Below are 72,089 nucleotides of genomic sequence, written 5' to 3'. Positions count from 1 at the left end.
CACAGACTAAGAGAATATTTACAAATCATTTATCTGAGTCTTGCATCTAGTCTGTGCAAATAGCTCATACTCAATAATATGAAGATAAACTACATAATTTAAAAATGGGTAAAATATTGGAATATTTTGTCAAGATATACGCATTACTGATTATCACATGAAAAAATTATCAACATCATACTATCTTAGGGAAATAAAAAAGTAAAACCAAAATGATATAGCTCTTCATACCTCCTAGAATGACTATAATCAAAAAGACTGAATGAAAGACATTGGAAATAAACTGGAGTCAAAGATGGATAACTTACAGGAAACACTGAGCAAAGAGATACAAGATATAAAACTTAAGAAGAGATGCAAAATACAATAACTGAAATAAAAAATCCACTAGAAGCAGCTAACAGCAGAATACAGGAGGCAGAAGAACAAATAAGCAAGGTGGAGGACAGATTAGTGGATATCATGGATGTGGAACAGAAAAGAGAAAAAATATTGAAAACAAATGAAGAGAGTCTCAGAGAACTCTGGGACAATGTTAAATGCACCAACATCCATATTATAGGGGTGCCAGAAGGAGAAGAGAGATAGAAAGGGACAGAAAAAAATATTCCAAGAGGTAATAGCCTAAAACTTCCCTAACATGGGAAAGGAACCACTTGCTTAATTCCAGGAAGCACAATGAGTACCATAAAAAATAAACCCAATTAGGAACACCCCAAGACACATTAATCAAACCAAAATTAAAGACAAAGAGAAAATCTTGAAAGCAGCTGAGGAAAAGAAACAAATAAGGGAGTTCCCGTCGTGGCGCAGTGGTTAACGAATCCGACTAGGAACCATGAGGTTGAGGGTTCGGTCCCTGCCCTTGCTCAGTGGGTTAATGATCCGACGTTGCCGTGAGCTGTGGTGTAGGTTGCAGACGCGGCTGGATCCTGCGTTGCTGTGGCTCTGGCGTAGGCCGGTGGCTACAGCTCCGATTCAACCCCTAGCCTGGGAACCTCCATATGCCGTGGGAGCAGCCCAAGAAATAGCAACAACAACAACAACAACAACAACAACAACAAAAAGACAAAAAAAAAGAAACAAATAACATAAAAGGGAACCCCAATAAGGTTATTGGCAGATTTTTCAGCAGAAACTCTGCAGCCCAGAAGGGAATGGCATGATATGCTTAATGTGATGAAAGGAAAGAAACTCCAACCAAGATTACTCTACCCAGCAAGGCTCTCATTCAGATTTGAAGGAGAAATCAAAAGCATCACAGATAAGCAAAAGCTGAGAGAATTCAGCAACACTAAACCAGCCTTACAACAAATACTAAAGGAACTTCTCTAGGCAGAAAAAAAAAGCAACAGGAAACAAAAATTCCACAAATGACAAGGCTCACTAGTAAAGGTATATCTACAGTAAAGATGCAAAATCACCCATGCACAATTATACCACCAAAATCAGGAATCATGAGAAGAGGTGGGGACAAATACAGGACACTGGAGACACAGTTGCAATTAAGAGACCAACAACTTAAAATGATCTCATATATATAAATATATATATTTATAGACTCATATCAAAACTTCAGAATAACTGCAAACCAAAAATCTATAATTGATACATAAACAAATAAGAAAAATCAACTCAAATACAACACTAAAGATAGTCATCAAACCACAAGGGGAGAGAACAAGAGAAAACGGAAAGAAAAAAAGAGCAACAAAAACAAATCCAAAGCAATGAATAAAATGGCAATAAGAACGTACATTCCAATAATTACCTTAAATGTTAATGGACTAAACGCCCCAACCAAAAGACATAGACTGGCTGAAAGGATACAAAAACACGATCCATATATATGCTGTCTTCAGGAGACCCACTTCACTTCCAGGGACACATACAAATTGAAAGTGAGAGGATGGAAGAAAATATTCCATGCAAGTGGGAATCAAAAGAAAGCTGGAATAGCAATACTCATATCAGAAAAAAACAGACTTTAAAATGAAGAATATTTTAAGGGACAAGGAAGGACATTACATAATGATCAAAGGATCAATCCAAGAAGAAGATGTAACAATTTTTAAATATCTATGCACCCAACATAGGTCCACCCCAATATGCAAGGCAACTGCTGACAACCTTAAAAGGACAAATCAACAATAACACAATCACAGTGGAGGACTTTAACACCCCACTTACAGCAATGGACACATCAGCAAGACAGGAAATCAAAAAAGAAACACAGGCCCTGAAGGAAGCATTAGACCAGATGGACTTAATAGATATTTATAGGACATTCCATCCAAAAGCAACAGAATACACATTCTTCTCATGTGCACATGGAATATTCTCTAAGATTGATCACATCCTGGGATACAAATCCAAACTCAGTCACTTTAAGAAAATTGAAATCATATCAAGCATCTTTTCCGACCACAATGCTATACAACTAGAAATCAACGAGAAGAAAAAAAAAATGCAAAAAACGCAAACACGTGGAGACTAAACAACATGCTACTAAACAACCAGTGGATCACTGAAGAAATCAAAGAGGAAATTTAAAAATACCTAGAAGCAAAGGACAACAAAGATATGACACTCTAAAACCTATGGGATGCAGCATTCTAAGAGGAAAGTTTATAACAATACACCCCACCTCAGGAAACAAGAAAAAGCTCAAATAAACAAGCTAACTTTACAACTAAAGCAGCTCGAGAGAGAACAGACAAGACCTAAAGTTAGCAGAAGGGAAGAAATCATAAAAATAAGAGCAGAAATCAATGAAATAGAAACGAAGAAAACCACAGAAAAGACAAGTGAAACAAAAAGCTGGTTCTTTGAAAAGATCAACAAAATTGATAAACCTTTAACCAGACTTATCAAGAAAAAAAGAGAGAGGACTCAAATCAATAAAATGAGAAATGAAAAAGGAGACGTAACAACAGACATTGCAGAAATACAAAGGGTCATAATAAACTGCTATATACAACTATCCGCCAATAAAATGGAAAACCTAGAAGAAATGGACAAGTTCTTAGAAAGGTACAATCTTCCAAAACTAAACCAAGATGAAATAGAAAAGATGAAAAGACCAATCCCAAGAACTGAAATTTAAACTGTGATTAAAAAACTCCCAACAAACAAAAGTCCAGGACCAGATGGCTTCACAGCCATAGTCTATCAAACATTTAGAGAAGAGTTAACACCTCTCCTTCTGAAACTATTCCAAAAAATTGCAGAGGATGGGATACTCCCAAACTCATTCTAATGCGCCACCATCACCCTGATGCCAAAACCAGACAAAGATACCACAAAAAAAGAAAATTACAGGCCAATTTCACTGATGAACATAGATGCAAAGATCCTCAACAAAATACTAGCAAATATATTAATCTTTGCATCCAACAATACATTAAAAAGATTGTACATCATGATCAAGTGGGACTGATCCCAGGGTTCTTCAATATCCACAAGGGTTCTTCAACATCCACAAATCCATCAGTGTGATACACCACATTAACAAACCAAAGAATAAAAACCATATGATCCTCTCAATAGACATGGAAAAAGCCTTTGACAAAATCTAACACCCATTTCTGATAAAAACCCTTCAGAAAGTGGGCATAGTGGGAATCTACCTCAACATAATAAAGGCCACATATGACAAACACCATTCTCAATGGTGAAAAGCTGAAAGAATTCCTGCTGAGATCAAGAACAAGACAAGGATGTCTCCTCTCTCCACCACTCTTCAACATAGTTTTGGAAGTCCTAGCCATGGCAATCAGAGAAGTAAAAAAGATAACAGGAATCTAAACTGGAAAGGAAGAAATAAAACTATCACTATTTGCAGATGACATGGTACTACACCTAGAGAATCCTAAAGACTCTACCAGAAAACTGTTAGAGCTCATCCATGAGTTTGGCAAAGTCGCAGGATATAAAATTCATACACAGAAATCGATGGCATTTCTATATACTAACAATGAAAGATCATAAAGAGAAATTAGGGAAGCAATCTGACTTACCATCACATCCAAAAGAATAAAATACCTAGAAATAAACCTACCTAAAGAGACAAAAGACCTGTACTCTGAAAACTATAAGCCACTGATGAAAGAAATCAAAGATGATACAAACAGATGGAAAGACATACCATGTTCTTGGGTTGGAAGAGTTAATATTATTAAAATGACTATACTACCCAAGGCAATCTACAGATTCCATGCAATCCCTGTCAAATTACCAAGGACATTTTTCACAGAACTCGAACAAAATATTTTAAAGTTTGTTTGGAAGCACAAAAGACCCAGAATAGCCAAAGACATCCTGAAAAAGAAAAATGGAGCTGGAGGCATTAGGCTCTTGGATTTCAGACTATATTGCAAAGCAACAATCATAAAAACCATATGCTACTGGCACAAAGACAGAAATATACATCAGTGGAACAGGATAGAAAGCCCAGAATTAAACCCATGCACCTACATACAGCCAACTCATCTATGACAAAGGAGGCAAGAATATACAATGGAGAAAGGACAGCTTGTTCAATAAGTGGTGCTGGGAAAACTGGACAGCCACATGGAAAAGAATGAAATGAGAACACTCCCTAACACCATACACAAAAATAAACTCCAAATGGATTAAAGACCTAGACATAAGACCAGACACTATCAAACTCCTAGAGGAAAACATAGGCTAAACTCTCTCTGACATAAATGACAGCAACATCTTCTCAGATCCACTTCTTAGAGTATTGACAATAAAAACAAAAATAAACAAATGGACCTAATTAAACTTAAAAGTTTCTGCACAGCAAAGGAAACCCTAAGCAAAACGAAAAGACAACCCACAGAATGGGAAAAAAATCTTTGCAAGTGAATCCACTGACAAGGGATTCATCTCCAAAATTTATAAACATCTCCTACTGCTCAATACCAAAAAACAAACAACCCCATCAAAAAAACAACCAACCCCATCAAAAAATGGGCAGAAGATCTAAACAGACAGTTCTCCAAAGAAGACATACAGATAGCCAAAAACACATGAAAAGATATTCAACATCACTCCTCATTAGAGAAATGCACATCAAAACCACAATGAGGTACCACCTTACACCAGCCAGAATGGCCATCATCAAGATGTCTATAAACAATAAGTGCTAGAGAGGGTGTGGAGAAAAAGGAACCCTATTACACTGTGGGTAGGACTGTAAATTGGTGCAACCACTGTGAAAAACAGTATGGAGTTGCCTCAGAAAACTAGGAACTACCATTTGATCTAGCAATCCCACTCCTGGGTATCTATCCAGAGAAAACCATGACTCACAAAGACACATGTACTCCGATGTTCATTGAAGCACTATTTGCAAGAGCCAAGACATGGAAGCAAGCTAAATGTCCATCAACAGAGGAGTGGATCAAGAATATGTGGTACATATACACAATGGAATGTTACTCAGCCATTAAAATGAAGTGAAGTCAGCCATACAATGAGACACCAACATCAAATTCTTTCACTGACATGTGGAATATGAAAAAAGGACATACTGAATTTCTTTGCAGAACAGATGCTGACTCACAGACTTTGAAAAACTTATTCAAGTGAATCCACTGACAAGGGATTAATCTCCAAAATTTACAAACACCTTCTGCAGCTCCATACCAAAAAAACAAAGGAGACAGTTTGGGGGGCAGATTGTAGGATGGAAATCCTATAAAATTGGGTTGCAATGATCATTGTACAACTATAAATGTAATAAATTCATTGAGTAATTAAAAAAATTCATCACCAGAAACTGTCCCTGCTAGATCTTGATCTGGGACTGCCAGCCTTAGAACAGTGAGAAAATAAATTTCTGGTTTTTTGTTTTGTTTTGTTTTTTTAAAGACTGACAAAATAGGCATTAGCAAAGATGTGCAAAAATGGGAATACTCATCTGGGTGGAAAAATAAGTGATACATTCTCTTTGGAATACAGTTTGGCATTTCCACTTGCAGATATCTTCCTGCCCCCCCACACCAATGAAAACATGTATCCTCTCAAAGACTTGCACATGAATGTTCATAGCAGCGTGATTTACCTAGCCCAATGTGGAAACAATTCCAAAGTCTATCAACTGGGAAACAGATAAAATGTAGTATGTGTGTCCATAAAATGGCACACTATTCAGGGGGGAAAAAGGAACAAAATATTCATAAGTGCTACAACATGAATGAATTGCAATGTCCAAAAAACAAATGAATGGAAGCGGTTAGGCAGATTTTCACTTTCAGCCACCTCTCCTGGAGCCTCCACCAGGTGCCTCGGCTGCCAATGTTACTACTGTGACTACCTTGGCTCTCGTTGACAACTCCAAGGTCCCATAGACACATTTGTTTGCACTGATGGATGGCTCTCTCAGGTGACCTAGTTGTGCTGTTCCTTTGGTTATGGATATTAGGCTAGTCATAAACCATTGGGAAAGGCAAAAGAAATGACACACACCACCAAGATGCTGCTGTCACTCTTGTTTCCTCTCATTTCAATGTTGTGGTTGAGAAACTGAAAAGAAGAAATCTCTTCTCTGTGGAATTTTGTGTAATTGGGACTGTGTTAAGGTTTAAATGCAGTACAGTTGTTACCTGGAAAAAGCAAGGATGCAGGAAAATTTAAACTGGGAATTTACGATGGGCCAAGGGACAACTATAGGTACTTATTTTTCTGGACAATAATATTACTCATGCTGGAAGAGAGAGAAAATCCTACCTGGAGTCAGGATACTGTCTAGAGGAGCTAAAAGCCTATTACTATGGTCCAAGCTCCATTAAGTCCTAGAATCCAAACCTTTCATTCAAGTTCTGGTTCCAGGATGGTGGCATAATCCCCTTCGGCACATGTTTCAAATGTCTACACTTTTCTCAAGGAAAAAAACAAAAACAAAAAAACCTAGCTGAGAATGCCAAAGAGTAAACAAAGGCATTTTGTGGAGGGGAGATGAAACTTGAAGAAGTGTTCAAAATAGGTCATAGATTTTTCTGGCTTTTTTTTTTTGATTTTGATTTTTGCCCCCTTTGTCCTTGGAGCCATCTCAGTTGCACAACAGTGCTGGCAGCTAAAAACACAGTAGATTCTTTAAACAATGAATGATGCTCGTGAACCCAGCACCTTCCAGATGATTTAACTCACTTTAGTTGTTAGATGACAATGATGACCTTTTCAAGATCAAAAGAGGTATTTAAATTTAACATCATTGACATATTCACTAAAACAGTCTCAGGAACACACCCTGCATTTAGTAAAAGGGACTCTATTATGAACAAAATGTTTCTTATGAAATGGTAATAATTCAAATTACCATGTGTCCCATGGTAATTTCTAATGAAATTCACATAAATGTCATTTCTTTCATTCACAACCAGGTCAGATAAGCTTGAGCATGTGCTCACTTTGGATCATTTTTTCAGCATAAAGGTTATGAGCAATGAAAAGAAACTCATCTCATTTGTTCCAACACAAACTCTGCTGCCTTTTGATAGTACTAGCCATGAGTATTCTTGAAGTAGAACTGTAGGACCTATATCTTTTCCCTATTCACAGGAAACTTTGATAAATACTGTAGGCTTATTCATTAGCAAAGGGACTTGTTCCCTCATAGCTACCTCCTAGGATTTGTTCAAATTCAAGACAAGGCTTTAAATCTAGGATCTCATTTAATTCTGATACAATTAAGTAAATGGATTACACTCCATGATCCAGCACTGTGTGAGAAAAACAAAAATTTTTTCTTCTGTTTCCAATTCACCTTATCCTCAAATCCTCCTTCCACTGTCAAAAAAAGAAAGAAAGAAGCCTATAGAATAAAGGTCATATATGTTTTACTTCAGGTCCATTGACCTGAAGGAAATTTACTTTAGATAATTTAAAACCCCATCAGGACTGTGTCGCCTCCTCACAGATCTTCCCTCCTATTTCTCCTTCCCCAAAGGGCATAGGAAACAGAAGAAGCTTAGTGTCTGCAAATTGGTGGAGGTCGGCTCTGCTAGTCTGGTCTATGTTCTGTCTTCTGGAGCTTTGCAGACTCCATGGAGACATCTCTCCTTCCCCCCCCACCTCGGCCTCCAGGACAGGTATCTATTGCATGAAACTGGCAACTGCTGCTGGGGACCATGGTCCTTGCCTTGTGTCAGGTGTCAAGTTCCTCCTACTCAGGAGAATCTTATCTCCCTGCTCTGGGTCTCCTCTTGTTAGTAGATTCTGTTGTCACTCTTCATCCTTTATTGGAGATTGCTGAAAATTTTTATGTCCTAGAAAAACAGTACTGGACAATATCATACCCAACCACCCCCCCCCGTTTTTCCCCATTATACTCTATTTAAACTGAAGTGTAATTTATATCCTCTAAAATTCGTGAATGTTAAATGTATAGTTGGTGAATTTTGTAAATTTTATACATTTCCCTCTCCCCAAAATGTTCCCATATGATCTTTTCCAATAAATCTTCAGACATAAACATAGATTCCATTTTCTAAATCAACATAGGTTAGATTTCCCTGTTTTAAAATTTCATATAAATGGCATCAGTTACCTTTTGCTAAACATCATATTGTTAACATCCATTTCTATTGAAATGTCTATCAGTAGTTTACTCTTTTCTATTGCTGAGTACCACTGTATTGTATAGAGATAAGACAGTTTGTTCATTTACCTGTTGTTGACAATTTAGATTGTTTCCAGTTTAGGAAAATTATGAATAAACTTGCAATGAAAAGTCTTGTACAGGATGTATTTGAACATACATTTTTATCTCTTGCTTAAATATCTGGGAATGAAATTACTGGATCATAGAGTGGATGTATTATTTACTCTGTAAGAAATGTCTGGTTTCCAAAGTTTAGTATCATATTACACTCCCAACATCGGTGTGAGAAAATTCCAGTTGCTCCATATCCTCATCATTTTTGGGATTGGTAGTCTTTCAGTTTTAAACATGGTAGTGAGTGTAAAGTATTTTATTGTGATTTCTTTATCTCTTTATCTTTAACACTCTAACTAGGTTTTGATGGATCCAGTTAATGGGGGCTGTTAGAAGGTTTAATTTAGGGATGGGTTGTTTCTATAGCCTATGTGTTTTTTATATGAATAGTAATTTCCAGAATGAAACAAATTCTAGACAAAAAAAAATATTTGTACTTGAAAATTATTATAAATGTGTATGTTAGTATCTAAACAGTACCTGAATGTGTGTAGATTTAAAACATAAATTGAAATGTCTGTTTAGATGCAACAAACCAACACTGAAGAACTTGAATGTCATTTTTTTTTCACTTGAATGATGGTTGCATCAATGTTAGCTTTATAGAGGAATTATAATTATATACATATATAGCTCATGAACTTTGAGAATTTATTTTACTTGATAATTTAAACCAAATTTTTTAAAAGAGATAGACTTGGAGAACAGACTTGTGGTTGCAATGGAGAGGGGGAGGGAGTGGGATGGACTGGGAATTTAGAGTTAATAGATGCAAACTATTGTCTTTGGAATGGATAAACAATGAGATCCTGCTGTATAGCACCAGGAACTATAACTAGTAACTTATGATGGAGCATGATAATGTGAGAAAAAAGAATGTGTATATGTATGTGTGACTGAGTCATCTTGCTGTACTGTAGAAAATTGACAGAACACAGTAAACCAGCTATGATGGAAAAAATCAAATCATTTAAAAAAGCAAATACAATGAAAACATAAAAAGAAATAAAATGCATTACAAAAAAAAAAGAGAGATAGACTATGAGACAACAGAAAGACTTGTGTGTTTACAAATACAAGGTTCAGCAGTAAAATCTTGGGGATTCATCTGGAATCTGTGTGGCCAGGGTTCTCTGACTTACATCTGCCAGGGCTTCCTGCCTGCCTTTCAGGAAAAAGAGCAAGTCCTTGCCACTGTCCCCTGCACTGAGTTTCTCAGAGGGACAAGCATTACAGGGATCCTGGAGAGAATTTGATGGATAATTATGTTTAAATAAGGATCCAGATAATTTGATAGTGGTCAGAATAATACATACAAGTTAGTAATTTTAATAAAAAATCAATTTTCAACTCATTCAAGATCAGATCCTCTGAGGATACATTGATAACTGGCTAATAGCTGTCACATTTATGTTCCTCATGATTTTTCCTCAACTTTTGCCAAAAGTTAATAAATGACACTCTCATTGGTTATTTTTAGCAGTGCTATATCCTCTCTCTCAACACTTTCTTTCATATTAATAAAAAAAAATGATGCTGGTTCACTTTAAGATTTACTTCTTTAAATAAATTAATCATTTGAGAGCCCTTTCCAGTACATAGTCGATATTTGCTGTCCCCAAGCACTACTTCTTCCCATTTGTGGTCTGTCCTATATGTATACAAATCCATATAACTTTTCCTGTGATATGATCAATGGTGTTTCTCCTTTTTGAAATTAAGCTTTCTGATGAATTGTAAAGGCCAAAATTCCTGTAATGACTTTTATTCAGTAGATTATCATCCATGTAATGCTTCGATGATTTAAATAATAACAGGTCTATTCATAAAAATTTTCCCAATTAAATGTAAAATCTTGCTATCAATTTAATAAATAAGACCACTCTAATTATACTTCTCTGTGTGTTTTAATAAATAAAATTTCTTATCTTTCTGTTGACATTTTGTGAACAGTTCAAGATAGAATATAGCTAAATGAAGTGTATTTTTTGGTGAGAGTATTTTTTGGTGAGAATGTCATTATTCTCTGTCATGGTGTCCAATTATTGCTTTTCCCTCCATTGGTAGCATGTGAGTGGGAAGATGTAATAAAACGAGTGTCTATTAAGAAAACAAAATATTTGTGACAGAGCTGAAGGCTTATGTTAACTTTCAGAGTTGCTGAGAATCCTGATCCACAAAATTCTTTTCCATCATGACATGATGAGCATGAAAAACTCATTCAACTCAAAGAAAAGAAACACGAATTTAAAAAATGCATAGGGCCTGAATAAGCATTTTTCAAAAGAAGACATGCAGATGGTCAACAGGCACATGAGAAGATGTTCAACAAAATTAATTATTAGTGAATTGCAAATTAAAACCACAGTGAGATACCAACTCATGTCTGTTAGAATGACTATTACCAAAAAAGGCAAGAAATAACAAATATTGTCAAGGAAGTGGAGAAAAGGGAACCCTCACACACTGCTGAGGGGAAAGTGAATTAGTGCAGCCACTATGGCAAACAGTAGGCAAGTACTTCAATAAATTAAGAATAGAATTGTCATATGATCTTATTTCTGAGTATTTATCCAAAAAATAAAAAGTAATTCAAAAAGATATAAGCATCTGTATGTTGTTCAGGACATTATTTACAATAGCAAATTTATAGGGACATCATTGTGGTTTGTAGTGGGACAAGCAGCAGTGGAAAGCAAAGAGCTTGCAGAGTGCCAGTATTGTCTCTGCCAGTTACTCAACTGGGGCCATGATAGTACAAAAGCAGCCAGAGGAATGTGGGAGTCAATAAGCATGTGCCAATAAAACTTCATTCTTTATATTGAAATTTGAATTCCATAAAATTTGTTTGTGTCACAAAATATTATTCTTATATTCATTATTTTTCTTTTTTGTTTGTTTTTATTTTTTGTTTTTGTTTTTTAGGGCCCCACATGTGGCATACGGAAGTTCCCAGGCTAGGGGCCAAAACAGAGCTGTAGCTGCCAGCCTATGCCACAGCCACAGCAACGCTGGATCCAAGCTGTGTTTGCGGCTTAACACCACAGTTCACGAAACACTGGATACCTAACCCACTGAACAAGGCCAGGGACCAAACCCAAATCCTCATGGACACTAATAAGGGAGCTGAGCCACAATGGGAACTCCTCATTATTTTTCAATCATTGAAAATTATAAAACCACTCAGCTCAGAGGTCATACAAAAGGGTGACAGGCTAGATTTGGCTCACAGCTATAGCTTGACAACCCCTGATCTTTACTGATAAGAATGATTGAATGAATGAATGAATGAATGAAAAGGAAAATAACTTCTTTGGACTAGAACACCAAGTAATCAGTATAGACGTAAAGACAGGGAGAATCATCTATTTATATTAGAACTACTGAGTAAAATTTGAGTGAGCAAAAGGATATTTATATGTTTTTAAAGTGCACCTCAACAAATTATTTGTTAGTCACAAAAGGCAAAAAATTTAAATTTCTAATGTAAGCCTTAGCAGATAGCACCTTAAGCAAATTATCAAAGGTATCATCACTGGTATTGAGATATAGTGGCTTGATATACCTCCTATTATGATTTGCGAAAACATGTAACTTCAGTATATTCACATCAAAATGCTCAACTTCAATCTATCATAAAGAGAAATCAGATGAATTCAAAATAAACAATATTCTGGCATATATTATTCAGAAATAATAAGATCAAGTAACACCAAAAAAAAGGAAAACTATTCTGGAGTAGAGACGACTGGAAAGTCACAGCAACAGAGTGTAATGCATAGTCTGGATTTGATCATGTCCCAGAAAATAATGTATAATGGGTATTATTCTTACATGTGAAAAATTTGGAATACAATTTTGTGGGTTATGTAATAGTATTGTAGTAATGTTACATTCCATAATATTTTGGTAATTGTACTGTGTTTATGTAGATAAGATCTTATATTTAGGAAATATGCACACAGGTAATTAGTAAAAAGTGCAATGATTCAATAAGTAGTTGAGAGAGAATGCTAAAGCATTTGGAACAAAAATAAACAATTGTTTATTAAGGGTGAAAGGTACAATGCAATTCCTTGTTTAATTTTTGAAACTTTTAAGTTCAAAGTCATATAAAAATTAAAGTTTCACCCTTATCCAATAGAATAGAGGTTATTTGTAATGCATGTATATCTGAAAGAGTATAATTCATTGTGTGTAAAAGTTCCCATGAACTACAAAAAAATACCAGACACAAAATTATGAATAGACAAGCTTATAAACAGAAGCAAAAGAAATCAAACCAAATCTAAATGTTTTGCTATCAGTCATGGAAATGTGACTTTGAACTACTACATACCCCTCGGAATATGCAGAAAGTAAGTGATAAATTCTAACTGTAGGAGCTGATGTGGAGCAATAGAAACTCTGAGGTATTGCCAGTGGAAATAAAATTGAGTACAATCAGCTCAGAGAGTAATTTGACAAGATCTTGTTTAGCTGAATAAACACATATCTATGGACCAATGGCAGTAAAGTACTTGCTTGCTGTCTGTGTGAGGTGGTTGGGGTAATGGGGAAAGGAAAGCACTTAGGGTGACATAATACCATATTTCTAAAGCTGCCTGGCAGTTATATTTTTAATTATAATATTGCCTATTCCCTCTGAGGTTAATAATAAACCAATAAAAGACAATCTTATGTTCCTGGTTACCATTATTATCCCAGCTTGTTCCCGCTTCCCCAGACTCCTGAGTTCTGTCCCATTGCTACCAACTCAGGGTATAGGTGAGAGACTCAGTTTCTCACATGGGAATGTGAAATTTAATATATGTGATGTAATAACTGGTCAGTAGTCCAGATTATTGATGTTGTTACTAGCCATCTGAGCACACAGTTCCACTGCACTAATTGGCCAGACCGCATGTACCTGACTTGATTAATTCTTTTAAGTGCTTATTTTCCGTGTTCTTCATTGAAAAGTTATCCTTTATTAACATTCATCTTTACGAGTTGCTAAGGTCCATCATTAAAGGAGGCCATGAGTTTCTTATTTGTGAAATGTCCATATTTGGGGGGCTTTCCTCTAAATATGGACATTTTAGACTACATTCTGAACCCGTGGTAACCAAAAATCAAAAACCTACCATAGATACACAGAAATTAAGAAGAAAGGAACACAAGCATACTATTAAAGAAAGTTATCAAACCACAAGGGAAAAACAAAAAAGAAATGAAAAGAGAACTACACAAACAACTGGTAAACAAGTAATGCAATGGGAATAAGGGCATAACTATCAGTAATTAAATGTCAGTGGACTAAATGTTCCAATCAAAAGACATAGAATGGCTGATTGTTTTTAAACAAAACAAAACAAAACAAAAAACAACCCTTCTATATGCTGCCTAAAAGATACAAACTTGAGAGCAAAAGACATGCACAAGCTAAAAAGGGATAGAAAAAGGTATTGCATACAAAAGGAAACAAAAAGAAAGTAGAGTTAACAATACTCAGAACAGATTTCAAAATGTAATTGATAACAAAAGACAAAGAATGGTATTATATGATGATAAAGGGATCAATACAAGAAGACGTCATTACACTCATTGACATAGATGCATTCAATACAGAAGCACCTAAAAATATAAAGCAAATAATGCTAACAAACATAAAGGGAGAAATTGGCAATAATACAGTAAGAGTAGAGGATTTTAACACCCTGCTTACATCAAAGGACACATCATCCATACAGAAAACTAACAAGGCAAAAGATGTTCTAGTCAGCACAACAGACCAGTAGGACTTGATAAATATGTATAAGACATCACATCAAAAACAAAACAAAACTATACACATTTTTTTAAAGTGCACATGGAACATTCTACAGAATAAATTACACATTAGGCCACAAAATAGGTCTCAACAAATTTAAAAGAATAAAAATTATGTCAAGTATTTGTGTGAAACACAACAGTATGATATTAGAAATCAACTACAGAACAAAAATGGAAAAAGAAAAAATGGCATAGATGCTAAAAAACAAGATAATTAAAAAAGCAATTGGTGGGAGTTCCCGTCGTGGCACAGTGGTTAACGAATCCGACTAGGAACCATGAGGTTGCGGGTTCGGTCCCTGCCCTTGCTCAGTGGGTTAACGATCTGGCGTTGCCATGAGCTGTGGTGTAGGTTGCAGACGCGGCTCGGATCCCGCGTTGCTGTGGCTCTGGCGTAGGCCAGTGGCTACAGCTCCGATTCGACCCCTAGCCTGGGAACATCCATATGCCGCGGGAGCGGCCCAAGAAATAGCAACAACAACAACAACAACAACAAACAACAAAAAAGACAAAAAGACAAAAAAAAATAAAAAATAAAAAAGCAATTGGTCAATTGGTCAAGAAATAAAACAGTAAGTCAGGAAATACATTTGGACAAATATAAATGGAAACAATACTCAAAGATCTATGAGATGCAGCAAAAGCAGCTCTAAGAAGGAGATGTATAGCAAAACAGGGCTTCCTTAAGAAATAAGAAAAAATCTCAAATAAACACTATGCTTCCATTCCAAATACATACTTCTGCACACCAGAGACAGTGAAGTAGAAAATGATTCTTCATAGTCTTTATGAAAACATTTCCCAAATCTGTGGGAAATGTGCAAAATTTTCTGAGATAAACTAAATAGGCTTTGGGTTTTTTTTTTTTTTTTGGTTTTTTTTTTAATGCAGTTACAAGTTGAAAACCAGGTATAAACAGTATTAGGTAAAGTGACTGAGAAATTTATAAGAGATACTGTAGACAAGTGAAAACCTCAAAATCTTCACCAACATTTATGGATACCTAATTGCTTGAACAAATTGTTAATCTAGAAAAAGACTTAAAGCAGAAAAGCTTGAGTTGAGTAAAGTCTATCTTTCTCAAAAGAGAAAGTTAAAAAGATTCTCTGCTTATTATGTGATTAAGAAAAAATTTTTAAAGCTGAAGAAAACACTAGGTCAAAAATACATTAAAAATGGGCTACTTAGTGAAAGGTAAGAGAAAAGTGATACCTGGTTATGGTATATTAATGTCTGAAAAGAGAAATTGTCAAGATATTTTGCATAGTTAGTTTATTCTGTGATCTCTATGTCTGAATTTTCAGTAAATTATACTGTTTGTGAATACTTTTGCTATGAGCACATTCTTATAGGGGAAGTTCAAAATGGAAAATTAGGAAGGGAATCACATTTGCATTTTGAGATGTTAACTCTGGTTGAGACAGAGAGTAAATGGGGATAGGCTAAGATTTTGCAGGTAGGTGGACCAGTTAGGAAAGTTGCTCTAGAAACTAAGAAAAAGATGATGGTGACCTGAATTAGGGAAGGGGCAATATAGATTGAGATAACCTTGCATCTTCCACAATAGTGTTACAAACAGAATTCACATGACTTGTTAAGTGATGGATGAAATGAAGATGCAAGGCTGAAGAGGTGATATGTATTAAACCAGGTTTCTGATTTAGGTCACTTGAGATAGAGTGCATTTTGTGGGAAAATAAGCAGCTTTTGTTGGGTGGTGATAACTTTTGTTTTGAATATGATTTATCTGAAATTCAAATATTAGATATATAACTAGATATATACAATACAGTTGCAATATATATGTGTCTGGGATGGTGACATATATTTTAGATTCACCAATTTATTCTCTTCCCATTCCAATTTGGTTTTCTGTAGCTTCATACTATACTTTGTGTCCTGAAATTTCATAGCCCTTTTAAACACTCATTTTTACTTGATGCCTCAAGCCTTAAAGAGTAAAATGATCTTAAAGTGCATTTTGACACACCCTCTTGGCTATATCATCACACATGCCTCATTTTCTTTTTAAATCTCTGACTTTCTATCTCATCTCTCTTTCCTTAGTGGGATCATTCCTTTTTATCCAGAGATTCTAGTTCCCCTTTCTTCTCCCTCCTTCCCTTCATCTCCCTCCCTATTTTGCTTCCTCTCCTCTGGCCCCTCCCTTCTTACTCTCAATTTCAGGCATACTAAATGCACTTGTGAACCCAGTATTTTCAAGATAATTTTACTCAATTTGGTTGATAGATGGTAATGATATCCTTTTCAAGATGAAAAGCGGTACTTAAAATTAACATCATTGACATATTATATATATTTAACTATATCCTGAAAAATATACAAAGGAAAGAATACACAATTTTTCTCATGCTTAATAAAAAAGATTTAATTACAGAATAGGAAAAAGTTCAACAGATCATGAAAGGACATGTTATATTCTTCCAATATTTGGAAATCTAGACAAAATGGGGATAATTTACTTTGAACATACTACTATAAAACTAGTTTAGATATGCTGATGTGAAAAATGAAAATGTTACAGCACTAATAAATCTAGCAAGCACAGATATATTTATAATGGACTTGAATCAAATCTTCAAGAAATTCTTTCTATTTACATTTTTAAACTTGATAATTTAGCAAAACTTTTAAAAACTTTGAAAGATATCTTTAAGACTAGAATTACTGATACTAAAATCAAATAGTAATCATTAAAAATAAAGTCTCATTTTTAAATAATTACAAAAATTCCTGAGTGAAAATTAACAAAATTTGTCCAGCCGTATGTTAAACAAACTCTATACTAGAAGCAAGTAGGATTTATTCCACAAATAGAACATTTGTAAATTGTTAGTGTATTTCATTTCACACTAGATTAAAGGGAAGCAGGTTGCCAGGGGGACATGGAAGGTACAGAATTACAGAAAAGGCAATTAATGTGAGTAGACGTTTTCTGAATAGCATAAAGAGATTTAAATAAATTATAATTGTTACCTGGATAAAGTAGGGATGCAAGAAGAATTAGGCAGAGAAAATAAAAAAGCCAGGCTCTAAGGAATAACAATAGGTGCCTCTTTTCCTGTAAAAAATAGTACTCATACTGGAAGCAAGAGAGAGAATTCTACTTAGAAGTCAGGATTTTGTCTAAAATCAGTCCAGTTTAGGAGAGCTTAAGCCCATTATGGTTGTTCAAAACTTCCTCTCACTGAAGTTCCAGTTTCAGAGATGGTGGCATAATCCCTTCAGCACATCTTTTAAACAAATATAATCTCTGGACAAATAAAATAAAAACCCACAGCTAGCTAAAACACCAAAGAGTAAAATCAAGGCTGACATTTTGTGGAGAGGAGATAACACTTGAAGAAGTGGCCACAGTGGGGGGGGGGGGGATGTGTGTGTGTGTGTGTGTGTGTGTGTGTGAGTTTTCCTGTTTTTTCTTTCTTTTTGATTTTTGCCCCTTTGTTCCTGAAGCTGCCACATTATCAACTAAAAGCACATAGATTCCGTAACCACTAGATGGCACTTGTGAGCCCAGCATTTTCAAGACAGTTTGCTCAAGTTGGTTGATAGGTGGCAATGCTGTCCTTTTCATAAAAGAGGTATTTAAATTTAATATCATTGGCATATTCACTAAAACAGGCAGTCTCAGAAATACACCCTGTGCTTAGCAAAGAGACTTTATCATGAACAAAAATGTTTCTTATGAAATAGTAATAATGCATTTGTAACGTGGTAATTCAGGATAAAATTCACATAAATTTCATTTCTCCCATTCGCAACACTATCAGATAAGTATGGGCTTATTTTTTATCATAAAAAAATATGAACAACAAAAAGAAAAGAAGCTTAACTCACTTGCTGTAACACAAAACTGCTGTCTTGAAATAGTATTCTTGAAGTAGAACTGTTAAATCTGCCTGATGTCACAAGGATTAGTCATTAACTAATGTGCTTGTTCCTTGGAAGCTTCTTTCTAGTACTGAGTCAAATTTAAGACAGGGCTTTAATTACATTATTTCATTTATTCTCCTACAAGTTAATACATGGATTGCACAAAATGACTTATCAGTATGTTATTTTTTTAAAAGATTATTTTCTGTTTTCTGTAACCAAATCTTCTTATTCTAAATTCCTCCACCATTGTATCCAATTGTCGTTTTTCCCTCCATTGGCAGCATATATGTGGGAAGATGTAATAGAATGAGTGTCCATTAAGAAAACAATATTTTTGATGGAACTGAGGGCTTATGTTAACTTTCAGAGGTTTGTGTGTGTGTGTGTTTTGTCTTTTTTAGGGCTATACTCACTGCATATGGAAGTTCCCAGGCTAGGGGTTGAATCTGCCAGACCACAGCCACAGCAATGCAGGATGCTTAACCCAGTGAGTGAGGCTAAGGATCAAACCCACGTCCTCATGGATACTTCTGGGTTTTGTTCTACAATGGGAACTCCCAGAGTTATTGAGAATCCTGAACTGAGACATAAAAATTCCTTCCATCATTCTACTCAACCTGTTCTGATGATAAAAGATGATGAAGAAAAAAAATTTACCTCCAAATTTAGGGCTTTATATAAAGACCATATAAGAAGTAAAAATGTTTGTTATATTCTTGATGGTATAACAGATGGATTTTCTCCAGGTTCTTAACAACTTTACTTAACAGCTTTATATATCCTAAAACTCATCCATTTTAAGTGCATGAATCAATGGTATTTAGTAATTTACAGCATTGTTCAACCATCAAAATTAAGTTTTAGAATGACTCCTATCAATTCCCCCAAATCTCAGATGTCCTGTGGTAGTTCATTTCCATTCCCATGCTCCATACCTAGGCATGTACTAGCTACCTTCTGCTTCAATTGATTTGCCTTTTCTGAACATGGAATTTCATTTATTATGTATCATGTACTCATACTGCATTCATTGTTCTTTGTGAATAATATGCCATTGTATGGATTTGCCACATTTTGTCTATTCACCAGCTGATAAACTATTGAATTGTTTCTATTTCTGGCTCTTGTAAGCAATGTTGCTGTGAACATTCTAGGACCAGGACCTATGTTTTCATTTCTTTGCGTAGATACCTAGGAGTGAAAATGCAAACCTGCTTTTCCACCATAGGTGACAATTCCCATTTTACCACTCTTTACTAATGCGTGTTATTGCCTGTCCTTTTTATTGCTTCCATTATTGGAAATATGATGGGGTATATCTTTGTGCTGGAGATGGTTCAATAATATTAAAGAGGGTTTTTAATTCAAAATACTAAGTAATAGTGCTTTGCAGAGCCATATTGGCACCAGAGGCAGAAAGGAAAATCAGTAAGTATTTTAAATTGGAATATTTTATCTATCATTGTTTTTACATTTTTAATTTTTTAAATATGGCATTAAAATATTATTTAGCTTGATTGCTGGGTTTATGGTGCTTTCTTAATTCTGCTAAGTGCCTCATTCACCTCCAGTTGTCCTTGGTAGCTCAAAAAGGCTCTCGGTTTCCTTAGCTTCAGGCCAAAGAAAGTTAGGTAGAAAGGCCAGAAGGTGGAACCTAGTGGAGCTTTCAGGTAAAGGGGGAATCTTTGCATAAGTGATTGTGCTCAGTAGACAAACAAAAAGAATCCATATTGTTCATATTGTTGACAGCCTCAAGCTGAGAGTTAAGGTAAACAATTACTGATGTGAAAATTACTGGAATGTGGGGATACGTCACATGCCCAAGTTGGGTTATGGCTTTGACCATACCATAGTAAACATATTTAAGGTGATGTGATGATTAAAGGAAAATGAATTATACTCCAAATTTGGTGGTATCTTTAATAGATTAACTCTTGGGGAAAACCAGAATGTTTTCCACTTATTCTTGTTGCATAAATTGGTTTTTTTATTATTTCTTGACACGAATTTAATATTTTGTTTTTATAGTATCAGATGGAGTCTTATCTATCTAAAGGCCCTTAAGACATTTGGATCTGCTACTAAATGTGTTTGTTTTAAAAGGTAAATATTGATGCTCAGGTCTTTAGAGGAGAGCAGTAGGACATTCTCAAAGGTGTGCATTTATGTCTTGTAATTTTCTTTGTTTTTACCAATTAGATTCATGGGATCTTATTTGCAATAGGAAGTGTCTCTTTACATATGTATTTTTTATGTAGGGAAGTGGGAATTTCTCTCTGACTTTGATGTTCATTTCATATGAATCAGCACACTTGGAGCCAGCCCCAGGGAGCTTGAGCCCAAGGGGGGAAAATGTAAAGATTTAATATTTAATACTGATTTAGTTCACAAAATCAAATACATTGCTCAGTATGAAAATATATAAGGTGGTTCTGGTTTTTAAAAACAGTGAGAATTGGGTTAACAGGCTCTTCTATTAGCTGTGGGAGCTTGAAAAAAGTTCACATGACTTCTGATCTTCAACTTTCTCATCTATTAGAGGTACTACCTGTATATGGGAATTTTATTTTAAAAAGATAATTAGTAGGTTCAAAGTTGGACAGTTAACAGTGAACTTCTTCATGGGGCTCTGTCTATAAATCTTTCCCATCTTTTCTCACTGTACCTTTTCCACCTGCTCTACGCAATCAACTTGTAGTGAAGACATCTACTGCTATGGACTGGATGTTTGTGCCCCCCAATAGTTTCTATGCTGAATTATAACCCCCATGGTGATAATGGTGGGAGTGAGAGCTTTTGGGAAATGATGAATGGGATTAGAGTCCTTCCCAAAGAAGACCTTGGAATCTCCCTCACCCTCCGTCATGTGAGACACAGAGAAAAGACAGCCAAGGAGATAGATTCTCACCAGACAAGAATCTGCTAGCAACAGAACTAGTAAAGTTAGTTTTAGAAACTCTTTATAGATTCTTGATTGAACTTTAAAAAATAAACTGTATAAAATATTTTCATGGAAAGAGACATGGATAATACACACACACACCAGATAATTCCTCTGATAAACACAAGGAAGCCATGCATTAATATCACATCAAGTGTAGGGTGGCGCCTTGAATTCTATATTTTCACATGCTGATGACCAGGATAATTCTATATACTTACAGTTCAAAAAACTGCTATCACAGTATATGTGTCCATGTGTATTCTATTTGGAATAAAACTTTGTCCCACTAATGGAAGGTCATTTGGAGAAGGTAATTTCTCAGATGTTTTGTGTAAAAAACTGTGAGAAATATGTTTTTCTTATAGAGAAGAGCTTCTACAAATATATTGTGAAATAATTAAGCCTAGTTATGCAACTGGAATATAATGCAATATTTTTCTAATTTCCATATCAGAAATCTTGGTTTTTCCTCAGATGAACATAGGTTCATCAGTTTATCCTCTTCTTGGAATATATGATAGTTTAATATAATGACACACAAAGGTGCTTTCTTTGTAAACAAGACAACTGGAGCAACACTCAGGGACCATGTTCAGAGGAATGACTTTATGTGACAAAGTGTCATGTTTAGGGATTCATTAGGTAAAACAGTTGTGCTATTTAGCGTCATGCCTTTGGACTAGCTAATTTACTTATAGATTATGAATTTCATTCTCTCACTTAAATCCCATGATTTCTGGCACATGTATTTGAGGGTAGAAAATACCAAGAATGAAATTCCAACCACCAAAGTGTATGTTGGCATTTATGGCTATAGCTGAATGATAGACAAGCTGATCTCTTCAGAATTGGAGGGTGGCCACCATAACTGGTCAGTTATAACAGCTAAGTGGGTAACTATAGTAATAAAATATAAATCATCATTAAAAACTGGGTTATAACTCTCTTTCCTAAATAGGGAGGAATTTAGTTCATGGAAGGCCTTTGCTCCTATGATAAAAACCAGTAAAAAAAACAGATAAAATACAAAAATTATACTCTTAAAAACCTTAGATCTCCAGACACTATAAGGACTAGATGAACAAAAATTCTAGAGAGAGAAGTGTATTTGTATAGGTGAAGCGTGACTGACTTTCTTTTCAGGATGCATGTGCCACTTCTGGGCTTGGGCCAGTATTTGACACCCAAGGACAGGAGACCATAAAGAACTTAAATCAGCACCTGAGAAGAATTCAATATTCCCAGTTTTATTGAGCTCTCAATGGAATAAGGATAAACCAAAGGTAAACTTGAATCATATTAAAATAGTCTCCAAACAACTCAATCCTTAAAAATGAACTAAAAGCCAAGAGAAGAGTCTTAAAGTGTTTTCAGTTCTATAGTCAGAGCAAGTTTTGCATCATAGAGCTATGACTTAGCAAATATTTGCTGTTCAGAAATTTATCTTCTCCAGGCCTCTTGTTTTCTCTTTTATGAAGTGGCACCTACCTCCTTTGGTTTTTGTTAATAATAAAGCGGATAATTCATATGATAATTTAACACCATCATGATATGCAGAAAGTGCCTGTATTTATTTTTTTAAAGTACAAAATTAATGTTCCATTACTAACTGAAACCCTTGATGGAGAAGGACAAAAGAAGGAGAAAAGGAAGGTTTCTCTTGAGACATATAACTCTTCTAATTGACACTAGGGAAGTTAAGAGCCCTTCGATAGAAGGAGATTGGAAAGGCTGGAGTCGTGCAAGATGAACAAGGTTTAGAGATTTGTACCATACAGTGCCTGCAGTTTAAAATACTATTTTGTATACTGAAAACTTTGCTATGTGAGTCAGTTTTGTGGTATATGCCCTTACCACAATTTTAAAAAGCTACCTAATTGAAACAGGAAATAACACTAATTTTTTAAAGAAAAAGAAAAGAAAGCCTGGAGGTGGTGAACGAGCAAGGGGCACAAGGAATGAGAAGTCCTTCCCAGCGCAAGAATCAGAGTCCTTTATATCCTTGTTTAAAGCAGCACCTCGTGAATGTCATGTGCATTTCTTAGGAAGAAGGAACAAAGTGATGAACAAATTGAAATGAAAGTAAAAGTGAGGCAGGCAGAGGCTCTGCTCATCAGGGAACAAAAGAGAGATACCAGTGGGTGCAGAATCTGATGTTAGGAGGTGGTAACATCTTCTCCACTTTTGGCCTCAGACAAATGGCATTGACTCCCACTCAGCCACACTTGATGTTATGGATGAGCCTCCCAAAATTTGTGAGCAGTTTGAAATTGCAGGTGTAAAAACTAACCTACGCTCCATAGCTACAAATAACATCTAGATGTGCTTAGAAATAAAATTAACAAGAATTAAGCAATGTTTTTATAGGAACTATGTTCTTCACCAAATGACTTGAAATAAAAACATAAAAAATGGTAAATATACACCATTTCTGGAGGAGAAGCCTCAGCTTGTAACGGTTCAGTTTTTTGAATGTTTCTTAAGAGTAAAGCAACATTGTCATATCTCTAAAGGAAAGAATCCAAATACAACTGAATCACTTTGCTGTATACCTCAAACTAACACAACATTGTAAATCAACTATATTAAAAAAAAAAGTAAAACAATGTGAAAAAATTCTGGTACAGGTCTCTGTGAACATTTATAAATTTATTTGAAATTAAAATGTCAATTTTTGTAAAAGTTTATCAGCAGGTAATATGCCATTACATATGTATCAGCTCCTGTACATACAATTATTTTGAATATGATATATTCTATTTTAGAAAGTAAATTCTATTTTATTATTATTATTTTGTCTTTTGTCCTTTTTAGGGCCATACCCATAGCATATGGAGGTTCCCAGGCTAGGGGTCCAATCGGAGCTGTAGCTGCCAGCCTATGCCACAGCCACAGCAATGCCAGATCTGAGCCACTTCTGCAACCTACACCACAGCTCATGGCAACACTGGATCCTTAACCCACTGAGCGAGGCCAGGGATCAAACCCACAACCTCATGGTTCCTAGTCAGATTCGTTTCCACTGCGCCATGACGGGAACTCCAGGAATTCTATTTTAGTAAGAGTAAGTCATTAAATGATGTTAGTTCAGTTTGCTATATATTTGAAAAATAGATAGGTTCTTTACAACAGAAGAATGATATCTAGATTAAATAAAGGTATGAATTACATGAAAATATTTGAGGTAGAGATGCTCAAGTTAAACCCAAAGCTGCTTTTTTTTTTAAATTGACATGGCTTCTAATACGATATAACTGATTGACCACATGTTGTGTCCTTCTCTTTTCTTCAAGAACTTAGGAATTAATTAGTGTAAAATTTTAAAATAATCCATAATTGCCAAAACAATAAATGAAATCTTCTTCTGGCCAGAAACTGAGAAATCCCTGGAATGGAAGATGGGCCACAAATGCAGATGATGTAAAGACTATTATATTAATATTTATTAAGCACTGAGGTTTTTCAACAATGATTCAATGACAGTCACAGATAGAAGTATATAAGTACATACCCTTCTGAAAAGGTTTTCTTAGAATTGTTTTGCTAAGCTTAGAATTTTATTCTTCATTTATTTCCCAGATGAACTTCAAGGAGAAATCTTTCATCTTAATTTGGAAAATCTTGTCAAACCTTTCATTTTGATCCATAGGTGATTTTTCCAGTCTCCAGTGGTCCCTCGGAGCCACAGAAAAGAAATTGTGTTAATGAAGTTTTGAGGGTGGAGTAACACAACAATATAATGTTGAGAAAACCATAATTTTTTCCTCTTTTTTTCTCCTTACTAAGTTCCCAGTTATGCTTCCACATAGCCATGACTCACCCACTTTATAGCAGCAAAGAAAGTTATCATTGAAATTTACTATAACTGGATATTAATGCACCTTCAACCACTTGGGAAAAAAGGAAAATTACTGCAAACTGATCACTGTTTTGTTCTGGGCTAACAGTGCTTACCAGATTTTATAGACGTACCTTAAAAATTCCATAAGATCATTGAGCTAACATTTAGTGATGAGGACATGGATGCTAACAGAGATTTTTTTATAAGTAGCCCAAGGTTATACATTTATAGTGGAAGAGATAAAATAACTCCATCTTTACTCCTATTTAGGTGTGAGACAAAACTTAAAGAGATATTGATGCAGCTGACAGAAGGAGTGACAATAAAAAATTGCCAGACATTTACATCTACTTTTCTTCTCTTATTTTTTACATAATGAATATGTACTGGTAATAAAATAATAAAATATCAGAGTATGACCGTACAATGACAAATGAAATGCTGTTTATTAATAATGACATCACTATGACTTTTTTATGGCCACACCCATGGCATATGGAAGTTTCCGGGCCCAGAATTGAATTCGAGTGCCCTACACTCCAGCTGAGGCAATGCTGGATCCTTTAACCCACTGTGCCTGGCTGGAGATTGCACCTGTGCCTCCACTGCAACCTGAGCGGCTGCAGTAGGATTCTTAACCCATTGCATCACAGCAGGGGCTCCCTGTTTATTTTTTGTTGTGGCAATATTGGTTTATAACATTATATAAGTTTCAAATGAGAAACATTGTATTTCTTTTTCTGAAGAATTTAGAGCATGCTCAGGACCAAAAAATTAGTTTCCATCTATCTCCATACAGTTTATCCCCTTTACACATTTTGTGCTTTGTCAGCCCTTCACTCTGGTAACCACTATGCTGTCCTCTGTACTTAATGCTTTTATATTTGTTTTGTTTTGTTTTTTAGGGCCGCCAGAACTGCAGCTGCTGGCCTATGCCACAGACACAGCAACGCAGGATCCCAGCCATGTCTGCAACCTACACCAATTCATGGTAATGCTGGATCCTTAACCCACTGAGCAGTGCCAGGGATCGAACCCGTGTCCTCATGGATACTAGTCGGATTCATTTCCACTGAGCCATGACAGGAACTCCCTGTTTTGTTATGTTTGGTTTATTCATTTATTTTTGATTTTTTTATTTGTTCGTTTGTTTTTTAAATTCAACATGTGTGAAATAGTATAGTGTTTATCTTTCTTTGCCTAACTTATTTCACATATCATAATATTCTCAAGGATATTATAAATGGCAAGATTTCGTCTTTTTATGGTTTAGAAATATTCCATTTCTTATATATTTATAAAACATCTTCATTCATCAGTTGTTGAATAGCACTGTTTTCTTCCACATTTTGACTATTGTAAATGATGTCACAATGAACATAAACAACCCATATATATCTCAATAACAAAAAAACAAGCAACCTAATTAGAAAATGGGCAGAGGAACAAATAAACATTTTTCAGAAGACGTACAGATGGCAAACATGAAAAGATATACAACAATACAACAAAACTAATTATAGGAAAATATAAATGAAAACCACCATGAGATATCAACTCACATCTGTTAGAATGGCTATGACCAAAAAAAAAAATGTACTGGCAAGAATGTGGGGGAAGTGGAACCCACATACACTCTCTGGGCGGGGGGGAGGGATGTAAATTTGTATAGTTACTATGTATAACAGTGTAAAAAATTGCTCAAAATTTAAAAATAGAACTACCAAATTATTTATCTATTCTACTTCTGGGTATTTATCCAAAGAATAAAAACAAATTCAAAAAATATATGTATCCCTATGTTGTCCAGGGCATTATTTCCAATAGCAAATTAAAGAGATATCATTGTGATTTGTAGTGGGACAAGCAACAGTGGGAAGCAAAGAGAATGCAGAGCAATACTGTGTCTGCCACATTTGCTCAACCATAGTGCAAAAACAGCCATAGACATGAACTTGAATAAGCATGTGTGCCAATCATTCATTTACATGTCCATTTAAATTCCATATTATTTGCATGCATCACCAAGTATTTTTCTTCTCTATATTGTTATTCAATCACTGAAAACTGTAAAGCCACTCAGCTCACGGGCCATATGAAAAGAGGTGATGAGCTGGATTTGGCCCACAGGTCTTCTTTAACATCCTTGAGCTTTACTGATCTGAATGAATAAAGGAATTAATGAATGAGAAGGGAAATAACTTTTATGAACAAAACCACTAAGTAATAGTATATGAAAGTAACAATGGAAAAGCAAGTATATGTTAAAGGCAACTAATATAAATTTAAATGAGAACAGGGTAGGGAGGAAACTAACAGTGTCTTCACCATTTGAATTTATACTTTGAAGGAAATGAAGTGGATCTCATTGGAAAGAATATGTGTCCATCAACATATGAATGGATATAGAAAATGTGTTATATACACATATGTATATACATATGATTCAATATATATGTACATATATGTGTGTGTGTGTGTGTGTATATATATATATTTCAATCTTTTGAAATAAAGAAGCCCTGCCATTTTCAAAAACATGAATGAATCTGGAGGAAAAAAAAGTCTAATTCATAGAAGTAGAGAAGTAGCAGAATGATAGTTTTCAGAGCTGAGGGATGGAAGAAATGGGGAGTTGTTTACCCAAGGTACAAACTTTCAATTATATGGTAAATGAGTTCTGAAGCTGTAATACACAGCATAGTTACTATAGCTAATAGTATCGTATTGTATACTTGAAGTTTGCAAAGCATTTAAATCTTAAGTGTTCTAACCTAAAAAAAAAAAAGGTAATAATGTGCACTGATGCATGCATTTATTAACTAGACTCTGGGAATATTTCACAAATGCATATTTAATTGATATCAACACAATGTAAAATTTAAACATATATAATTTTATTTCCTTTTATATCTCAATAAAGCTAGGGAACAAAAAATTTATACCATCAGACACACTGCCAGACTGGACTGAATGGAATAAAAAGAGCTGTGATGAAGGAGGAAGTGCAGAGAGATGCACCAGGGCTGGCTTTGAAGATGCAGGAGGGGAGCCATGAGACCAAAAAAAGCAAGTGCCTGTAGAAGCTAGAGAAAGTAAGGACACAAATCCTCTCCTAGAGTCTCCACAAGTGAAAACTGGTTATAACCCAGCAAGACAAAATTTGGACCTCTGATCTACAAAATTGGAAGATAATGGGAGTGTGCTGTGGTGAGCCACCAAGTATTAGTTATTTTGTACAATAGTACTAGAAAACTAATGCAAAACTGTAACACAGAACTTTACCATCAAAAGGCCAGAAACCAGTGCCTGCAAATTCTATTGAGTGGAAGGCAAGAGTCTTCTCTTTATTACTATTATTATTGTTATTATTATTACTAAAGTATGGTTGATTTACAATGTTTTGTCAAGTTCTGCTGTGACCCAATAATACACATGGCAAGAGCCTTCGTAAGAAAACCTTTTGCTTTATGTCTCACTCTTTTATGACCTGACATAGAAAGAAAAAAATAAAAAGCATCAGTTGATTAATTTAGAATCTGGCAAGAAAAAGGAAGAAGAATTTCCCTAAAATATTCCATGAAATTTTCACTGCAGAATGAGGTTATAAATAATTTAAGCATTCCAACAGTCTACTCTGTAGAGTAGAGAGGTTTGGTTTTCTCTTTAGGAGATCATGGAGAACTGAAACAGTGGAATTTTCTGTTTTCTATGTTGAATAGATAATTTTGATTTTTCTCTACTTTCCTCTTTCTTTTTCAATAGGTGTTTATCTTCAGGGAATTAAAAATATAGAGGTACTTTCAGAAGCGATTAAAATATGATGTGGATTTCCCCAAACTTTGTTAAATAATAATCATTTTTTAGGGAAATCCTTAATTAAAATTAGAGCCTTAGCTAGTTGCCAATCACAGGATTAGCACTTGTGACTAGAAAAGCCCCCCAAGTCAAAAATATTCTTCCATCCTTTAAGAAAAGTTATGTGCAGCTTGAGCTAGTACATATGAAGTTTGCAGGTGGATCAATAAAATATGCAAATTCTAAGATTTTGGCAGCTCTTTTTTGGTTTTTTAGTCATGGCTTTCAAGGATGGCCATAAAGATGAAAATAATTATTCTCCAAGTGCCCTCCTGTGCTTACTTAAATTGAATGTTAAATATTTACATAGCAAAAGAAAGAAACTCAGAGTTTTTAAAATATTTACAAATCAAAGGAAGAGAAACATTACAGCAAGAGTAAATATTGCAGTGTGTATTTAATAAAACCATAAGAGCAAAAAGGACTGCTCTAAAAGACAAGTTCAACTTAGAAACCTGGAACAAGGGGAATGGCAAGATTTTGAACACTATCAATTCTTCCCAGATGCTGAGGAAAGGTGATACAGCCAGAAAGGGGGAGGGCTTTGAAGTCCTCCCAGCCCAAGTTCTGTCCCTTCACTATACACTGGATCTGGACTCAGGATAGATAGATTTAATACTCAAGACTGATTGCTTCTATTTTTCAGGGGTAATAGTTCTCCTGCTACTGGCATATTTACATTTTCTGTCACTAGGTCACAAATAATGTAGGAGCTATTTTTTTCAGCATATGAATGATAATTCATTTACATTTCTTTTACACAATGCATTTTTTTATTGGAATATCTTAGACCAGGACTAGTGTAGATGCCCTGAGGGGATGGAGAAGGAGCCTTGTCTCAATGTGTAGGATTGAAATAGTTCTTAAAGCATATTACCAGGTCAAGAGTTAAGACAAGGCATGAGCCTTATTTACACAAACTCTTGGCATGTAACTAATAGTTTGGCCAATGGATGTGACTGTGGATCAAAAATTAAGTACAATTTATATTATCCAAAACCTATAGCTTCAATTGGCTATTTCTTTTGACAAGTTATAGAATTCCATTTTGCCTTGTGTATGGCCCAAAACAATAGGCAAGAATTTATATTGGAACCTTTTAGATGATGCTATGGCAAGTCTGGTGTTCTCAGAAAAGATTGGCAGCAGAGACAAGAGTGCGTAGCTACATAAAAAAATTGTCCAGTCAAGGCAGAGCAGCCACCTTGGCATAAGCACTAACTGAAGAAATTTGCAATGCAAATTTCAAAATATTCCAAGTCACATGGTGTTCACTGACAAAAATAAGCAGCTTCTACTTCCTCTCATACTGCTGCATATGAAATGCTGGAATATGGGATTATCATGCAAAATTATCATGATGGTAGTAGTTGGTAATTTTTCTTTCAGTTTATAGTGTTGACTTGCTAATAAAATTAGGCGCTCCAAAAGCCCAGAAAAAGAGGACAGAACTTTTAAATGCCAGAGAATGGAGCTCGCAAAATCCTCTCCAATAAAGAAATGCTAACACTAGTTGTAATTACAAAAAAGCAACCATTTCAGATATGTGGAAATTGACAAATGGCAAACGACAAGTTGAGAAGTGTTTCTTTAAGAAAAGCTATGATATCTCCATAACAAAGTGTAGTTCAGTGGTATTTTATTATGGTGCTAAGCCCATCGTTCACCCTCCCTGCCAACTTTGTGGCCTGGAAGTTCTATTGAGCCTACAGGCTCCAGGGACATGACCTGATTTGGAATAGAGCTCAGAGAAGCCCCAGGTCCAGGGGCATTTTTGAAAATAAGCATAACCTCAGTGGCAAACCTGCAAGGAAGGCCACTGTTGCAGATGTGATACTGGCTGGTACAAACAACAGAACAACCAGAAATTTTAACGAGGTCCACAACCATACCACCCTGAATGTGTCCAGTCTTGTCTGATCTTGGAAGCTAAGCAGGATCTGACCTGGTTAATACTTGGATGGGAGAAATTTTAACAAAGAAATCCAGAGGATGAATATACCATAGTGGACTTTGATAATCAACCATCCATTCCAGAAGATATTGAAGTGCTGGTAGGATAGGGAACAGGAGACAGGTGAATCAGAACAGGCCATTAATCATCACCAAAAACAGGATGTCTGCAGTTAAACAATAAGAACACGTGCAGGCGCAAAGTCAAGGGACCTTCAAAGAGACTTCCCAATGACCCATCCCCCATGCAGATGAATTATCTTGCCCAAGACCAAATGGAAGATCCAGTATGCCCCATGCAGATGAGGCATAAACTTGAGGCCAATCAACACCCAGCCCTAGAGCACACGCAGTAGGCCTGGGCAGGAAAAATCAGATTTCCACTCCAGTCCCCAGTATGGGGATATAAAGGGAAACCCAATTGTAAGGTGGGGCCAGTCCCTACTCACAGGGTGGCCTGCTCTCCCTCTGAGTGTGTACTTTTGCTTCAATAAACTTGCTTATGCTTTATGACCTGTTTGATACATCTGCAGCTTCAATTCTTTGCTACGTGTGGACAAAAACTGGGAAGACAAAGCAGCTATAACAGAAATCTGCACAGATGCACAAGGGTGCATGCACACACCAGAGAGACTGAATTGCTCTTCACTTATCATCTTTTCCAGAGCTAAAGATGATGTCTTCTGCTAGAAGAAGGTAAAAATCATGGAATATTTGTTAACTGCCTGAACTTTGAATGTACACACCAATCTGCACCTATATACCTCAGGAAAAAGGTAAAAACCTGACTACATCAAAGTGTTCCCACACAACTTAGGACAATTACTAGCTGATTATTAAATCATGCTGACCCAGGCTTGACCTCTAAGAAACCAGGATTTTTAAAAAATGGGAACAAAACACACAAACATGAAAGCAGAGACATCAGTGATCATTTCAGGAAAGACTGCAGAATTAGTCAAGAATAAGTCAAGACTAGTCACCAAACAAAAAAAGCAATGATAACAACAAAGAAAGCAAAACAACAGCAACAATAAAAACAAAACAAAGAAAAAGGACAGGGTACAAGTAGAGGAAACAGAATCAAGATTTAACAAATAAAGAAACTGGATTAGTAGTAAGACATTGTTTTCCTCAAAGAAAAGCCAATATACTTGGCTTCATTGTTGTATTCTATTAAACATTAATTAGACTTTTAGCAAAGAACCTCCGCACTGTTTTCAGGAAACAGAGAATATGGAACATTATTCAACTCCTTCTATGGAAGCGGTATTACCCTCATACCAAAGCCAAAGATGTTACAAGAAAAAAAAACCCTGCAAATTAATACCCTTAGTGATTAAGTATTCAAAATCCTCAACCAATTATTAATAAAATAAATCCATAACATATTAAAAAGGATTATAAATTAAAACCCAGTGGAATTTATCCGAGGAATGCAGTGTTGTTTTAAGGTCTAAAAATCAATATATCATACTATGGAAAAAGGACAATACTTGTACTTGGCAACTTTGCCAAATTCATTTATTAATTGTAGTAATTGTATTATTAATCCCTTTGAATTTTCCGTATACACTATCATGTCATTTGCAATTGACATGATTTTGTTTCTTCCTTTCCAATCTATATACCCTTTCTTGCTTTATTGTCCTAGCTAGACTTTTCCAGTACCAAGCAGAATAAGAGTGTTGAAAATGGACCTAAATCTCTAATTACTATCACTGTTTTGCTGACATATGTTATGTCATTCATTAACGGCTATTGGGTACTAGGCTACCTTCCTGACTCCTTTAGTTTTGTTCCAGAACCCGCCCTTAGAGCTGTGGTTTAGAGTAGCCATTGAGTTGTAAGGTACTATGTTAGTTTCCTAGGGCTGCTATAACGAAGTACTGATGTGCAGATGGCTTAAAGCAAGAGTACTTTACTGCCACGACATCTGGATATAGAAGTCCAACATCAAAATGTCAGTAAAGACCCACTCCCTGTAAAACCTGTAGGAAAGAATCCTTCCTTGCCTCTGTTAAATTCTGGTGTTTCCCAGACATTTTTTTTTTTTTTTGCACCCTTTGGTTTACAGATGGATCACATCAAACTCAGTCTCTGTTGTCACATGACTGTCTTTATCCTAGGCTCCTTCCTCTTCTTATGAGTACACCAGTTTTATTGGATTAAGTGCTATTCCTACTCAAGTATCTGAAAATGACTAATTATATCTACAATGACCGTATTTCCAAATAATGTCACATTTTGAGATAAGGGAGGTTAGGACTTCTGCCCGTCCATTTGAGAAAGTCAGCTATAACAAGTTTAATCAATTTCCCCCCATCTATCTTATCCATTCTATGATGCTGCAGGGTTTTATGTGCTGTGGCTATTTTGCCTATACTATAATGTAACTGTTCAGGGGAGCCACGTGACCTAACCTACACCATTCAGTTTCTCACTTTGAAATTTTTCATTTGATTTCAACAACGATAGCCTATCTTCTTTTGTTGTTTTAGCTGAGGAAAATTGCGTTACCAAGTTCTAGATCATACTGCTCAACATAACAGGCCAATAAATTGAGAGAAGGCATTGGGGTAAAAAGTAGCATCTTTAAGCAGAAACCCAGCTGACCAAGAAGTTGGTGGACTAGTGTCCCAAAGAACCATATTACCCAAGTTAGAATTCAGGTTTCTTTTATACTAAAAGGAGAGGGGTGTGGCTGGTTGTTGAAAACTTCTTGATGCTGACCAGACCCTAAAGGGGATGTGAATAATCCTTTGTTGTTGCAGTTACCGTGTATGTTGTTCAAATGTTCCTATAAAATAATGCTATTTTTTGTTCCACAACTTTTTATCTCTCTATGAATGAAAAGCATTATGTCTTTAAAAGTCAAGCCTGGAGGACAAAGAATTGAGAAAGGGCTACTATGTATATTTCAGGATATGGGCCATATTCTTTTAGACAAAGATGCAGAGCCAACATGACTAAACATAGGCAAAGTTTAGAGCTAAAGTTTGTTCTTCCCTGTTATATGTGGATATAGTATTAAGGTAGGGTATAGATAGGCCCCAGGCTGAACATCTGAAGCTTGTCAGGCTAAGAAGTTGGAGTTTGTCCGGCTAAGCAGTTGGAGCTTGTCTCCTGTTGACATTTCAAGGAAAAGATAATGGTAGGAACATAGAAGAACGGAGCTCTCTTGGAGTAAAAAATAAGATGACCACATTTTTCATTCTTGACATCAAGGAGACAGTCCTGGCCACAAGATCCTCAGAAACCAGGGAAGGAAGGAGGGCCCCAGTTCATAATATGTTCTATCAACCTTCCAGAGATCTTCATGCTCGACCATCTTAGCTAAAAGATTTGCATGCACGTCTGAATCAGATCAGATATGGGCAATGTGAAAAATGATTTGCTGGAGGGAACCTGGAAAACTGCCCCCATATAAATTTAAGCCACCCCAATGGTGCAACTCCTCTCTGAGTCTATCCATGTGTCCTTTTCACTTGTACTCTGCTTCTAATAAAAGCTTTACCCACTTTACCATCTCCTTCTCTTTGCTGAATTCTTTCTCCAAAGAAGAGATGGACCAGAGACCTGCATCAAGCCCACTGGCCCTCATGGTCTAGCAGTTAGGATTCAGCCAAAGTATAATTCCTGGGCAAGGAACTAAGATCCCACTTCAAGCCACTGCACCCTGCGATCTACCCTCCTCAAGATCATCTCATGACTGTCACCATGCCAAAGCAAAGACAGTCTTCAGAGGAAGACAGAGAAAAGGATGTATCCTTGACATGAAGAACACAGAGATGAGAAGCCAAGGAGCTCTAAGGTGAGAGAGACAGAAAGAGAGAGAGAGAGATGTTGAAACGATATATGAATCTCTGACAACTTCATACTTCTTGTTTATAGTTCTTCAGGGAGGTCAAGAAAATTGTTTTTATGGTGTTTCATAAATCATTTTGATGAACTGCACTATTTTCCACAAGCTGATTAGAAGTAGATTATTCTTATTTGCAATACAGTGCTTGAACAAGATGCAAAGAGTTTTAAAAATGAGAGAAAACCTCAAATTTTTGTCATCTGCAAAGATATATATATATATATTTTAGCTGGGCAATGAAAACAAGCGAATTGCATGCACATGGAAGTGTATGTTAGTTCAAGTAGGAAATGTAGTGAAGGTAAAATTTAAATTGCAGAAAACTGAGTTAACTGAATAGGTGTTCAGAAGTTTCCTAGAAATGAAATTACAGGTCATAGAATGTAACAATTTATAAGACTTTTGATTCTGCATCAAAATTGCTGTAAAGATTTGAACCGATTTTCCTTTCGATAACTTATATGAGAGAACATTTATTTCACCCTACTCTCTCTAACATTGAACATTCCCAGGCTTTTAAACTTTTGCCAGTTATAAACTGACGTTTTGTCTCTTTTATAAACTGCAAACATCTCACTTGTCTGGTGCTATATAAAGTTTTCATGCATGCGAGTTATTTCACAAGTTTTATTAATACATGACAAAATGCAGGAAAGCTCACAAATCATACATGCATAGCCCAATGAATATTCACAGTGACCACACCTATGAAACCAGGTTTAAGATCAATAAAGAGAATATTAGCAAAACTCAGGAATTTTCTTATTTGCCTGACCAGTTTCTACACCATTGCCCAAAAGTAACTGCTCTTTTTCTAAACAAATAGATTTTTTTCTTTTTTAAAAATCTGATATAGTGAATTGAGCAATAAGTGTCTGGCTTTTTTCCACTGAATTAGTATGTTTCTGAGACTTGAGGATTTTTCCATGTTGTTGTAATTCATGCATCCTTACTGTTTTTTTTTTGTGAAATGTCATAATTTACTTGTTCATTTTAATGTCACAGACCTTGGGTTGTTTCAATTTGCTGACTACTATGAATGACTTGAAATGTTTATGATTGAACATTTACCAATTTTTTTCTTTTTTCTTCCACTGCCTTCATAATCTACAAGGTTGAGGAAATATAAGCAGAATAAGAATTATCTTATCTAGGAGTTCCCATCGTGGCACAGTGGTTAACGAATCCGACTAGGAACCATGAGGTTGCGGGTTCGGTTCCTGCCCTTGCTCAGTGGGTTAAGGATCTGGCATTGCCGTGAGCTGTGGTGTAGGTTGCAGACGCGGCTCGGATCCCGCGTTGCTGTGGCTCTGGTGTAGCCCGGTGGCTACAGCTCCGATTCGACCCCTAGCCTGGGAACCTCCATATGCCGCGGGAGCGGCCCAAAGAAATAGCAAAAAGCCAAAAAAAAAAAAAAAAGAATTATCTCATCTAAAATATTTAACTATTAAATACATTTGAAATTATTTTAGTGAGAGATATGCTACAAATACAACTACTTTTTATCCAAATAGCTAACTAATTGAACTATTAGATGAATTAATCTGCTTTTGAAACTCCAATTTTCAGTACAAATTTGGGAGCTTATAAATTTTTAATACATGCATGTGTATACATGTGTTTTCTCTATTTCAACATTCACAATGATTTTAAACAAAACAGTTATTTTAATTAGAATAATGAAAGAATTTATAGTTTGTTTAATCCTAAACATAATTGTAGATAAAGAAACATTGCATCCTACAGAAATCTCTCAAGACACTTGTAATTCATGTCATATGCTGCTTTTCCCATTACCCTGCAGACTATCAATGCAGATTATTGCCCAAATCATTTTAATTGAAAAATTTCAAAAAGTCCATCAAACCCATGGCGATTAGTAAGCACCCTTTCCTCACTGAATTTATTAATAAAGTTTTAAAGCTGACATTTTTATATGAGAAGCACAAATTAATATGTATATTTAAAATATGCTCTCTAGCTAGCAGATTTTTAATATGATTTTTTGCACTGACACTACTCCTCATCTATGTTCCAGATGAATTTCAAGGGAAAATCTTTCATCTTCCTTTGGAACATTCTGTCAAATCTTTCATTTTGCTCCACGGTCAAGTGATGCTTCCAGTCTCCAATGGTACCTAGTGGAACAAGAACATGGACAGCTCCTGGGTGAGGAGGTAGAACTATCAGGGTAAAAGCTTCCTGGAGCCCACTCTGATCTGTCATTCAAGCCCAGCTAACTTCTGTTAGTTCTTCATGGAGGGTTGACACTTCACTTCTCCTTATACAGGGATGAGCTAAGAAACAAACATAGGATGTAGTAACACAGAAGAAAGAATTATAGACCACATCCTTATCTGTTAGACTTGCAATAAATGCTGTATTAAATTATAACCTTTCTTTAGGAAAAACAAAAATAAAACTAGAATATATTAAAAGATTAGAATATTTACATATATATTGTTATATATTATGCAAATTACCTTGCAAGCTACATCTATCATGAACATAAATCTTTTTGGTTTTTTATTATAATTGATTTACAACTTCTGTTTAACTCTTCGAGCTAAGTATTTTTTTATTGTAATTACCAAGAAAATTAAACCTGAAGATTTCAAATAGGAGGAGTTCCCGTCGTGGCACAGTGGTTTACAGATCCAACTAGGAACCATGAGGTTGCAGGTTCAATCCCTGGCCTTGCTCAGTGGGTTAAGGATCCGGCATTGCTGTGAGCTGTGGTGTAGGTTGCAGACACGGCCTGGATCCTGCATTGCTGTGGCTCTGGTGTAGGCTGGTGGCTTCAGCTCCGATTCAACCCCTAGCCTGGGAACCTCCATATGCCGTGGGAGCGGCCCTAGAAAAGGCAAAAGACAGAAAAAAAAAAGATTTCAAATAGGAAAATCCTATTTCAAATCAAAGAGGGAGCACAGAGCTATCACCGCTGCAGTTTTAAGTGGCGGATGTTTGAAATTGTTAAGACAGTATTTTAAAATGAAGATTAATAATTTGGAATCTTCATTTAAAAGAATATTTGAGTAAACATTTTATTGCCATTATCACAGTTAGTCTGCTATTATAGGCATGAGAAATGCTTCATATCTGATCTAGTTGAGCAATGAGAAGTAGAAGTTGACAGTAAATGGGAAAAAAGAAAAAGCAGTCTTTTTTAAACATCAATATCCACATTAATTTTAACAAGATCATTATATATGTAAGATTAGTCAATGTCCTTCACATGATACATTGGAAAATAAAAAAATAAATTAGAGAAGTACCAATTATGTTTTAGAATGAGATACAGTAAAGATTAAATTAAAAATTTTTGAACAAAAGGAGTGTCATAAGGAAAAATATTCACTCTTAAAAATACCTGGAATGTTATAGGAGCATAATAAAAATCTATTGCCATGTTTTTGAGTAATTGAATTCACAGCAGATTGGGTTAACAAGGTACCAAACTACACTTTACAAGGAAGAAATCTGACACATGAGAAAATTACAGTAGCCAAACTCTCTTCCTCAAAACGATATATGGATTAACATTACTTTTAGAATAACCTATGAGAAATAAAAGAAAAATAAGTGGAGTTCTCCTGGTCACATCTACCCAGATAAAACTTTGCATTCAGATAAAACTTGCTAATAAATTTTAAACGCTAGGGCCATGAGGAGTAGAAGGAAGGAAAGTAATATTTATTAATCAGAATTCTGGTGTTTCCTGGGATATTTTTCAGGGCCATTTTCTGTTAGAAACTTTGATTCTTCTTAGACCCTAATAGCAGAACTTAGAAAAATGTATGGGAAGTACTCATTAAGTTTAGGGGCCAAGGACCTGGGGCAACTCACAACACTCTTGCTTCTGTTAACCAGAGAGCATCACCTTTGCACAGAAAATGTCCATACTTTGTCCTCGTATCAGTTTTAGATTTCATAATAGGATCATAATTTGCTTGTGGATCAAGCTTCATGTTCTCAAATGTAGCCTGGTTGACGACAGCATCCAGATCCTCTTCACTCAACTCTTTCAAGAAAACTACTGATTTTAAGCACAGAACTTCTGAGATCCTGAAAGAATTGTTAATATGAGATACTAGTGAGCCACTAAGGAATATGTGAGTTACAACACGACACCTTTATCACATTTTGGAAAATGGGAAATGTTTAGGTTTATTATAATACTAAAGTTTTATAAGGATGTATTGCTTTTTATTCCTTCTACAAAAATGAGTGCTCTCATTGTCAGACAAATAAAACATTAGAGAAGATCAATGAAACCAAAAGTTGGTACTTTGAAAAGATCAACAAAATTGATGAATGTTTAGCTAGACTCATCAAGAAAAAAAGAGAGCAGGTTGAAAAATAAATAAAACTAGAAATTTAGAAAGGAGAAATTATGACTGACACCACAGAAATATAAAGGATCATAAGACACTACTGTAAGCAACTGTATGCCAATAAAATGGAAAACCTAGAAGAAATGGACAGATCCTCACAAAGGTACAACCTACCAAGACAAAACCAGGACAAAATTGAAAATATGAATAAACACATTTCACTGAAATTTAAACTGTGATTTTAAAACTTCCAAAAAACAAAAGTCTAGGACCTGATGGCTGCACAAGCAAATTCTATCAAACATTCAGAGAAGAGTTAACAACTATCATCCTGAAATACTTCCATAAAATAGCAGAGGAAGGAACACTTTCAAGCACATTCTGTGAATCCACAATTACCTTGATACCATGAAAGATATAAAATACAAATAAAGTTAACCAGGAGGGGAAATACTCATGTACTGTAAACTACAAAGCATCGCAAAAAACAAAAAAACAGTATCAGAAAAAAAATTTCAAGAACTTTTTTCCAATTCAAGAGGGAAGAATAAATATGTCCCTGAAAAAGCAGAAAAATTCCTTTCTGTGTAAAATTAAGGGCCAAATTACAGAGACTTGAAATATTTTCCATAGTTAAGGAAAATTGAACTTCAACGTGCTTGGTACTCAATGAACTCACCCACAGGGGGGAGAGGCAAGTTCTGGAATGGATAAAGGGACTTGCTAAGTGTGATAAGTACCTTAGTATTTACCTTCTAAATACTATATCACTGGAGTTCCCGTCATGGCTCAGAGGTTAACAAATCCGACTAGGAACCATGAGGTAGCGGGTTCGATCCCTGGCCTTGCTCAGTGGGTTAACGATCCTTCATTGCCATGAGCTGTGGTGTAGGTCACAGATGCAGCTCAGATCCCGCGTTGCTGTGGCTCTGGCGTAGGCTGGTGGCTACAGCTCCTATTAGATCTCTAGCCTGGGAACCTCCATATGCCACAGGAGGGGCCCTAGAAAAGGCAAAAGAATAAATAAATTAAAAATAAATAAATAAATATATACATACATACATACATACTGTATCACTTCGAAGTGATAAAAATATCACTTCCAAGTGATAAAAATCAGTAAAAAAGGCTGAGTGCCATTTTGTGAGTAAAATAACAAGACATTAGTTATCATATTATTTCTACAAATAATTTTTATAATATAACTACATGTAATAAAGATATGCAGGAACAGGAAGAAATAAGGCAACATCACCACAAACCAGAACAATGAAGACAATAGAAACTGAATGACGGTATTGCACACAGTGAAATTATCCGAAAAAATAATTAACTTACTATACTTATGATATTTGAAGTATAAAATACAAAAATGAAATTTGAAAGAAAATTGGAAGCTATAAAAAAGAAGACAGCTGATTTTAAACAGCTCCCACTGCATGAATAAAAACAAAGGCTTTGTTGAATACTTTTATTAGCAGAATATACTCAAAGGAATAGGGAAATAGTGAACTGGGAGATAGGGACAGAAAGATATTCAGAATGGCACATGATGGAAAGACAAAACAGATATTGGCTTACGTGAAGAAGTATGCCTTTCTTGTAAGGCAGGTTGAAAGTCTCTTTCCCAACTCTATCTAAAGTTTTCCACTTAATCTTCAGCATAGGAGCAAATTTCCCAACACTTATGACTTTACAACACTTATGACTGTCCATAATCCTAAGCCATGTTACACAGAATAGTAAACTATTCTTCATGTGAGACAAATGAGCACCCCTCTCCATTAATGATACATGACTTCAGTCTCCGAAGATGACTACAGACAAGTATACAGGGGCAAATGAATTTCTTTGCTGAAGGTTTCCACCAATTCCACCATACAAACAGAAGATCACAGAAGGGAAAGATTCACTTCTCACCAAATAAGACTTTCCCCAGGATATACCACTCTGTAGCTCTTTAGCTTCTCCTTTCTATTAAGATTAAGATTTTTCATACTTTAATATTAAAAAAATGTAGAAAATGTGTAAAACACATACTCAGTTTAATGAGTTAGAGTGATGTAAACACATGATTCCAACAAGCACATCAAGAAAATGAACAATGCCGGAATCACTGAAGTACTTGAAATGTATCTTTCTTAATCATCAAACTAGCCCACCACCCCAAATAGCTTCTGTCATTATTATACTAATTACCTCTTTAATTTTACTTAGGGTTTTACCATTTAAATATGTATCTCCTAGATATTTCTGGCTCCATTTCAAATACATATAGCTGGACACTCACTATAGGGAGGCAGAAAATGTTTCTTCATACTCACTATGTTCCTAGGGAGAGCAAGCCCAAATCTGTGGGAAACATACTAAGTCATCTGAGATAGTGTACAGAGACTTAGGGGGTTTCTGACACAATTGCTGTTGGAGAATCAGTCATAACCATTATCAGGTCAAATTATCAAAACATTTCCAAGGGAACTAGAGAAAAGGAAAGTTTTCAAAATCTAAATCAATATTGGTGGATACTTAATTGCTTGAGAAAATTGGGAGATTTTTCTAGAAAGAGCTTTAAAGCAGACAAATTTCAATTGACTAGGCTCTATATTACTTAACAGAGGAACTTGAAAGAAGCATTTCTCACCATTATATGCTTTTTTGGTTTGAAGAACTGGTGGAAACCATAGGCTAAAACTATAAAAAAAGGAATTCCCATTGTGGCTCATTGGGTTAAGACCTCAACATGGGGTTTGTGAGAACATGGGTTTGATCCCTGGCCTCGCTCAGTTTGTTAAGTGTTCAGCATTGCTACAAGCTGCAGTGTAGTTTCGAGACTCAGCTCAATCTCATGTTGCTGTGTCTGTGGTGTAGGCCTGCAGGGGCAGCTCCAATTCAACCCCTGGCCAGAGAACTTTTTATGGCAGGTGCTGCCATAAGAAAGAAAAACAAAACATATATATATGTAAACAGTAAGTTACTTGATGGAAGGTAAATTATAGAGAAATATTTATGAGATTTTTCAGAGTTTACTCTGTGGTCTCTATGTCCAAATTTTTCATAAATTCTATTGTTTACAGATATTTTGTTGTGACCATATTCTTATGGAGGAACTGGAATGTAAAAACAGGGAAGGAATCAGACTTACATTTTGAGATGATAACTCTGGATAAACAACGGAGAATAAATGGAGATGAGCTGAGATTTTTTTCATGTTCACTGTTATAACTTTTCAAACCGCTAATGGGAATGAAATTCTAAGAATATTAATTCTATCATATTGCCGTTTGTCTTATAAGGGCCCCTCACTGCATTTAAGACTTTATAAAATCACTATCATGAAGATAGCCTATTGACCATATACAGCCTGGCTTCTAAAGACCCTTATATTAATGTTTTGTCATTTCCACCTTGCTCTTTAACTTATTCCTCAATTCTTCAAAAATGGCATGCACTTGAGTGCTTCAGAGAATTTGCACATTCTCTTTCCTTGGCTTAGAATTCTCCTTCACCACGTGTCTTTTCTAAACTCATACTTATCTGCATGCAGATCTCCCGCTAAATAGCTGTCTTCCTTGTTAGATGACAAACTCTATAAATAAAGGGTTTAGTCCTATTTTTCTGTCACTTAGAAGGTCTGCAATATGTTTTGGAAAAAATGGGTGAATAAATTATGTATTAGTGAATCAACACATCAATGAGAAATCACATAACAGTGAACTTCAAATGTGTTTTGTTTGTTTGTTTAGGCAACGTTTTAAGAGAGCTTTGATTGGATGTCAAAGTGTAAACCTCACGCAATATCACTGCAAAGCCATCTTTCAATATTCTCTCTAAAAACCAAACCAAACAAAAAAACAGGAAGTACTTACATCTCAGAGCACATGTTCACCTCTGGCTAATTAGCCATATCTTAGCATCTCAGTGACTTCTCACCCCCGTATTTCACAACGCCCTTTCTCTCTTTTAAGCCATGGCTTCTCTACATTTGACTTTGTTTTAATAACTACAGGTTTTTATATGAAAAGGAATCATAAGAGATTACTGTGTGCAGTGAGAAAAGAGCTCTGGGGAAGACCAGTGTTGAAAGGATGGATGGAAGATTAGAAACCCCCAACATGTCTGAATAGTGGTGAGAGGAAAAGATGATGTGGAGGATGTGGTGCATCAGACCAAGATACAAAAGAGTCCCAAAAAGAACAAACTTCTTAAAATGAACAAAACACGCCTCCTACCTTCTTCATCTCCTCATACATCATGAACAGAATATTGAAGTCATGTCTGTGCTCATACCAGCCTCGGATGTGGTCAAACCAGAGACTTCCAAACACTGTGGGGAAACTGATCAATTACAAGGTGCATATACTGCAGTTATTGAACAGTAAGCCATAGCCTGTCTTTCTCTTCCATAATCCTCCGAAAGACAAATAAGTCTCCCCCCACCGGACATCTATGCTGCCTTTTTAAAAGGGTGTTTTCGGAAACAATTACATCCTTTTAACAGAAACCTGCCTCTTCAGGGTTCTCTATGACTGTGAGAAAAAAAGAAATGTGGGAATGAAAATTCCAAAGTATGAATTTTTAAGACTTCTGTAAATTAATCTCCTCTTTTGTCTGCTTCCTCCACCTGAAAACATATTTTATATTTCCCCTTTTATTCTTTATTTTAAGATCTATGGATAGCAATTTTAGTTACCTACAACTAGAAAGAAGCTGAAGATAATTTTCTAAATGGGTGAGAGGCCCCATTCCACATTCTACAACCCATCTGCCTCAATCGATCCTTCGGGGTGTTGTAGTGACCACTTCACAATGGTCACCTAAGGCCTACCACAGGCTCAGGACAGACCACAACGGCAACAATAACAACAGCAACACACCCATCCTGAACGTTTGCTATTCCGGAACCTATGTCTCTAGCTTTGGATCTAGCCAACTGGAACTGCTAGGCCACTTGCAGGTCTTTGGATCTGGTCAAAATACCTCTTTGAAATCTTGACAAGACCCAGAGTGGTCCTAGTGAGGACAGAAAGGCCCTTGGGTGGCAGATTAAGTGGGTAGCATTTATGGACCACAGATGTGCATTGCACCGTCTATGACAGCCCTTCTCCATCTGCCTAAATTATGTTCCCAGCGTTTGAGAAATTTGGCTAAATGGCAACATGGCCTTGGGAACATGTTGCTTGAAAAACAAACTCATAGTTACCTTTCCCATCTAGAAACTTTTCCATGAAATGTTCGATGTCATCTGAAGGTTCTAATGTAAGCAACCAATTTGAAAAATGAAAATATGAGATCAAAACATCCTTGGGGTTTCTATAGATGTAAATAACCTGCGGAGAGAATAGTGAAACAATTTTGAGAATTCTTGATTATGATCACAGTTTTCCTAAAAAACGACTACACAGTATTTTGTTTCATCACGTGGATGCATAGTAATTGATTTCATCCACTTTAGTACTTATGAACATTTCGATTGCTCCTAATTTTTGCTGTCAAGAAGACTGCAGTAAGTAAATTTGTTGACATTTCACATGTGCTAGCATATAAAATTAATTGCTATATGATAAATAATTTACTTTTAAGTTTGATTAATATTTTAAATTACTTTGAGTAAAGGTTATTCAATTTACCCTCCATGAGAATTGATATACAATATACAACCAATTTCATGTCAAAGATCAATTAAAAAAGGAAAAATTACTTAATAGATATGTTGAAATGAATATCATTTTTTAGAGTTCCTATTGTAGCTCAGTGGGTTATGGACCCAGCATAGTGTCTATGAGGATTCAAGTTCAATCTCTGACCTTGTTCAATTGGCTAAGAATCCAGCTACAGTGTACGTCACACATCCGGCTGGAATCTGGTGTTGCTGTGACTATGATGTAGGCTGTCAGCTGCAGCTCCAATTCAACTACTGAACTGGGAATTTCCATATGCTGAAGGTGCAGCCATTTAAAAAAAAGAAAAAAAAGAAAAAGAAAAAAAAACAAATACCGTTTTTTCAATATCAATAGTAAAAAAAATAAAATTAATTTCTACTTCCTACCTTACACAAAATCACTTAAAACTAGACTGAAGGTTTAATTATGTAATAAAATTCTGACATTTAAGAAAGTAAATAATATTTTTAATGTCTTAGATATAGTAAGCATTTCCCAAATGTTAAAAAATTTATTAGAAATTAAAATTGTTCAACTATGCTACATTAAAAGGGTAAGTAATTGTAGCATAGTATTTCAGAAAGCAAGAAAGTATAAGATTTGCAACATGTAAAACCAATAATATATATATTATCCAGTATACATATATAGTATCCAAAATATATATATGACTATATATACATAGATGTAAAACAAATCCATGTGAAAGTGATAACAAAAATTGAGAAAAATTTATAATCATCAGACTAAGAAGTAATTATGGCCAATAAACATATCAAAAAATCCTCAATTTCATTACTGATGCAAAGTGCAGATAAAGATCATGGACTTAAATATTCAAAAAATTATGTTGATGTAATTTTTAAAACTACTTAGAAAAAATGCAAAAAACTTTTTTTTGAGATAACCTTTATTTTTAATTGGCTGAATGACTTTTTTCATTTTTATTTTTTTAATTACTTAATGAATTTTATTACATTTGTAGGTGTACAACAATCATCACAACCAAATTTTATAGCATTTCCATCCCAAACCCTCAGTGGATACCCCTCCCCCAAACCTGTCTAATTTGGGAAACATAAGTGTTTCAAAGTCTGTGAGTCAGTGTCTGTTCTGCAAAGAAGTCCATTGTGTCCTTTTTTTTATTTTTATCTTTTTATTTTTTTATTTTTTTGCCCTTTCTAGGGCTGCACCCACAGCATATGGAGGTTCCCAGGCTAGGGGTCCCATCAGAGTTGTAGCCACCAAAGTATGCCAGAGCCACAGTAATGAGGGATATGAGCCATGTCTGCAACCTACACCACAGCTCACAGCAACGCTGGATCCTTAACCCACTGAGTAAGGCCAGGGATCAAACCCACAACCTCATGGTTCCTAGTTGGATTCGTTAACCACTGAGCCACGATGGGAACTCCCAATTGCGTCCTTTTTTTTAGATTCCACATGTAAGTGATAGCATTTGATGTTGGTGTCTCATTGTCTGACTGACTTCACTTAGCATGATAATTTCTAGGTCCATCCATGTTGCTAAAAAGGCTGGTATTTCACTCCTTTTAATGGCTGAGTAATATTCCATTGCGTATATGTACCACATCTTCTTGATCCACTCCTCTGTCGATGGACATTTCGGTTGTTTCTATGTCTTGGCTGTTGTATACCATGCTGCAATGCACATTGGAGTACATGTGTCTTTGCGAGTCATGGTTTTCTCTGGATAGATGCCCAGGAGTGGGATTGCTGGATCAAATGGTAGTTCTATTCTTAGTTTTCTGAGGATCTCCATGCTGTTTTCCACAGTGGTTGTGCCAGTTCATATTCCCACCCACAGTGTACTAGGGTTCCTTTTTCACCACACCCTCTCCAGCACTTATTGTTTGTAGGCTTTTGGGTGATGGCCATTCTGGCTGGTGTAAAGTGGTACCTCAGAGTGGTTTTGATGTGCATTTCTCTAATAATGAGTGATGTTGAACATCTTTTCATGTGTTTTTGGCCATCTGTATGTCTTCTTTGGAGAACTGTCTGTTTAGATCTTTAATAAGGATACTCAGATATCCGCTAGACACAGAATTTGATGCCAGAAGAGATTTTTAATCCTTTCAATATACAAGTCTTCAGTGATAGGAAATCAAGTTTAAACTGAGGGTGATTTAAACCTCTGTGTGGTTCAGACTTCTTTTGTTTTGCATCATCTTTGTAAATTCAACACGAAGCCATTTGTGACAGTGGCATAGCCTGATAAGTCGCAATCAAAAATAGTAGACTCCGTATTAAAACGAAGAGCCCTGCCAAGAATTTCTGGATTCATAACATGAATTCACATTGAACTGAATGCATTTGGGGGCCTTTTGAGATGATTAAAATCCATATTCCCTCCCCCTAGACCGGTCTGTAAGGAAGAAGACAATCTGCATCTGTGACAAAAGACATCATTTAAGTTTCTCATTTCCATACCCAACAGTAATATGGTATGCTGTCAAGTTAGAAGATTCCTGCCTTTTTTCCCCTTGAAATATCTCTGTAAGCAACCATTTCTTCTGATCCCTCTAAATAGTGAAAGGTATTTAGAAACCAGACTTTGGCTTTAGCTGTGCTAATTGCTCTGGCTTCGCATTCTTTTTGGGTACCCAGCAGAGAGAGCAAGGAAATATGCCAAATTTGCTAGTAATTGTGGAAATACAAGATAAAATTAATTCGTACTCACTGGATTGGCAGCAAGTAAGTGTAGGAAAGGATGTAGAGCAATGGAAACTCTCACTGTAGCCAGTGTAAATGAAAATTAGGACGACAAATTCAAACAGCAGTTTGACAAGGGCTGGTCTGCTTGAAGAAACACATATACATAAACCAATGGCAGTAACATAGGGATTTCCTCTCTGTGTGATGTGGTTGCACTAGTGGGGTCAGGAATGCATAAAAAGTGAGTAATGCCTTATTTCTAAAGCTGGTTGGTAGGTACAATTGCCAGTATAAAACTGTCTGTGCTTTTTGGTATTTCATAGTGACAACACAGGACAACCTAATGTTTTCTATCATGATACTAATCCAGCTCGTTCACATGTCCCCAGGCTCCTCAGGTTTTCTCCATTGGTACCAAGTCAGGGTGCAGGTTAGAGGCCCAGGTTCTCACGTGGGAAGGTGGAATGTAACATTCGTAGTGTCATACATAGAGGCTATGCCCTTCTTAGCTGTGAGTTACCCACTTTTGTGATCTCCTCACATTCTGCATAGGGCTGCTTTTCACCCATCACCGACTACCGTCCTGGACTCCATGGCTCTGATCGTCAAAGCTTTAGAATGGAGAAAAGGAAAGGTTTGGTTAATACCAGAACTTTGCCCCCACATTTGTCTCTAGCCATCCCTACAAGAGGCAGAATAAAGTGCACAAAAAGGATATGCTGAACCTCATAAAAATGATGACCACTTGCCACGTGTCCATGCATTCTGGGATAGGGAGAGTTGAGGCCCTCTCTACCCAGAAGTTCCCCTGGCCCATTCCTCACATTTGTGCATGTTTGACCCGACATGGCAAAAAGGACTTCGCAGATAGAATTAAGATTACTAATTAGTTAACCTTAAAGTTGGAAGACTAGCCTGGATGATCCAGGTGGGCTCAATGGGAGCCAAGGAACCTGTGAGGCAGAAGGAAATGGCAGAGAGATTTCAGCACAGGAAGGCTTTTATGGGTCATTGCTGCCTTGAGGATTGATGGGTCACCTGTCAGAGAAATGAGAACCACAAGGGACGAAATCTTCCAACAACCTGAATGAGCTTAGAAGTGGATGTTTATCCAGAGCTTTCAAATAGAAATACAGCCTTGCCATGGAGTTCCCTTCCTGGCGCAGTGGTTAACGAATCCAGCTAGGAACCATGAGGTTGCGGGTTCAGTCCCTGGCTTTACTCAGTGGGTTAAGGATCCAGCGTTGCTATGAGCTGTGGTGTAGGTCGCAGACGCGGCTCTGTTCCTGCGTTGCTGTGGCTCTGGTGTAGGCCGGTGGCTACAGCTCCGATTCGACCCCTAGCCTGGGAACCTCCATATGCCACTGGAGCGGCCCTAGAAAAGGCAAAAAGACGAAAAAAAGAAAGAAAGTAAGAAATACAGGCTTGCTAGCACCCTGGAGACTCTAAGCCAAGAACCCTGCCATCGTGCTGGACCGCTATCTACAGAATTCTAAGACAAAAAGTGGGTGATGTTTAAATTGTAAACTTGTGATCTTTTGTTATGGAGCAATAGAAAAACTGGTACTCACTGTAGTTAACCTTTAAAACAACACAGTGAGTTAGACGATGCCAGAATCACGATTAAAATGAAGTGTCCAGAAATTAACTCTCACATACCTGATAAGTGGCTAGTGGCTTGGACATTAGCCCTTAATGAACACCGAAACCATGCTCTTAGAACTGATGCTTGTAATATTGCTACTAAGCACAGCAGTATCCTGGACTTCATTCCAATTTACAATTCTGACACCTTGGGGGCTCCCATTGTGACTCAGTGGAAATGAACCCGACTAATATCCATGAGGAAGCAGGTTCGATCCCTGGCCCCTCTTAGTGTGTTAAGAATGTTGCGTTGCCCTGTGCCTTGATGTAGGTCACAGACGTGGCTCATAACTATCAGTAGCTGTATCTGTGCAGTAGGCTGGCCACTGGAGCTCTGATTTGACCCCTAGCCTGGGAATTTCCATATGCTGCAGGTGCAGCCATAAAGAAAGAAAAAATTCTCACATCTTCATCTCTTGATTTCCACTTCTAACTGTATGTTGCATATTTTTTGTAATTTCTAGGACCACTAACTCGAGTCTCAGCTGGGTGATCATGGTCTCCTCCAATTCCGATGAGAAGCTCATTAGTTGAGTGATCACATAATAAAAGCTCTTCCCCAGCTCTTATACATATGTGTGTATATATACAAATATACATATATATGTATTATGCATAATATGTATATATTGCATTGTTTTTATTTGATTTTACTATTTCTTTTATTTTACCATTTATATTTATTTTCATTTTCAGTTTTTTTAATTAAAGATATTTAGTTTACCAGGAATATTAATTTCATTGATAGTATAATGGTATGAATCAATTTTCTTTCACATATACTATTATTCATTTGTCTTATGAATAACCCCCTTATGTTTTGTTAGTTACATATTATTTTTATGTGCGTACTAAATTCTCAAGATTCCTCTACCTTGAACTAATGTCACACTATATTGATCATCCTTGTTTCATAGTAGCTCAACTAAGTCATATGTTCCTTAGTATCCTCTCCTCTATGTACATTAATACACTCTTTTTGAAAATGTCATACAATAGTCACACACATTTTTGTTTATTTTTCATTTAAATTCACTTTTTGAAGGAGCTTATTTAGGTTTCCGATTATCATTATATCATCTTCATATAGTTATGACGTGATTTTTTGAATTTTTTCTATGTTTTTGCTTCTTTTCCATAGTAACTGGCACTACATCCTCTCCTAAGCCTCAAAGGGCACCTCTGAGATTGCTCTTCAAGAGAACCTGCCATGAGGACTGTACCTGGATGATATACCTCGGATGTGCCACAACTTCCACTCTAAAGTCTCCCCTGGTTGCTTCAAGGCAAGGACTGGATATGGAAGTGGTATTCGTTGCAGGCATTTCTTCTTGACATAGGACTCCGCTAATGGAAAATCTTGAATCTGGCCTCCCACTGGCCTTTCAAGAATTTTGTAGAGCTGCATGAAAGTGGAGGGCTCACCATCCCCTCACTTCCTTTCTCTTTTGCAGGTGTCAGAATTGCATTACACTTCTACCCCTCTTTCTCCTCTTATACTCTTTGCCATTTATTCATCACTGGTATATCCCCAGTAAATCTATTGCTGGCTAATGGAGGCACACATATTTTCAAGTGATTATTCTCTATTCCTTTATCTTCTTTGGTAAAGTGTCTTTCAGGTTTTTTGGTTACCCTATTGTGCATAAGCTGTTTGAAAAACTCCTATTTGCAAGAGAGTGCTTCACCTAAATACAAGAAAAAAATGTGTCCAAACATGACGTAAATCCTCAGCTTCCTGCACTTATAAAGGTGTGTAGAGGCTGTATCTGTGCATCAAAAATAAACCAACCTCATAGACACAGAAGGGAATATTTGTTGAAATAATACATGCAGGGGAAAGGTAAAGTTTAAATTGTATAAAATTGAGTTAACTGAAGAAAAGTTCAGATGTTTCATAAAAATGTAGTTATGTCATAGAATGTGACTATGTTTTATATTTTGATTCCGCTTCAAAATTGCTATAAAGATTATTTAAGCTGATTTTCCTTTCCACAATTTGTGAGAGAATATTTATTTTGCTCTGCTCTCGATATCAATGAGCAGTCCTCAGTTTTTAAACTTTTGCCATTTTGATCCAATGTTTTGTCTTTTCTGTAAAGTGCAAGCTTTTCAGGAAAAGGTCAGGTCTTACAGAAAGTCTTTCATGCTTATGAGTTATTCCACACATTTCATTAAGACATGACAAATACAGAAAAAGTGACAGATCATGGTGGCACATACAATCTGATGAATATTCACACCTAAGGAACCAGCACGAAAATCAAGAAACAGAATATTACCACCATTTCAGGAATTCTCCCACTCGTCTGACCAGTTACTGTCCCACCACCCAAAGGTAACCACTCTCCTTCTAAACACACAGATTAATTTTACCTGTTTCTCAGTCTTATAATGCAATCAGTGTCTGTATATTTTCCACTGAGGAGGCTGTTTCTGAGATTTGTTGATGTTTACAGGTAGTTGGAATTCATGCATCCCTACTGTTTTTCCTTTATGAAAAGCCACAAATATGTATTTTACTGTCGTAAACCTTGGGTTGTTTCCATTTGTTGACTATAATGGATGACCTGAAATGTTCAGGATTGAAAATGTACTGGACCTTTTCTTTTATGTTTTTTCCACTGTGTATGCGTTTCACTAGGTTTTCCCTTTAGGGGATTTATAAACAGATTCAAATATATTTTTCTAGTTTTTCTGAAGTATTTTATCTTAAATATTTAACTACTAAATACACTTGGAATTAGTTTATTTAGATGAATGCTGCAGCTACAACTATTTTTTTATCCACAGACGTAAATACTTGAACCATTAGATGAATTCATCCACCTTTGAAACTTTGATCTGCAGTGCAAACTGTGTTAATCTTGTAAATTATTGACAGATGCATGTGTATACATGTGTTATCTCTATTTCCACATTCTCATTGATTTTATGCCAAAGAATTAATATTTAATTTTTAAAATGAAAGCAGTTTTAATATTTCTTTAATCTTAAATAGAATTGTAAAGAAATAATACACCTACAGAAATCTCTGTCCAGACGACAATCGTAAAGAATGGATATATATATATGACTGGGTCAGTTTGCTGTACAGCAGAAGTTGGCACAACATTGTAAATCAACTATACTTTAATAAGTAAAAATAATACAATTCATGTCACATGCTGTTTCCATTTACCGTACAATCAATGCAGACTATCACCCAAATCATTTTAATTGAAAAATTTGTGTCCATCAAACACTAGTAGAAACTAATAGGCACGACTTCCTCATTCTATTTATAATACAGTACAAAATTAACATTTAAATAAGAACAAATTAATATGTATATTTAATATATGCTCTCTGGTTAGTACAATTTTTTATATGACTCTTTGGCACTTGATTCTACTCCTCATCTATATCCCAGATGAACTTCAAGGGAAAGTCTTTCATCTTCTTTTGGAATATTCTGTCAAATCTTTCATTTTGTGCCACAGTCAGGTGATTCTTCCAGTCTCCAATGGTACCTAGTGGGATAAGAACATGGTAAGCCACTGGGTGAGGAGGTAGCACTGTCAGGGTAAAATTTTCCTACAACCCACTCTGATCCATCATTCAAGCCAAGCTAACTCTGTTAGTTCTCCATGGGGGTTGACATTTCATTTCTTCTTATGCAGGGTTTGAACCAAGAAACAAATGCAGGATGCAATAACATGGAAAATGGAGTTATGGTCCAGGTCCTTATCTGTTACACTTCCTCAACCACTACCTTAAAGTACAGCCTTTCTTTAGAAAGAAAAATACTACAATATACAAAGAGATTAGAACATTCAAATATATTTTACAAATGCCACACACCATAATTTGGAAACTATATCTAACATGAAGGTAACGCTTACTGCACCTCTTCAAAGTACTTCTTTACTTTCATAATTAAAAAAATTAGACCCAACGATGTCGAGTCATCAAATCAATGTCACAGAGGGCCCCCAGCGCTGCCAGTGCTGCAGTTTTACAGGCTGATAGCTTGAGGCCATCATTAAGACCACTTTTGAGTAAGGAGGAATAATTTGGCATCTTCATCTACCAGATCTCCCTGTGCAAACATTATTATTGTCATTTGGCACAGTTAGTAAGCTATTACAGTCATGAGAAACAGTGTATATCTGATCTAGTTGAGCAATGAAAAGTGAAGTGGATAATAAACAGGACAAAATTCAAAAACAATAATTTTTAAAATTCCAGTACCTTAAGCAATTTCAATAAGATGTTCACAAAATTAGGCTTAATCAATATCCTTCACATAATGAAAAGTGCTGAATATATGAGATAATTTAAAATGAACAAATTAGGGAGTACCCATTATCTTTTAGAATGATATGCATTGAAAGATTAAATTAAAAGTTTTTGAACACAAGGAGTAACATAAGGAAAAATACTCTTAACAATACCTGGAATGTTACAGGAGTATAATAAAAGTCCATCCCATGTTTTTGAATAATTTAATCCACAGCAGATTGGGTTAATAACATACCAATCTACTTTTTGCAATGAAGAAATCTGACACATGAGAAAATTACAGTATCCAAAGCCTCTTCCTCAAAACAATGTACATATTAAAGTTACTTTTAGAATAGCCTATGAGAAATAAAAGAAAACAAAGAAGTGGAGTTCTCCTGGTCACATTTACCCTTTGCACTCGGATAAAATTTGATAATAAATTTTAAACACTAAGGTCATGTGGAGTAGAAGGAAAGAACTTAATAGCTATTAGTCAGAACTCTTCTGGGCCATTTTCAGTTGGAAACTTTATTGTCCTTGGAGCCCAAATGGCAGTATTTGGAAAGATGTGTGGGAGGCACTTATTAACTAGGTTAGGGGCCAAGGACTTGGGGCAACTCTCAACACTCTTGCTTCTATAAACCAGAGAGATCACCTTTGCGCAGAAAATGTCCATCCTTTGTTCTTGTCCAGTTTGCAGAGTTTAGCAAATGATCGAGATCTGCTTGAGGATCACGCTTCATGTTTTCAAATGTAGCCTGGTTGACAACAGCATCCAGATCCTCTTCGCTCAACTCTTTTTCAAGAAAACTACTGATTTTCAGCACAGAACGTCGGAGATCCTGAAAAAAATGTGAATATGAGAAACCAGTGAGCCTCTAAGGAATGTTTGAGTTACACCCCAACATCTTTGTCACATTTTAGAAAATGGAAAATGCTTAGGTTTATTATAATTTTAAAGTTTTGTAGGGAGGTATTGCTTTCTATTCCTTCTATGAAAATGAGTGCTCTCATTGTCAGACAAATAAAACATTAGAGAAGATCAATGAAACCAAAAGTTGGTACTTTGAAAAGATCAACAATATAGACAAATTTTAAGCCAGACTCATCAAGAAAAAAAAATGGAGAGGGTTACAATCAATAAAATTAGAAACTGAAAAAAGAGACATTACAACTGACACCACACAAATACAAAGGATCATAAGAGACTACTGTAAGCAACTGTATGCCAATAAAATGGAAAAGCTAGAAGAAATGGACAGATCCTCACAAAGGTACAACCTACCAAGACAAACACAGGAAGAAACCGAAAATATGAATAGAGGAAACACAAGAACTGACATTGAAACTGTGATTCAAAAACCTCCAAAAAACAAAAGTCTTGGACCGGATGGCTACACAGGAAAATTCTGGCAAACATTCAGAGAAGAGTTAACATCTATTCTTCTGAAACTTCCAAAAAAAATAGCAGAGGAAGGAACACTCCCAAGCACATTCAAAGAAACCACCATCACCTTGATACTGAAACCAGACAAAGATACTGCAAACAGAGAAAATTACAGGGCAATATCACTGATGAACATAGCTGTAAAAATCCTCAGTAAAATTTAGCAAACTGCATCCAAATATATATTAAATAGATGATATACCAAAATCAAGTGGGACTTATCCCAGGTATGCAAGGATTCTTCAATACGCAAAAACCCATCTGTATGGTACACCATATTAACAAACTGAAAAGTAAAAACCCACATGATCATCTCAGACAAATGCAGAAAAAACTTTGGACAAAATCCAAGATACATTTCTGATAAAAACTCTCCAGAGAGTGGCCGTAGAGGGGAACTAACTAAGAACAACCAAAAGGGTATATGACAAACACACAGATAACATCATTCTCAATGGTGAAACACTGACAGCAATCCCACTAAGATCAGGAACAAGACAAGGATGTCCACTTTCACCACTGTTATTTGACATAATTTTGGAAGTCCTATCCAGGGCAATCAGCGAAGAAAAAGAAATAAAAGGAATGAAGATTGGAAGAGAAGAAGTAAATCTATCACTCCTTGCAGATGACACAATACTGTATCTAGAAAATCTTCAAAATACTACCAGAAAACTGTTAGAGCTCACCAATGAATTGGGTTAAGTTGCAGGATGCAAAATTAATACACAAAAATCAACTGCATTTCTTCCACATGTAAAAGAATGAAATTAGAACACTCCCCAACACCATACACAAAAATAAACTCAAAATGGATTAAAGACCTAGATATAAGACCAGACACTATAAAACTCTTAGAGGAAAACATAGGCCAAACACTCTCCGACATAAATGACAGCAACATCTTCTCAGACTCACCTCTTAGAGTAATGACAGTAAAAACAAAAATAAACAAAGGAGACTTAATTAAACTGAAAATTTCTGCATAGCAAAGGAAACCCTAAACGAAACAAAAAGATAACCCACAGAATGGCAGGAAATCTTTGCAAATGAGTCAACTGACAAGGGATTCAGCTCCAAAATTTACAAACACTTCCTACAGCTCAATACCAAAAAAAACAAATAACCCCATCAAAAAATGGGTACGAATAACTTGATCCCCTTGCTGTACAGTGGGGAAAAAAAAATGGGCAGAAGATCTAAACAGACAGTTCTCCAAAGAAGACATACAGATGGCCAAAAAACACATGAAAAGGTGTTCAACATCACTCATTATTAGAGAAATGCACATCAAAACCACCATGAGGTACCACCTTACACCAGAATGGCCATTATCCAAAAGTCTACAAACAATAAGTGCTGGAGAGGGTGTGGTGAAAAAGGAACCCTAGTACATGGTGGGTGGGATTGTAAGTTGGTGCAACCACTGTGGAAAACAGTATGGAGATTCCTCAGAAAACTAAGAATAGAACTACCATTTGATCCAGCAATCCCACTCCTGGGCATCTACCCAGAGAAAACCATGACTCTCAAAGACACATGTACTCCGATGTTCATTGCAGCACTATTTGCAATAGCCAAGACATGGCAACAAGCTAAATGTCCATCGACAGAGGAGTGGACCAAGAAGCTGTGGTACATATACTCAATGGAACATTACTCAGCCATTAAAAGGGAGTGAAATACCAGCCTTTTTAGCAACATGGATGGACCTAGAAATTATCATGCTAAGTGAAGTCAGCGATACAATGAGACACCAACATCCAATGCTTTCACTGACATGTGGAATCTGAAAAAAGGACAGACTGAACTTCTTTGCAGAACAGATACTGACTCAACAGATTTTGAAAAACCTATGGTTTCCACAGGAGACAGTTAGGGGGCTGTGGGAATGTGCTGGGGTTTTGGGATGGAAATCCTATAAAACTGGATTATGATGATCATTGTACAACTATAAATGTAATAAATTCATTGAGCAATAAAAAAATTCTAAAAAAAAGAAATCAACTGTATTTCTATATACTAACAATGAAAGATCAGGAAAAGAAATTAAGGAAACGATCCCATTTACCATCACATCAAAAAGAATAAAACACCTGCGAATAAAGCTACATAAAGAGAAAAAAGACCTTTACTCTGAAAACTATAAGATGCTGATGAAAGAAATCAAAGATGACACAAACAGGTAGAAAAATATACCATGCTCTTGGATTGGAAGAATCCATATTATCCAAATGACTATACTACCCAAGACAATCTACAGATTCAATGCAATCCCTATCAAATTACCAATGACATCATCACAAAACTGAACAAAAGTCTCCAAACAGCCAAAGAAATACTGAAAGAACTGGAGGAATCAGGCTCCTTGACTTCAGACTTTACTACAAAGCTACAGTCATCAATACAGTATGGTACTGGCACAAAAACCGAAATATGGGTCAATGGAACAGGACAGAAAGCCCAGATATAAACCCATGCACCTCTGGCCCACTAAACTATGACATAGGGGGCAAGTATATACAATGGAGAAAAGACAGTCCCCTCAATAAGAGGTGCTGGGAAAACTGGACTGCTACATGTAAAAGAATGAAATGAGAACACTCCCTAACACCATACACAAAAATAAACTCTAAATGGATTAAAGACCTAAATATAAGACCAGATACTATAAAACTCTTAGAGGGAAACATAGGCTGAACACTCTCTGACATAAAATGCAGCAATGTCTTCTCAGATCCACCTCCTAGAGTAATGACAATAAAAACGAAAATAAACAAATGGATCACTACTAAACTTAAAAGTTCTTGCACAGCAAAGGGAACAAAAAAAAAGTGAAAAGACAACCCACAGAATGGGAGAGAATCTTGGCAAACAATGCAACCATCAAGGCCTAATCTCCAAGATATGCAAGGAACTCATACAACTCAACAATAACAACAACAAAACAAATAATACAATTTAAAAATGGGCAGAAAAGCTAAACAGACATTTCTCCAAAGAAGACATACAGATGGCCAGCAAGCACATGAAAAAATGCTTAACATCACCACTAGAGAAACACAAATCAAAACTACAATGAGGTACCACCAAACACCAATCAGAATACCCGTCACTAACAGGTCAATAAATAACAATTGCTGGAGAAGGTGTGTTTCAAGAGAACCTTCTTTCACTGTTGGTGGGAATATAAATTGGTACAACTGCTGTGGAAAACAGGGTGGAGGTTCCTCAGAAAACTAAATATAGAATTATCACATAATCCAGCAATCCCACTCCTGGGCATATATCTGGACAAAACTTTCATTCAAAAAGATACATGCACCCCTATGTTCACTGCAGCACTCTTCATGATGACAAAGATATGGAAACAACTCAAATGTCCAACAATAGATGAATGAGTTAAGATGTTCTACATATGTAAAATGGAATATTATTCAGCCATAAAAGGACAAAATAATGCCATTTTAGCAACATGGGTGCAACTAGAGATTCTCATACTAAGTGAAATAAGTCAAATACCATATGATATCACTTATATGTAGAATCTAAAATATGGCACAAATGATTCTATCTACAAAACAGAAACAGATCATAGACACAGAGAGAAAAAAAAATTGTGTTTGCCAGGGGGAAGGGGAAAGAGAGTGGAATGGACTGGGTTTTGGAGGTTGGCAGATGGAAACAATTACATTTAGAATGGATAAGCGATGTGGTCTACTGTACAGCACAGGGAACTATTTCCAATTTCTTGTGTTGCAACATGATGGAACATAGTGTTAGAAAAAGAACGCATATATATATAGAGAGAGAGAGAGAGACATACACATATATGACAAGGTCACTATGCTGTGGGGCAGAAATTGAAGGAATATTATAAACAAACTTTAATAAAAAATTTAGTAAATAAATAACATGCTTAGGTTTATTATAATTCTAAAGGTTTATAAGGATGTATTACTTTATATTCCTTCTATGATAATGAGTGCTATCATTGTCAGCTCTGTTAGGGCTTCATATTGTTTGATTGATAAGGAGAATTCACCTTCATTAATTCATAGAGCCAGAACATTCAGGATATCCTTTAGGTTTCAGGAATTGTGCCAGGTACTTGAGATGGCCAAGAGAAAAATAATAAGATATCTATCTTGTATAGAGTCTAAACCTTTATGAGGAAAACGGGCAAGTAATGAAATATCATGAGCACAAGAAAGAAAAGCCCAGGTCTAGATGGCTTCACTGACTATTTCTGCCAAATATTTGAAGAATTAGCCAATCCTCCTCATATATTCCATAAGTTGAAGAGGAGGGAATACTTTTAATAAGGAGCATGATCCTCATACCAAGTCAAAAAAAAAACTAGAAATAAAGAAATCTAAAGACCAATAACTTTTAGGAAAGGTAAAATACAAACATCCTCAACAAATTACTAGCAAAATAAATACAACAAACTATTAAAAGGATCATACGCCATGAAAAGTGGGATTTACTCTTGGGATACAAGTAGGGCATGACATGTGATAATTAATTAATGTAATACCACATTTACAGAATGAAGAAGAAGAAGCTGCATGATCATCTCCATTGATGTAGAATAAGAATTTGACAATATTCAACACCTTTTAAGGATAAAAACACTAAACAGAAGATTACAAGTAAACTACCTCGATATAAAAGGCCTATGTAACATAAAATACCATTGTTGATATTATAGTCAATGGTGAAAGACTGAAAGATATTTTGTGAAGATCAGGGACAAGGCATCGTTGCCCATTCTCGCCACTTCTATTCAACATAGTAAAAGAAGTCCTAGCCAAAAAAGTTCAGTAAGAAAAAAATAACTCAAAAGCATCCAAATTGAAAAGGAAGACATAAAATCATCTATGTTCACAAGCAACATAATTTTATATGGAGAAAAGCCTACAGGTTTCTTCAAACAGAACAAATAAACAAAGAATTACACAACATAAAACCAGTAGTCAATAATCCGTTGCTTTTCAATACACTAAGAATGCACATTCCAAATGGAATTTTTTAATTCCATTTAAAGCTGCATCAATAAAAACAAAATACTTACAAATAAACTTAACCAAGAGGGGAAAGACTCGTGTACCGAAAACTACAAAGTATCACACACACAAAAAAACCCAAAACAATAACAACAACAACAACAACAACAAACATTTAAAAAACTTTTCTTGGAATTCAAGAGGGAAGAAGAAAAATGTCCCTGGAAAAGTAGAATTCCTTTCAGTGTGTAAAGTTAAGTGCCAAGTTACAGAAACTTGAAATATTTTCCATATTTAGGGAAAATTGAACTTCAACATGCTTAGTGCTTGATAAACTCACAAGGTGGAGAGGCAAGTTCTAGAAAGGATAAAGGGACTTAAGTGTGGTAAGTATCTTAGTATTTACCTTCTAAGTGACAAAAATCAGTAGAAAAGCCTGAGTGTCACTGGGCAAATAAAATAACAAGGCATTAATGATCACATTATTTCTACAAATAATTTTTGTACAATAACCAACATGTAATAAAGGTATGCAGGAATAAGAAGAAATAAGGCCACAAACCAGAACAATGAAGACAACAGAAAGAGAACGAAGATATTATGCATAGTGCAATTATCACAAAGAATATTTAATTTACCACGCTTACGATATTCTAGGTATAGAAGACAAAAGTGAAAATTTGTTAGAAAACTAGAAGCTATACAAAATAAGATAGCTGATTTTAAAGAGATCCCAATGCATGAATTAAAACAAAGACTTTGATGAATACTTTTAACAGCAGAATAGACTCAGATGCCTAGGGAGCTAGTGAACTGGGAGATGGGGACAGAAGGCACATTCAGAATGACCCGTGATAGAGAGACAAAACAGACATTGGCTTACTTGAAGAAGCATGCCTTTCTTGTAAGACAGGCTGAAAGTCTCTTTCCTACCTCTATCTAAAGTTTTCCACTTAATCTTCAGCACAGGAGCAATTTCCCAACACTACCCCCTATTGCTCTCCACAATTCTAAGCCAAGTGCCTCAAAATAGTAAACTATTCTTCATGTGAGTCAATGAGCACCCCTCTCCATGAGTGACACGTGACTTCAGTCTCCAAAGATGCCTACAGACAGGCTTACAGGTGCGTGAATTTCTTTGCTGAAGGCTTCCACCAATTACAACATACAAAGGGAAGGTCACAGAAGGGAAAGATTCACTTCTCACCAAATAAGACTTTCACCAGGATATACCACTCTTTAGCTCTTTAGCTTCTCCTTTCTATTAAGATGAAAATCTTAAGATGATCTTTTTAATTACTCAATGAATTTTATTAAAATCTTAGGATGATTTTTTATATTTTAAAATGAGAAGCAATGGAGACAATATTGAAAACAAATATGCAGTTTAATGAGTTAGTATGACAGAAACACATAATTCCAACAAGCACATCAAGAAAATGAACAATGCCAGAATCACTGAAGTACTTGAAACTTATCTCTTTCCTAATCATCAAAGTAGCCCACCCCCATACAACTGCTGTCCTTATTTTTATAATAATTACCTTTTAATTTCAGTTAGAGTTTTTCTATTTAAACATGAACCTCGAAAGAGTATGACTATTTCTGACTCCATTTCAACTACATACGACTGGACACTCGCTATAGGGAAGCAGAAAATCTTTCTTCATAGTTGCCATGTTCCTGCAAGAGCATGCCCAAATCCTTGGGAAATGTACTAAGTCATCTCAGGTAGTCTTCACAGACTTTGGGGATTTCTGACACAATTACCATTGGAGAAACAGTCATAACCATTATAAGGTCAAATAGTCAAAACATTTCCAAGGGAACTAGAAAAAGGAAAGCTTACAAAACCTACATCAACATTGGTGGATACTTAATTCCTTGAGAAAATTGGGAGCTTTTTCTAGAAGGATCTTTAAGGCAGACAAACCTGATTGACTAAGGTCTATTCTATCTTCCAAAACAGGGGAACTTGAAAGAAGATTCCCTCCACGTTATATGCTTTAAAAACTTGGTTTGAAAAACTGGTGGATTCAATGGAGAAAAGCTGAAAGCCTTCCCACTAAAATCTGGAACAAGACAAGGATGCACAGTCTCAACACCCTCATTCAACATAGTACTGGAAGTCCTAGCCACAGCAATCAGACAAACAAAAGAAATAAAAGGCATCCAAATAGGAAGAGAAGAGGTAAAACTGTCACTGTATGCAGATGACATGATACTATATACATAGAAAACCCTAAGGACTCAACCCAAAAACTACTTGAACTGATCAACAAATTCAGCAGAGTAGCAGGATGTAAGATTAACAGTCAGAAATCAATCACATTTCTGTATCCTAACAATGAAATATTAGAAGAGGAATACAAAAACACAATACCTTTTAAAATTGCACCCCAAAAAATCAAACACCTGGGAATACACCTGACCAAGGAGGTAAAGGACTTATATGCCGAGAACTATAAAACATCAATCTAGGATATTAAAGAAGATGTAAAGAAATGGAAAGATATTCCATTCTCACGGGTTGGTAAAATTAATATTGTAAAAATGGCCATACTACCCAAAGCAATCTATAGATTCAATGCCATCCCTATCAAATTACCCATGACAATTTTTCACAGAACTAAAGCAAACAATCCAAAAATTTATATGGAACCACAAAAGACCCAGCACTGCCAAAGCAATCCTGAGGAACAAAAACCAAGCAGGAGGCATAACTCTTCGGGCACTATTACAAAGCCACAGTCATCAAAGCAGTGTGGTGCTGGTACCAAAACACACAGACAGACCAATGGAACAGAATAGAGAACTCAGAAATAAACCCAGACACCCATGGTCCATTAATTTTTGACAAAGGAGGCAAGAACATAAAATGGGAAAAAGACAGTCTTTTCAGCAAGGATTGCTGGGAAACCTGGACAGCTGCATGCAAAGCAATGAAACTAGAACACACCCTCATACCATGCACAAAAATAAACTCAAAATGGCTGAACGACATAAATATAAGACAAGACACCATCAAACTCCTGGAAGAGAACATAGGCAAAATATTCTCTGACATCAACCTTGCTAATGCTTTCTCAGGTCAGCCTCCCAAAGCAACAGAAGTAAAAGCAAAAATACACCAATGGGACCTAATCAAACTGACAAGCTTTTCCACAGCAAAGGAAACCCAAAAGAAAACAAAAAGACAACTTACAGAATGGGAGAAAATAGTTTTGAATGATGCAACTGGCAAGGGCTTAATCTCTAAAATATACAGACAACTTAGACAACTCAACAGCAAAAAAGCCAATAACCCAGTGGAAAAATGGGCAAAAGACCTGAAGAGACATTTCTCCAAGGACGATATACAGATGGCCAACAAGCACATAGAAAAATGCTCCATATGGAATTCCCATTGTGGCACAGCAGAAACGAACCCAACTAGGAACGATGAGGTTGTAGGTTCAATTCCTGGCCTCGCTCAGTGGGTTAAGGATCCAGCGTTCCCATGAGCTGTGGTGTAGGTTGCAGAAGCAGCTCGGATCTGGTGTTGCTGTGGCTCTGGTGTAGGCCAGCAGCTACAGCTCCAATCAGATCCCTAACCTGGGAACCTCCATATGTCATGGGTGTGGCCCTGAAAGACAAAAGATGACAAAAAAAAGAAAAAGTAAAAAGAAAAACTGTTCAACATCACTGATTATTAGAGAAATGCAAATCAAAACTACCACGAGATACCACCTCACACCAGTCAGAATGGCCATCATTAATAATTCCACAAATAACAAGTGCTAGAGGAGTGTGGAGAAAAGGGAACCCTCCTACACTGTTGGTGGGAATGTAAGTTGGTACAACCACTATGGAAAACAGTATGGAGGTACCTTAGAAATCTCTACATAGAACTACCATATGTCCCACTCTTGGACATATATCTGGACAAAACTTTCCTTAAAAAAGAGACATGCATCCGCATGTTCACTGCAGCACTATTCACAATAGCCAAGACATTCAAACAACCCAAATGTCCATCGACACACAATTGGATTAAGAAGATGTAGTATATATGCACAATGGAATACTACTCAGCCATAAAAAGGAATGAAATAATGCCATTTGCAGCAACATGGATGGAACTAGAGACTCTCATACTGAGTGAAGTCAGAAAAAGACAAATACCATATGATATCACTGATATCTGGAATCTAATATATGGCACAAATGAACCTTTCCACAGAAAAGAAAATCATGGACTTGGAGAATAGACTTGTGGTTGTCAGGGGGGAGGGGGAGGGAGTGTGGTGGATTAGAAGCTTGAGGTTAACGGACACAAACTATTGTCTTTGGAGTGGATTAGCAATGAGATCCTGCTGTGTAGTACGGGAACTATGTCTAGTCACTTATGATGGAGCATGGTAATGGAAGAAAAAAGAGTGTGTACATGTATGTGTAACTGGGTCACCGTGCGGTACAGCAGAAAAAAAAATAATCTATTGGGGAAATAAAAAAATTAAAAACAAATGAGCTAATAAATTAACAAAAATAAAAAAAAACTGGTGGAGACCATAGACTAAAAATATAAAAAAGGGAATTCCCACTGTGGTTGAGTGGCTTGAGACATCGACATGGTGTTCATGAGGTGTGGGTTTGATCCTGGGCCTCACTCAGTGGGTTAAGTGTTTGGCATTGCCACAAGCTGCAGTGTAGTTTCGAGACTCAGCTCAATCTCATGTTGCTGTGTCTGTGGTGTAGGCCTGCAGGGGCAGCTCCAATTCAACCCCTGGCCAGAGAACTTTTTATGGCAGGTGCTGCCATAAGAAAGAAAATCTATGTCTATATATATATCTACACAATGGGCGACTTGATGAAAGGTAAGTTAAAACAGTTGATAATAGTCTATTGATGGCAAAACAGAAATATTCAGAGATTTTTCAGAGTTTACTCTGTGGTCTGTATGTCCAAATTTTTCATAAATTCTATTGTTTACAGATATTTTGTTGTGACCATATTCTTATGGAGGAACTGGAATGTAAAAACAGGGAAGGAATCAGACTTACATTTTGAGATGATAACTCTGGATAAACAACGGAGAATAAATGGAGATGAGCTGAGATTTTTTTCATGTTCACTGTTATAACTTTTCAAACCGCTAATGGGAATGAAATTCTAAGAATATTAATTCTATCATATTGCCGTTTGTCTTATAAGGGCCCCTCACTGCATTTAAGACTTTATAAAATCACTATCATGAAGATAGCCTATAGACCATATACAGCCTGGCTTCTAAAGACCCTTATATTAATGTTTTGTCATTTCCACCTTGCTCTTTAACTTATTCCTCAATTCTTCAAAAATGGCATGCACTTGAGTGCTTCAGAGAATTTGCACATTCTCTTTCCTTGGCTTAGAATTCTCCTTCACCACGTGTCTTTTCTAAACTCATACTTATCTGCATGCAGATCTCCCGCTAAATAGCTGTCTTCCTTGTTAGATGATAAACTCTATAAACAAAGGGTTTAGTCCTATTTTTCTGTCACTTAGAAGGTCTGCAATATGTTTTGGAAAAAATGGGTGAATAAATTATGTATTAGTGAATCAACACATCAATGAGAAATCACATAACAGTGAACTTCAAATGTGTTTTGTTTGTTTGTTTAGGCAACGTTTTAAGAGAGCTTTGATTGGATGTCAAAGTGTAAACCTCACGCAATATCACTGCAAAGCCATCTTTCAATATTCTCTCTAAAAACCAAACCAAACAAAAAAACAGGAAGTACTTACATCTCAGAGCACATGTTCACCTCTGGCTAATTAGCCATATCTTAGCATCTCAGTGACTTCTCACCCCCGTATTTCACAACGCCCTTTCTCTCTTTTAAGCCATGGCTTCTCTACATTTGACTTTGTTTTAATAACTACAGGTTTTTATATGAAAAGGAATCATAAGAGATTACTGTGTGCAGTGAGAAAAGAGCTCTGGGGAAGACCAGTGTTGAAAGGATGGATGGAAGATTAGAAACCCCCAACATGTCTGAATAGTGGTGAGAGGAAAAGATGATGTGGAGGATGTGGTGCATCAGACCAAGATACAAAAGAGTCCCAAAAAGAACAAACTTCTTAAAATGAACAAAACACGCCTCCTACCTTCTTCATCTCCTCATACATCATGAACAGAATATTGAAGTCATGTCTGTGCTCATACCAGCCTCGGATGTGGTCAAACCAGAGACTTCCAAACACTGTGGGGAAACTGATCAATTACAAGGTGCATATACTGCAGTTATTGAACAGTAAGCCATAGCCTGTCTTTCTCTTCCATAATCCTCTGAAAGACAAATAAGTCTCCCCCCACCGGACATCTATGCTGCCTTTTTAAAAGGGTGTTTTCGGAAACAATTACATCCTTTTAACAGAAACCTGCCTCTTTAGGGTTCTCTATGACTGTGAGAAAAAAAGAAATGTGGGAATGAAAATTCCAAAGTATGAATTTTTAAGACTTCTGTAAATTAATCTCCTTTTTTGTCTGCTTCCTCCACCTGAAAACATATTTTATATTTCCCCTTTTATTCTTTATTTTAATATCTATAGATAGCAATTTTAGTTACCTACAACTAGAAAGAAGCTGAAGATAATTTTCTAAATGGGTGAGAGGCCCCATTCCACATTCTACAACCCATCTGCCTCAATCGATCCTTCGGGGTGTTGTAATGACCACTTCACAACGGTCACCTAAGGCCTACCACAGGCTCAGGACAGACCACAACAGCAACAATAACAACAGCAACACACCCATCCTGAACGTTTGCTATTCCGGAACCTATGTCTCTAGCTTTGGATCTAGCCAACTGGAACCGCTAGGCCACTTGCAGGTCTTTGGATCTGGTCAAAATACCTCTTTGAAATCTTGACAAGACCCAGAGTGGTCCTAGTGAGGACAGAAAGGCCCTTGGGTGGCAGACTAAGTGGATAGCATTTATGGACCACAGATGTGCATTGCACCATCTATGATGACCCTTCTCCATCTGCCTAAATTATGTTCCCAGCGTTTGAGAAATTTGGCTAAATGGCAACATGGCCTTGGGAACATGTTGCTTGAAAAACAAACTCATAGTTACCTTTCCCATCTAGAAACTTTTCCATGAAATGTTCGATGTCATCTGAAGGTTCTAATGTAAGCAACCAATTTGAAAAATGAAAATATGAGATCAAAACATCCTTGGGGTTTCTATAGATGTAAATGACCTGCGGAGAGAATAGTGAAACAATTTTGAGAATTTTTTTTTTTTGGTCTTTTTGCTATTTTTTGGGCCGCTCCCGCGGCATATGGAGGTTCCCAGGCAAGGGGTCGAATAGGAGTTGTAAGTTTAATACTTCAAATTACTTTGCATAAAAGTTATTCAATATACCCTCCATGAGCACTAATATTTGATGCATCACCAAGATAGTCTTGAAGATAAGTGAAAAAAAAGAAAAGCAACTTAATCAATTATGTTGAAATAAATATCATCTTTTCAAGCTCCTACTGTGGCTCTGTGGGTTAAGAACCCAACATAGTGTCTCTGAGGATTCAGTTTTGATCCTTGATCTTGCTCAGTGGGTTAAAGACCTAGCTATATAGGTCACAGATCTGATGGCTGTGGTGTAGGGTGTCAGCTGAAGCTCTGATTCAATCCCTGGACTGGGAAATTCCATATGCTGCAAGTGAAGCTATTAAAAAAAAGAAGAAGATGATATCATTTTTTCAATATCCATAATAAAAAAGAAATAAAATCAATTTTTACTTCACCTTACACAAAGTCACAAAGTAGACTGAAGGTTTAAGTATGAAGTAAAACTCTGACATTTAAGAAAATAAAGACTATGTTTCTGGTTTTGGATATACCTGAAGCATTTTCCAAATGATAAAAAATTCATTAGAAATAAAAATGAATCAACTATACTACATTAAAATGTTAAATGCTGGTAATCAACAGGAATCACAGAAATAAGAAAAAAACAAGAAGACATAAAAGAAGAGTTGCAACACATAAAACCAATAATAGGTTAGTATTTGGAATATATATATGTATATGAACATATATACTTAGATATAAAACAAAGCTATAAGAAAGAGACAACATAACAGAAATTGAGAAAAATTTACAATCATTTCACAAAGAATTATGGCCAATAAACATATCAAAACACCTCAATTTCATTACTGATGCAAAATGCCCTTTAAGATAATGGACTTAATTATTCAAAAAATTATGTTGATTTACACTTTTAAAACTACTTGATAGCTTAGCAAAAATATATCCAGCTTCTAAATTTATGTTACAAAACTGGAATTACAGGTATACTAAAATCAAATAAAAGTAGAGCAATCACAAAAAATTAAAGTCTGCTAAACTTTGCTGCAAACTACCTGTCCATCAAAACACATTCAATGTTGTGTAGTCATACAACAAAATCCACCTAAACTATCAAAAAGAATAGAATTTTATTTGCTGATATAAATAAATGTTTGCTCTATGTTCTATAATTATACTGCAAATAATGTGTGTAGTGACTCAAATTATGAATATATTTATAATTCCATATATATACTTTTGGACCATACCTTCAACAAGCAAAAGTTCCTGGCCAGGGATTGAAACTCTGCCACAGAAGAGACCTGAGCCTCTGCAATGACAATACCAGGTCCTTAACCCACTGAGCCACCAGGAAACTCTAATATTTTTAATATGTAAAATACAATCAGAAATATAATAATCACATGAAAGGATGTAGATAAGTGGACCTGGAGAAAAATATCTGAAGAAAGTATTTTTGTTTCTGAAAAAGGTCTATGTAAGCTCTTTCTGTGACATACTTTAGCCTTTTTGTTCTTGAGACCTTTTGGTACTAAATAATAGGGGAGGTGGGAAGAGAAGAGGCGAGGAGATGGTCTCTTGACATAGTCCACTTTTTCTGGATTGTATTCAAGGAAAAGGACTCTATGATATATTTCCACCATTTCAGTTCTGTTACGATGTCCTTCAAAATAAATCGAGCTTAATATCTGCTGAGCCCAGATGGTACCTGTAAAAATAAATAATCTTGTTTTCAACAGTGAAGTGACATTGAATGGTAGGCATCAATGGTAAGGCCACCCACCCATCTCAAGATCATTTGAAGCTTTTCAGTTCTTTTAACCTCACTGAGATGCCAATGAATTTGTCCAAATGTTTTGGTTTATTTGTGTTTTACACAAAAATTATTCAAGATAAATTCAAGGGCTCTAGTTCCTTCCTCACTCTGAAGAGCTGTGGTGACTCTGATTCCCTGGGATTGTGATTCAGAGTCCTTCAGCTCATTCTGGGTCTCTTGCACTTCAAATAAAATCCCTTTACATGATTTTCTGAGGCTGCCTCCATTTTTCTTTCCTTAGTCTCCTTCTTAGAGCTTCATCTTTTAGAAGCATAGGCAAACTAAGAGCTCAAGGCCCCTTTCACTACTTTTTCTGTTTTATTAATCTATAGCATAGGTCTTCCCACACAATGCTTAACAAAAGTAGTAACAGCAAGTAGTCTTGTCTCGGGCCAGATTTTAAATGTAATATTTCAAATGCTTCACTACTGCTTAAGATGGTTATGGTAGTTTGGGGGTAGATTCTGTTGATCAGGTTAAGGAAGTTCCTTCTCTCTCTTTCACTAAGAGATTCCATTTTTGAAAAGCTGCTGAATTTTATTGAATGCTTGTCTACATCTTTCGAGATGATAATACAGGTTTTCTCTTTTGCTCTAGTAATGTGAGTGAAACCAATCATGACCCTTGAATGAACCCTGGTGGGTCAGAGTATATTTTTGAATGTTGCTAGATTTGTTTTGCTTATATTGGGTTTAGGATTTCTGCCACTAACACATGGGAATGACAAAGAGTCAAGGGAAGACTCTGCGATGGACTTCACTTCTTGACCTAAAGCTAAGCAAATAGATGTGGCATTAACATCTAAAAGGAAAAAAGGAGTTCCCGTCGTGGCACAGTGGTTAACAAATCCAACTAGGAACCATGAGGTTGCGGATTAGGTCCCTGCCCTTGCTCAGTGGGTTAACAATCTGGCTGTGAGCTGTGGTGTAGGTTGCAGACGCGGCTCGGATCCTGCGTTGCTGTGGCTCTGGCATAGGCCGGTGGCTACAGCTCTGATTCGACCCCTAGCCTGGGAACCTCCATATGCCACGGGAGCGGCCCAAGAAATAGCAAAAAGACAAAAAAATTAAAAAAATAAAATTAAAAAAAATTTTTTAAATAAAAGGAAAAAAGGTACATCATTTATAATGATATTTAGAAGCCAGGCAGAATCCAGGGATAAGGGAAGGTGTCTCTAATTTGGGAAAAGTAAACAAGGTCAGGAATTTCAAAGTGGATTAAAATATAGATACTGAAGCATTTTCATGAAATTCAGGAATATTTTCTTTCTTGACATAAACTCCAATGTATATTTGAATGACATTAACCACTCCAATACAACATTGCTTCAATGGCACCAAATCATTATATGTTCTACAGAGTGCAGTATTTATTTTTAAAAAAATAAGCCAATTTTGGAATGTGAGAACGAGGGCAATTTAATTCAGTTTAAATGATTGCATTATTGCAGTTCCCATTGTGGCTCAGAGGTAACGAACCTGACTAGTATCCATGAGGATGTGGGTTGGATCCATGGCCTTCCTCAGTGGGTTAAGGATCTGGTGTTGTCATGAACTACAGTGCAGGTTTCAGACCAGACTCAGATCTCACATTGCTGTGGCTGTGGTGTAGGCCAGCAGCTCTAGCTCCGATTCGACCCCTGGTCTGAGAACTTCCATATGCTGCAGGTGCAGCCCCAAAAAGCAAAAATAAAATATAATATAATAAATATAATAAAAATAAAATAAAATACTGTATTATTATAGGAAATGTAAAGGATTTAGAGTAATTGAATAGCATATTAGGAGTTAGTTCTGACAGAGATATGCTACTCACATATTTTAGCATATTTTAGCATATTTTTAGCATATTTTAGCATATTTTTCCCCTTGTGAAACCAAGTCAACAGGTCAGCATTTACAAAGTGTCTGCACTTAGCTCAATAGTTACTTTCTAGATACTCCCCCCTAGAAATGACAAAATAGGTACTTCAAATAGTCTTCTAGTTGAGATTTTTTTTGGCATCATAAATTTTCTAATCATAGGGTGAACTACTGCCAATGTCTGGAAAAGTGGACATTGGCACACATGTATTCTCAAACCAAAGTGAGGCCTGAAACAGGTGGTCCATTCCTTAAACTTACCAGATTTGGGGTATGTAATTATGAAGACATCATCATCACGAATTTCAAAATCAGCTAGATTTTCTAGAATGTCAGTCTCAGCTAGAAATCGTTGAAAATAGTAGCCTTTAAAGTTCAATAAATATTGGTTTGTATGGTCCATAATTATTCACCTACAGGTAAACACAGAAAGAATTTTTCAATTCTTAGCATGTCAAAATAATAAGATGTAGCACATGTTCCATACAGGCCGATCACCATGTAGGACATTTACGTATCCAATCACTCACTTCCCATAGAAATAAGCTTATATATGGTAAAACATTTAATTTTCATAGGAACCCAATGTGGCAAAAGGCAGTGTCTTATCACCATGTTAAAGGAGGAAATTAAGTTACTACAAGGTTAAACAGCTTTTCTTTAAAATCCCACGAGGAAGTTATTTTCGTGATTGCAAATATACAAATGAGAAAATAAGAACCAAATTGTTCAAGGTGGTTCAGCGGGCACAGGTGCAAGATTTGATGCCAGATCATCTGGCCAGAGTGCCCATGATTTAATCACCTAGTTGTACAGTTTGTAGTGTTTAGTATTTTCAGTCTTTTACATTTTTTTTCTTTTTAAGGCTCCCCCCATGGCATATGGAAATTCCCAGACTAGGAGTCAAGTCAGAGCAGCAGCTGCAGGCCTACACCACAGACACAGCAAAGCCAGTGTCTGGGATGTGCCTAGAATGAGCCACATCTGGGATCTACACCACAGCTTACAGCAACGCCTGACTTAACCCAATGGGCAAGGCCAGGGATCAAACCCGCATTCTCAGAAACACTATGTCAGGTTGCTAACCCATGAAGCCACAACAGGAACTCCTAATCTTTACATTTTTGCATTTTTCTAG

General features: G+C 36.1%; 1 protein-coding gene and 1 pseudogene across 1 annotated transcript; both read right to left on the bottom strand.

Annotated features, from left to right (window-relative positions):
- Positions 1-36,913: 36,913 nt before the first annotated feature.
- On the bottom strand, positions 36,914-48,136 carry LOC125120656 (amine sulfotransferase-like; annotated as a pseudogene).
- A 4,432-nt stretch (positions 48,137-52,568) lies between these two features.
- Positions 52,569-71,358, bottom strand: LOC125121046 (amine sulfotransferase-like). Its single transcript, XM_047769373.1, has 6 exons — positions 71,213-71,358; positions 68,773-68,981; positions 67,034-67,160; positions 66,063-66,157; positions 54,133-54,319; positions 52,569-52,723 (listed from the first exon to the last, which is right to left on the bottom strand). The coding sequence occupies exons 1-6, from the start codon at positions 71,352-71,354 to the stop codon at positions 52,602-52,604; spliced, it is 882 nt and encodes a 293-aa protein (XP_047625329.1). The 5' UTR covers positions 71,355-71,358; the 3' UTR covers positions 52,569-52,601.
- Positions 71,359-72,089: the final 731 nt, after the last annotated feature.

This window comes from Phacochoerus africanus, chromosome 2, assembly GCF_016906955.1.
Source record: "Phacochoerus africanus isolate WHEZ1 chromosome 2, ROS_Pafr_v1, whole genome shotgun sequence".
Classification (NCBI taxonomy): Eukaryota; Metazoa; Chordata; class Mammalia; order Artiodactyla; family Suidae; genus Phacochoerus; species Phacochoerus africanus.
This window is presented reverse-complemented; position numbering and strand designations above follow the sequence as displayed.

Excerpts from the sequence above, each read along its gene's own strand:
- LOC125121046 (XM_047769373.1), bottom strand. The coding sequence starts at position 71,354 with ATGGACCATACAAACCAATATTTATTGAACTTTAAAGGCTACTATTTT. Across the intron at positions 68,982-71,212 it reads AATTACATACCCCAAATCTG|GTACCATCTGGGCTCAGCAG; the intron begins GTAAGTTTAAGG and ends TTATTTTTACAG. Across the intron at positions 52,724-54,132 it reads TGGACATTTTCTGCGCAAAG|GTACCATTGGAGACTGGAAG; the intron begins GTGATCTCTCTG and ends TTATCCCACTAG.